Genomic DNA, 72,089 nt, shown 5'->3' with positions numbered 1-72,089 from the left:
CATTGACATTTTGGAATTTTTACAGACAAATTCAAATACAAGAGCGGTGTTGATCTTTATTGATGCGGAGAAAGCCTTTGACAACATTTCTTGGATGTTTATGAAGAAAAATTTGGAAAGGATGGGAGTAGGGCGGGGGTTTGAAAATGGAATAGAAGCAATTTATTCAGAACAAAAAGCTAAATTGATAGTGAACAACGTGGTGACAGAGGAGTTCAAAATTGAAAAAGGGACACGACAGGGGTGCCCTCTGTCTCCTCTGTTGTTTATCTCAGTCCTGGAGGTGCTATTGAACAAGATTAGAAATGACCGGTTGGCACAGGGAATTGTGGTCGGAGAGAAACAATATAAACTGAAAGCATTTGCAGATGACTTGGTATTAACACTACAGGAGCCAGCCTCTAGCACTAAAAGAGCGTTAGAATTAATTTCTGACTTTGGTCGGGTGGCGGGATTTAAGCTGAATAAACAAAAAACTAAAGTTCTAGCAAAAAATTTGACAACTATTGAAATAGAGGAGTTCAGAAAAGAAACGGAATTAAATGTGGTTAAAAAAGTAAAGTATTTAGGGGTGCACTTGACCTCCAAAAATTTGAATTTGTTTAAGGACAATTATGAGAAATGTTGGTCAGAGATCAAAAGAGACTTGGAAATATGGTCAAGACTGAAACTTTCCTTGTTGGGTAGAATAGCTGCTATAAAGATGAATGTATTGCCGAAAATGCTATTTCTGTTTCAGGCCCTCCAGATCGTGGACAAGGTGGAATGTTTTGGAAAATGGCAGAGGGATATTTCTAAATTTGTCTGGCAGGGCAAAAAGCCCCGAATTAGGTTTAAAATACTAACGGATGCGAAAGAAAGAGGGGGGTTTGCCCTGCCGGACTTGAGGTTATATTATGAATCTGCAGCCCTCTGCTGGTTGAAAGATTGGATTTTATTGGAGAACACCGATGTCCTCGACCTGGAAGGATTTGATAATGCTTTTGGGTGGCATGCATATTTGTGGTATGACAAGGTTAAAGTTCATAGATCATTCAAAAACCATATTGTCAGAAGGGCAATTTTTATGGTCTGGTCAAAATATAAAGACTTATTGGAGAGTAAAACTCCGAGGTGGCTCTCACCGATGGAGGCCAAAGCACGGAAAAGACTCAATATGGAGGCCCACTGGCCTAAATATTGGGAAATAATTGAAAAAATTGGAGATAATTGGAGGTTGCAGAGTATGGAAAAGTTAAAAAACAAGGTGCGAGATTGGTTACATTATGCTCAAATTCAGGAAGTTTTTAAAGCGGACAAAAAAGTGGGTTTCCAGGAGGAAAAGTCGAAATTAGAGACAGAGCTGCTTGAGCCAAAATCTAAGTTAATTTCGAGAATGTACAACTTGTTGCTTAAATGGAATACACAGGATGAGATTGTTAAATCCTCCATGATAAAGTGGGCGCAGGATTTGGGGCACAACATTATGTTTGAAGACTGGGAAAGGTTATGGAACACCGGAATGAAATTTACGGCATGTAGTGCCCTGAAGGAAAATATTATGAAAATGACATACCGGTGGTACATGACCCCAGTCAAGCTTGCAAAGATATATCACCTGTCTGACAACAAATGTTGGAAATGTAAAGAGGAGGAAGGGACATTCTTACACATCTGGTGGACCTGCCCGAAGGTGAAGGCCTTCTGGGAGATGATACATAATGAACTAAAAAAGGTACTTAGATTTACCTTACCCAAGAAACCGGAGGCCTTCCTCCTGGGCATGGTAGACCAGAGGGTGGCCAAGAAAGATAGAATTTTCTTTATGTACGCTACTACAGCAGCAAGGATCCTGATGGCAAAGCATTGGAAGACACAAAATTTACCCACATTGGAAGAATGGCAGACGCAGCTGATGGACTATATGGAACTGGCTGAAATGACTGGCAGAATCCGAGACTCGGGAGAAGAAGAAACGGAGGAAGTTTGGGAAAAATTTAAGGACTATTTGAAAAGGCATTATAAGTTGTATGAATGTTAAAAAATGCTCCTTTTTAGGAAATTACAGCTTCAGCATCGGTTAATTTTTTGAATTGGAAAATAAGGAACAACAAGACAGAAGTGGTGTAATGAAATAATTTTATTGTGTTGAAACTAAAACAATGGATTTGGACTGAAATGTTTAGAGACCAGATATCACGATAAAATGGAAGATATATTATTAGGTTTGAAATAAGTTAACAATTTGCTGAGGTTTTAAATTTACAGAGAATGCAGTGTTCGGAAGATGGGGGGAGTCCACTAGATTTATGGAAATAAGTGTTTGGAAGTTGGATTTTGTATACTATAAATTTAATAAAAATTATATTAAAAAAAAATAAAGCAATCCTATTTAGTTAGACGTTCAGGTTACCAAAAAATTCTAAACACTTCCCCATATGCTGAAAATTATTTTTAGTTTCTCTTAACGTTTTCATGTTAAACAAAGAGGTACATAGATTTTCAGAAGACAAGATACACACATTCACATTGGGATGTTTTTAAGAATTATGCAGTCAATTATTTCAAGCTACGTACCTCTTGCTTTAATGATGGGAAATGCCGTTTTAATAAATGGACAGCACAACCCAATACAGGCCAATTCTAAAGTAAGTCCCATCGAGTTTAGGGAGGCTTACCTTCAGGTAAGCAAGAATCCTGGGGACTTAGTTTGTTAAAGATACTTGGAATCTTCTTATTCTTCTTCGGTGATCACTCGTGGCCGAGTAAGATTGACTTGCGTGTCGAGGTTCCCAAGCCACCCCCCAAATAACTCACAACGCACACTTAATTTTTGTTTCAGGTTTTTGGCATAATTTTGGCCACAACTTTATTTAAATACAAAACCGTGAGTGGTTGTTTAGGCATTGGTTAAGACTATCTGTCCCCCTGTCTGGGGACAGAACTGACTTCCGGGCACCACCGAAAGACAGTGCGGGGGAAAGCAAGTCGGGGAGAAATGGAGCTGAGTCACAGACCCTCAATTCTCATCCGCATGCTCCCCGAAGGCTTGCCGGCCCTAGTCCCATTCCAGGGATTGGACGAAAAGATAGCAAGCCCCAGGATTCCTTTAACAGAATTCCCTTTCCGCAGCAACCATGGAGGGGCAGGCCCAGCCTCCTCCACCAATTTATAACCAATGCCTAACCGCAACCTTACAAGTTGTGACGATTTGCTACGCAGTAGGCAAAAACCAAATGGCCCAGCCAATCAGCCAGATGGACAAAATTCCTACCAGGCCCCCGCTCCAAAGCAGATGACCCCATGACAGGCATAGCAAGGTCAAAGCAACAACCCCTTACTTTAGGGCGGGTGGGCGGGTGATCCGTTGCACACAGCAAAGAGAAAGCTCCAGGCTGCATGCAGAGTATTTAAACATTTTACCCCTCCCACCAAAATTGCAACATAACTTTTACCCCAGCAACTCAGTGAACCAATCACTGCCCCAGGCCATCTTTAGAGACCCTGCCTGGTAACAGAGGGGTGGCTCAGCAGACCCCACCACAACACGTGCTCTCCATGAAGGAGAACACGCTTTCCATAAACACTGTTGTAACAGTGAGTCCGTAAGTGACTGTGGAGGCCAATTCTGGATCCACACGTCCTTCCACAGTGGGGACAGAGCTCAGGTGATGCTGGATTTTGGCATCAATGTCAGCTTTTGTGGAAAGATAACTGCCCAGATAGGAGAAGTGATCGACATTTTCCAAAGTTACACCATTGAGTTGGATTTGTGGTGCTGCAGAGGGGTTGTTTTGTGCTTGCTGGTGCAGCACTTTGGTTTTTTGGATGTTGAGTGTGATGGGACGATGAGCTGCTTGTGCGTAAAATGCAAGTCCCTCAGAGTTTGATCAGGCTTTCAAACCTCTGCCTGTGACGGAGCCCCTCCAGCATGGCTGCGTCAATCACTAGTAGAATCCGAAAGTGGCTGCTTTCGGAAACGTTTCCAACATAAAAGCTCCTTAACGGAAACACGTCGTCTGGCCTCTCGGCGTGACAGTTTCCGTCGAGGTGTGGGTGTCCCTATAGGAGGTCCTGAGACCTCCCCACTGGTTTCGCTTGAAGCGTCTCTGAGCCATCCCTCCGACTCACTTTCCCTTGGAGTTCTTGCTCGCCCTCTACTGGTTCCCTCTTCCGCTGCTACTGCTCTCTCACCCTCAGTGAGCCTTTGCGCCTCCGGCGCTTTAGATGTCAGTTCCCTGACATCCACCTCCCCTCCAGGGCCCCCTTCACCCCCTCCCGTCTCCTCTCCTACTGGCGGTGAGGAGGTAAAACCCTTGAAAGAACCTCCCTCATCTTCCGACGTCGCGAACACTTCCTTCCACTTGTTGCTGTTCCTACTCTCTAGGTACTCTTCGTCATCAGAGTCCACTCCCTCTTCCAACTCCGACTCCGCGAACCCTTCCATTTCCTCTTCCTCATCGGTGGTGCCGAAATACTCCCTCCTAAACCTTGCTATCGGCTGAGGTTTCCTCGGGAACCTTTGATGAAACGTTTCTGTTAAAACCTCGTCATTGACTTCCTGCGCACTTACCCAGGTGTTTTCTGACTCCGGTTCCCCTTCCCACGCCACTAAATACTCCACCTGATTTCCCTTCCACCTGGAATCGAGGATTTCCGCTACATGGTTGCGGCGTTCCCTCTCTTCCAAGGCTGGTCCCCTGACGTGCTCCCCTTCACCTCCTCCCCTGTATGGTGACAGTAACGACCTGTGGAACACTGGGTGCAATTTCATGTGATTGGGTAATCGGAGTTTGAAAGCTACCGGGTTGACCTGCTGAATCACCTCAAAGGGTCCCAATCTTCTGGGCCTCAGTTTCTTACAACCCCCTTTGAACGGCAACCCTTGGGTTGACAACCACACTTGATCCCCCACCCTTATGGTTTCACCTTCCCTTCTGTTCTTGTCTGCCTGCTTCTTATATTGTGCCTTAGCCCTTTCTAAGTTGAGCTGGAGCTGCTGATGGATGGCTTCCATCTCTTCTACAAAATGTTCAGCCGCTGGGACGCTCCATCTCTCCCCTCCTTCCCCTGGAAATGCCCTGGGGTGACACCCGTAATTAGCCAAAAAGGGACTCATCCCTGTGGACACATTCTCCGCATTATTGTAGGCAAATTCTGCCAACGCCAACTTTTCGACCCAATCGTTCTCTCTGTCATTGACATAACACCTAAGATATTGTTGAAGAATGCCATTTGCCCTTTCCGCCTGCCCGTTGGTTTCAGGGTGCCGGGCAGTTGAAAAATTGACTTCCACGTGTAACAAGCTCATGAGCTTCCTCCAGAACCTGGAAGTAAATTGTTTGCCTCGATCTGAGATCACCCTCGAGGGAGCCCCGTGCAACCTAAAGATATGTTCCACAAACAACTTCGCCGTTTCTTCCGCTGTGACTGCATGTGAGCATGCTACAAAGTGGCACATCTTAGTTAACAGGTCTACTACTACCATGATGGCTGTTTTCCCCTTGGACCTTGGCAGATCCGTCATAAAATCTATTGATATCGCTTCCCAAGGCCGTTCTGGTGTGGGTAAAGGTTCTAATAACCCTGCCGGCGCCCTTCTTTCCCCTTTGGCTCGCTGACATTGGTCACACCCTCTTACATACTCCCTTACATCTTCCCTCACCTTAGGCCACCAAAATTCCCTGGTAACCAACCACATGGTCTTGTGTTGCCCAAAATGTCCCGCCGTGGGGCTATCATGCAACTGCTTGAGTACTCTCCCCCTCAATTCACCTTCGGGTATATACAGTGCCCCTTTGTAATACAATGCCCCATTTCTTTCCTCAAAACCTCCGGGGCTCTCGCCCTCCCCCCTGAGACCTCTGAGCTTATCCTGGGCATATTCATCATTTTCCGTTTCCTCCACCAGTTCTCGTTGCCCCACCATCGCCGCCCCACACACCCAGCGGTCCTCCGGGATGACATGTCTCTCTTCGATCACCCCCTCCCCTTCCCAATATTCTGGTTTGCGTGAGAGCGCGTCCGCCCTGACGTTTTCTGGGCCTGGCACATAACAAATCTCAAAGTTAAATTTGGAGAATTCCTGTGCCCATCTCACTTGTCGTTGGTTGAGCACTCGAGCTGTTCTCCAATACTCTAAATTTTTGTGGTCGGTGCACACTTGCACCTTGTGTTGTGCCCCAATTAATAAATGTCTCCACCTCCGGAATGCTTCGTGAATGGCAAGTAGTTCCCTGTCATACACCGTGTAATTCCTCTCGGACTTATTCAGCTTCCGCGAGAAGAAGGCACACGGTCTCCACTCCGACGCACTCCTCCCCGGTTGAAGAAGGACCGCCCCTACCGCCCGGTCGGATGCATCTGTTTCCACTCTCATGGGTTTTCGTAAATCCACATGCAGAAGTTGTTCTTCCGAGGCGAAAGCCCTTTTCAGTTCTTCAAAGGCTCGATCCGCCTCTGCCGTCCAAACAAATTTCTTCTTGCTGCTGAGACAGTCGGTGATGGGCGCCGTCAAGTGGGCAAAGTTCTTGATGAACTTCCGATAAAAGTTCCCAAATCCCAAGAATCTTTGCACGTCCTTCTTGGTCTTCGGTGTCTTCCATTCCAGTACTGCTTGGACCTTGCCTGGATCCATGGCCAATCCCTTGTCTGACAAGCGGTACCCCAGGAATTCCACCTCCTTGGTATGAAACTGGCACTTCTCCAGTTTCACCCACAGCTGGTTGGCTTGCAGCCTGCCCAACACTTCTCGAACGTCCCTCACATGCTGTTCCTCATTTTCCGAATACACCAACACGTCGTCTAAAAAGGCCACACAATTCTTGTAGAGCAAAGGTCCCAGAACGTGGTTTATAAAAGCTTGAAAACACGCGGAGCCCCCTTGTAGACCGAAGGGCATAACGAGGTATTCAAAGGCTCCCAACGGGGTAAACATGGTGGTCTTCCATTCATCTCCCTTCCTTATGCGTATCAGATTGTACGCCCCCCGCAGGTCCAGTTTTGTAAAAATCTTTCCCTTCCTTACTCTGGTCAAAATGTCATCAATTCGGGGCATAGGGAAAGCCAGGGGCTCCGACACTGCATTGAGGGCCCTGAAGTCACACACCAGTCTCGGTTTGTCTGTGTTCTTTTTGTCCACAAAGAACACTGGGCTGCCCCCCACCGCTCGGGACTCTCTGATGAAACCTCGCTTCAAGTTTTTGTCAATGAACTCCCTCAGCTCCTGCATCTCCCTGTCTGACATGGCGTACAGCTTGCCTACTGGGAGTTGGGCCCCTGGGAGTAGGTTGATTTGACAGTCAAAGGGTCTATGCGGTGGCAGTTTGTCTGCTTCCCTTTCGCTGAATACGTTGCTCAGATCTGCGTATTGCGGGGGCACCTTCCCTTTGTCCATCACTTCCATCCCCGCTAGGGTGACTCTGTCTCCTCCCGAGACCTTCCCCTCCTTGCAGTGTTCTAGGCAATGCGCTGACCCAAAGGAGACCACCCTCTGATGCCAGCCCACTAGCGGATCGTGTAGCGCCAGCCAGCTCATCCCCAAAATGATGGGCGCTCCTCCCAGGATGGCCACATTAAACGCTATCTGTTCGGTGTGCCTTGCCACTCTCATTATCATCGGGACAGTCTGTTGGCTAACTTCTCCCCCCAACAGCTCTCTGCCGTCAATCGTAGTCACCTGCAAGGGGTTACTTAAAGGGATAGTCTGTATCTGGTGCTCAGCTGCAAACTCCTTACTCATGAAATTACAGGAGCTGCCTGAATCCAAAAGCGCCTTGACCTTTAGTGGGTGTCCGTTTGGCAGTTCTAGTAACACCTCTATCACTAAAGCGGGTCTGGGGGGTTCTGGCATGGGCACTTTCATTGCTCTTTGGCCTGGCTGCTGTGCCCCAACGGTGGCAGCCAGGCGTTGGCTTTTACTTGCTCCTTGCCTTCCTCTTCCTTTCCCCCAACAGCTCCTGCCATCCCTTGCCATTCCTTTCTTTGTGGGCAAACTCTGGCAAAGTGCCCTGGCTGTTGGCAGAGATAACATCTCTTGGCGCTCTTTCCCTCCTTTTTCCGCCCTTCACTGGGATTTGAAACTGCGCACGCCCGCGCTGTTCCAACTTCCATCGGCTCTGCCGGCGGGAAAGGTGGCTCTGGAATGTCTGGAATGCGGAACTCCCTCCAACGGTCTCCTTTCCCTTCCCGCTTTTCCATAGCCCTCGCCTCCTGGCGCGCTCCTATGGCCAGCGCAGATTTGGTTAACTGGTCCATAGACTCCGCCCTGGGGCCCCGGGAAAGCTCATCTTTGACGGTTGAAGAAAGCCCCTCTTCGAAAAGCATTTGGATGGGCTCCGCCGATAGGTCCCACCCCAATTTGTGAATCAACATGGTAAATTCAGTCCAGTACTCACGGACAGATCTGCTTCCTTGCTGGCAAGCCATTAACTGCCTTCGCACCACCCCCTGCTCAATATCGCTGGAAAACATCAGGTCCATGGCACGAAAAAACTTCCTCGTGTCCTTTAAGATCTCATTATTAGCTGCCATCAGGGGTCTAACCCAATCTTTCGCCCCGGATTCGAGATGGCCAATCACATACGCCACTCGCGATTCCTCATCGGGGAAGTCATCAAACTGCAAGTTTAGAGCGTATTGCATCTCTGTTCTAAAGGCATGATAGTTCCTGGGATCCCCCCCGAATTTCTGCACCAATCCTGGCACCTTTCTGGCGAGCGGGGTGGTTTTCTCCTTTCCCTTTTCTGCATCCTGAGCCCTCCTCTCCTCAAGCCTCGCCGTTTGCAGCGCCAACTGGATCTCCAACGCCCTGTACCTTTCTTCCAGGCTTGGACCTCCTCCAGCTGCTCCTGCTTCCCCGGTTCCGGCTGGATTGCTCATGATGCTTCTCCCTGCACAAGCTGGCTTTCGGAGACTTTCGGATTGCTGTGATGGGACGATGAGCTGCTTGTGCGTAAAATGCAAGTCCCTCAGAGTTTGATCAGGCTTTCAAACCTCTGCCTGTGACGGAGCCCCTCCAGCATGGCTGCGTCAATCACTAGTAGAATCCGAAAGTGGCTGCTTTCGGAAACGTTTCCAACATAAAAGCTCCTTAACGGAAACACGTCGTCTGGCCTCTCGGCGTGACAGTTTCCGTCGAGGTGTGGGTGTCCCTATAGGAGGTCCTGAGACCTCCCCACTGGTTTCGCTTGAAGCGTCTCTGAGCCATCCCTCCGACTCACTTTCCCTTGGAGTTCTTGCTCGCCCTCTACTGGTTCCCTCTTCCGCTGCTACTGCTCTCTCACCCTCAGTGAGCCTTTGCGCCTCCGGCGCTTTAGATGTCAGTTCCCTGACATTGAGCGATAGGCAAAGCTTTTCGTGTAAGCTTCTGCAAAGATATTTAGCAAGTGAGTGGGAATTAGAGTTCTGGGGGAACTACAGTTACCAGGATTTAGGGGAGGGGTGAACCACGTGTTTTAAATGCATGCTGGGTGTGCTTTAAATTTGTGGTGTGGATTTGCCCGACATCTGGGGGAGGGCAAAATTTATCAACTCCCACCCTAGGGAAACTTACAGATTTACCATTATGGTACTATACAGTGTTATCCTACAATTACCTAAACTAAACCCTATGGTTTCACTGGGGCCAAGTCCCTAGTAACAATGTATAGGATTGTGTAACCTCCACAAGTACTGAGCATCTCCACAAGTACTGAGCAATGTGTTGCATTGCTGACAAGGGTATCAGCTTGAATAAAATATGGGGGGGCAGGTACGCCCTGCCCCACAAAATCAATCACAAGACGCGGCACACACAAACACACACACACACACACAATCATTTGAATGACAATGTCCATCAAATTTGAAGGGGCCTGCCAAATATTTTATTAGGGGAGCTGAAGGGACCACAGCCCCTAAGAAATATGATTGTTCATATTTCTCATTATTGCAATTAAAGCTTACTGATTGAATCATCCATGAATTTATTTCATTCAGACCTGTATAAAATGTGATGGAACAAGCCAAGTCACATATGGTTGAGACAAAGTGTTGAGCTTTTTTTTTTTTAGCAAAGGTTGTTGAGGGTTTTCCCCCCGCCCAGACTCTGTTTACAACGGCTAAATTCCAGCAATGTCCAGGAAATCTGGACATATGGCAGCCCTAATCCAGAGATTCCCTCCCCCATAAATAGATAGAGACATAGATATCATAAAATATATAGTTGGAGGAAAAATATATAATAAAATACAGCGTTGGAGAACAAACGTTTCCCTCTAAGCAGCCATCTCTTCGTTGCAGTTTTCTTTTCAAAATTCATCCAAACCCACTAGAAAGAAAGGAGCTTTATTTTTTTTCCTCCCTGACTGAAACACAACGGGGAAGTTGATGCTTTACAAGACCAAGTGACACGGTGGAACACCATCTTTCTGCTCCCCTGCTGATGAAAACAAGAATCTCTGAAGTCTAATAAAGCACCTGGTAATGTCAGGCAAACAAGAGCTAATAGAGCTAAAACCCGGATCGCCCTCGTGAAATAAAACATGTTCTGTCGGGAGGAAAAAGAAAATCCTGTTGAGTAGCTTGCCACTGTGCTCTAAGCTCCCCGTTTGTTTTCTAAAATAAAAAGTCCCCGTTATTTCTGTCTCGGCCAACCAAGAGCCCATTAAATTGCTAGTGTTGGTATTTTTAAAAAATATGGCAGGCAGCGAGTGGCCTGTGGTCTCCTGGAATATAGAAAAGTCCATGGAAAAGTGGCCACTGCTTTGAAGAATCTGCCAGAAACGTATCTCTAGGGATTGCTTCTCATGTGAGATGCAAAAGGAAATGGCGCTTTTCTGTATTGCAAATGATTTTGCGTGTCGAGGTCCCCAAGCCACCCCCCAAATAACTCACAACGCACACTTAATTTTTGTTTAAGGTTTTTGGCATAATTTTGGCCACAACTTTATTTAAATACAAAACCATGAGTGGTTGTTTAGGCATTGGTTAAGACTATCTGTCCCCCCGCCTGGGGACAGAACTGACTTCCGGGCACCACCGAAAGACAGTGCGGGGGAAAGCAAGTCGGGGAGAAATGGAGCTGAGTCACAGACCCTCAATTCTCATCCGCATGCTCCCCGAAGGCTTGCCGGCCCTAGTCCCATTCCAGGGATTGGACGAAAAGATGGCAAGCCCCAGGATTCCTTTAACGGAATTCCCTTTCCGCAGCAACCATGGAGGGGCAGGCCCAGCCTAGCCTAACCCCTTACAAGTTGTGACGATTTGCTACGCAGTAGGCAAAAACCAAATGGCCCAGCCAATCAGCCAGATGGACAAAATTCCTACCAAGCCCCTGCCCCAACGGCAGACGACCCCATGACAGGCAAAGCAAGGTCAATGCAACAACCCCTTACTCTAGGGCGGGTGGGTGGGTGATCCGTTGTACACAGCAAAGAGAAAGCTCCAGGCTGCGTGCAGAGTATTTAAACATCTTACCCCTCTCACCAAAATTGCAACATAACTTTTACCCCAGCAACCCAGTGAACCAATCACTGCCCCAGGCAATCTTTAGAGACCCTGCCTGGTAACAGAGGGGTGGCTCAGCAGACGTCACCGCAACACATGCTCTCCATGAAGGAGAACACGCTTTCCAGGAATTGATAACAGTACACCGGGAATAGGAAGAGGAAAGGGGGAACGGGGTGTGGGGAGTGTTGATTCTGTTGCAGAGACCTATATGGATGACTTTTGCCTAATTCAATGGATCTAAACTACCAACTTGATTCTACGCATGTTTACTCAGAAGACATGTTGACAGTGTTAATGGCACTTATACATGAGTACATAGGAATTCTTTGCTGGATCAGCCTAAAGATCCATATAGTCCAAATTAAATGGAAAGTGAAATATACTTGGAGTCCTGCTGTGATTTCATGCTCTTTATTGCAGCTTGTAATACAGTGATTGAATTTCTCCCCCCAAACCTCAGGCTTTTATATACAGTGGTACCTCGGGTTAAGTACTTAATTCGTTCTGGAGGTCCGTTCTTAAACTGAAACTGTTTTTAACCTGAAGCACCACTTTAGGTAATGGGGCCTCCCACTGCTGCCACCCCGCCAGAGCACGATTTCTGTTCTCATCCTGAAGCAAAGTTCTTAACCCAAGGCACTATTTCTGGGTTAGCGGAGTCTGTAACCTGAAGCCTGTGTAACCTGAAGTGTATGTAACCCAGGGTACCACTGTACATTATTTACACAATAAGTCTTGTCTGATTGGCTGAGTCTGCTTCCCTCCTGGAGCCTGATTGGTCTTTTCCTGCAGGCCAATCAGTTGTTGCATTCTACGATCCTACCATCCTAATAGGCTGATTAACTTCCTCCTGGAGCCTGATTGGTCTTCTCCTGCAAGCGAATCAGTTGTTGCATTCCAGGATCCTACCTGTGTATTGTTCTAGGATCCAAGCTTAGTACATAAGAGAAAGGGAGAGGAAGCTCTGTTGTGCACACACAAACCTGTATTTGAGCAGTGCTGGCTACAGCCCTAGATGTACAGATGCAAACATACTAGAACTAAAAGAAGAATCTCTGGGTAAATCGTGATGGCCTCTAAGCAAAGTACAGACGTACCTTGGTTGATGAACACCTTGCGACTTGAACGTTTTGGCTCCTGAATGCCACAAACCTGGAAGTGAGTGTTCCGGTTTGCGAACGTTCTTTGGAACCCGAATGTCTGACATGGCTTCTGTGGCTTCTGATTGGCTGCAGGAGCTTTCTGCAGCCAATCAGAAGCCGCACCTTAGTTTCCAAACATTTTGGAAGTCGGACGCACTTCCGGAATGGATTCCATTCGACTTCTGAGGTACCACTGTATATTAACACACACCCACACCCAAAAAAATTTTTAGGTTTTTTCATGGACTATTAAAAAAATTATAGTCAAATGAAATTGCGGGCCGGGGTCAAGATAAAAGCAGTGGAAGAAAAATCATTACATAATTGTAATAGCGAAACTTCTTTAAATAGAAAAAGACATAATGCAGTAGAAAAAGTTTGATTAAAAATGCTGTGAGGGTGGGAAGTCAACTTAAAAGAATTATTTTAGGGGGGTTTTTTAAGGGGGAAAGGAATTGGAGGTACAGAGTAAGGCCCAGAATGGCTACCCCATTATTATTATTATTATTATTATTATTATTATTATTATTAGGACATAAGCTATAATAAATATTTTTTGTAAACTGTCAAGAGATGGTGTAGCATTGTAGTGAATTCAAGTGGAAAGCTTTGTGAGCTCTTATGTTTGAAAATAAAAAGGGTGGGCTTCTTTCCGAACCCGACAGCTAAATATGAAAAGCTGTTTACCAGTTTGCTCGCTGCTGCATCAAATATATTCAAAGTGCATCCTATAAGTACTAATTGGGTTTGAATCACTCAAGAGTGCATTTGCTGTGACAATAGCATTTCCTTTACATATCATCTCGGTGTTTGTAAGAGAGGTGAAAATTAACATTTCCGGCTTTTGTCAGAGTGAAGCACGTTTCAACGAGTCTCTGAAAACATTTGAAGCATCCCTTGCATCCTAAGATCATCCAGCTATTATATTTTCAAGGGTTGTCTCTCAATGAACTATGGCAGACATAAGATAAGTGATTGCTGCTCCTTTATAATAAAAAAAAGCAAAAATTCACAGGGGCTTGATCATCGCACTTCAACATTTATGGCTTGCCTTTTTTTTAAAAAAAAAAAGAAAATAAATCACCCGTTTCAGTTGCCTCTGGAGCTTTGTGTAGCACATGCTTTAACTTCAAAAAGACATGCAGGTATTAAAAAGAAGAAAATGGAAGTAATGTGGCATGATCAGTACAAATTCTATGCAATATGATTTATTTATTGTTAAAGGCGAATGTTGTTGTTTTATTCTTCTTTCCTTTGCTTGATGGAAGGAAGGAGGAACTGGAAGGTAGAAATACACGGACCAGGAAGTGAGCCCCATTTTGAGTCTCGTCAAAGCCTGAAGGAGTCTCGATTGCACTCAAAGTGGACCACAAGGGACCCAAATGGGTGTTTAGCATAGCATTTTCAAAAGCCCAACTTTTCAGGTGCTCACACCAACTCTAAGCAAGGACCCCTCCAGATATAAAACTGATTATTTGTGATCATGATGCTATCAGGGAAATCACCCGTGATCTCACTTTCAATACCAATTGTGCCTGCAAACATTTGGGGGTGATCACAGTGCTTCATTTCCAATCGGTGCATATGCTCATAGTTATTAATATTGCACATTTGGAAGCAAAAGGATGAATAAAAACTGATCTTCTTGGGATAAAAATTGCCCAGTCCAAAAATATGGGTTCAAAGCTTTACTAACAGAACTTGTTCCAAACCAGTCTTACAACAATTATGATTCATCCAAACAGTCGCAAGCACAGGTCCAGCATCTTAGAAATATGGAATTACTTCAAAGAGAACGGAAGTCAAAGCTCTTTCTCTCTACACACACACACACCATTCGAGCCTGAGGCAGTTCTTTCCTAGAAAGATATTAGCATACCCTTTGTCTTGAGAACAAAGACTAGCTCACACAAAATGGAGATTTGCAACTGAATACTACTCACATGATCTAAAGTTAAACACCTCGTGACAGAACTGCAGGCATACATTCTTAGTTAATCAACCTGTTAGGCACTCTGAAAGCCTTACTTAGCTCCAATGGAATTTTCCATGCTCCCTTTAGTGATACGCATACAGGCAGATACAGAATTATTTTTCATTTCAATGAAACAATTATCCTTAACACATATCCCATAACTTCCTGCTGAAATCCCATGACTTTTTACGACACTAATATTCGGGTTCATTGTTGCCCCATTTTTAGTTGTGCCATATCCTCTCTGGATAGCAAGTGATTTGTAGTTTGTACTGCCAAACAAATTAAAGCAAAATAAATCCACCACTATTGCAGCTTCAGTATAGACCTGCAGTGAGACACCATCTGAAGGGGCCCCAAGACTGCTATTAAATTGTGTGTGTGTGTCCTAAGAATGTAAGTTAAAGTGGGATAAAATGACCTCGAGCCTCAGAAAAAGCAAGATCCTTATTATTTCAGTGTTTCACCAGAATGAAAGCCCTCACATTCAGCAACTGCTAGAAGTATAACTCCTTTAGACTAGTTCTCAGCTACCATCTTCTTTCTGTTCCTTAACTCCTACAATCGGCTTCTCTGATTTCTATACCCACTTGCTGTCCTACCCTCCTGCTAGTATATCCTTCATACTCAGTCCTTGGATTTGCTTCAGTCATAGGAATTCACTGATTTATTGGGGCAAAGCACCTTGTGATACCTACAGGCTCTGCATTCAATAGGTACTGTCCAGTCACTATGTTCTGTTAGAGACCAGCTGGCCTGTTTCCTTATAAATAAATTAACTCCAGTCCATAATGGGACATGTCAGTCTACCCAATCTATTCTATCCCATTTAGAAATATGCTTTGTTCAGTCGCCCATGGCTCAAGCCACTACCCCCATTTTGAATATTATTAAGGAAGACACAATAGATATAAAAATGAAATGAGGATCTTGTAACCAAATGGCTGAAAGGTGGTCCACACACTTCTGAACAGATGGATATGATAGGTGGATACAATACTTCTTTCCAGATGCCTATAAATATGATCCAAACTCCTGTGTACTGAACTCCTGGCCTACCTGGCGACAAGTCAGTCTGTCCAGTCCTGAGTCCAGGGTCAATCCATGTGACCAAAGGACAGTCCCACAGAGATCCTGGAACATCCAAGCTGAGGTCCATCAACATGGGCAACTGAGTAGACCCAGCATCTCAGCTCTGGTGCCCTTTTATACTTTGCATGCTGATTGGCCAGTGGCGTAGGAAGGGGTGTGTGGTGAGTGCAGGCTGCCCCAGGTGTCATCACTGAGAGGAGTGGCAAAATGGCAAAATATGAGTTTTTAATTTTTTTTTAAATGGGCTCACGAAACTTTTTAGTTCATTCAACAAACACAACAAAACACAGCTGGCACTGGGCACCATACCGCAGGGGCCGGCACTTACCACAGGGCCTTCAGTTACTCCGTTGGAGTCGCATTGCCTCCAAAGAGTATTTGAGAAGTTCAAAGATTTGGTTAAAAATCTATCCTACACTTTCCTAAGCGTAGGCGAAAAATAGAAAAGTCCTTCCACCCAACTGCATCTTGATTTATATGAGTCTACAGTGCATGAATATTCACCAGCTGGTCTATTTCCAATATAAACTTTCTAACTCACTAAATCTAACAGAGAAAAATTTAAATTAGTCATTATAGCACACATTTTCAACACAGTGGGGGATGAATAAGAAGTGCTATTACTGCTAATAGGAGCTACAGACTAGGTTTTATTCCCAAAAGTGCAGAGGAGACTTATAGACACTTTAACAATTGATGAATGTCTCATCGGCACAGCTTTCGAGTTTGACTCTTTGTAGCATATGAAAAACATTCCCTTTTCTTTGTTTCAGGGTGAAAAACAAAGGCTTTTGAACATCCGTCTGACACAATATGCAACCTGATTAAATTTTGTTCCTTAAAAACAAGACCAACAGCCCACATTAAGATATACACATCAAAAAAATCTGGATAAAATTGTGTCCTTTCGAAAGCAACCACAGACTAAACAAGTTTCCCTTCTGGTGAAAATCTTATTTTCGTTAAGTTTGGTAGCTAGTCTGTTAGATTTATCTTGCTTCATGTTTATATCTAATTTAGAGCTTAAATTGTGGTTACTGTGCAATCATCAGTTGCTATGCACAGAGAAGGATAATTGTGGGTTAATATCCTATGAAGCAACACAGCTATATTATTTGTATTGCCTTCCTGTCTAGTTTAAGACTTTTTCTATTACCTTAGCATGTAATTAGAGCTAGATGAAGCCTGAAAAGTTATCTGATTCTGAAGCTTTGGTCACATTCTCTGTAAGTTCCATGGGAGAGGAAACCTATAAACCAGTATCTCTTTTCACACAGGGTGTGTGTGCCGCTACTTGACAACCACACAAGAAAATTAGCAGCCCCAACCCTATCCCCACTTCAGTCACAGGAGCAGAATCGGCAGAATTAATTGCTGTTAACGCAGCATTTGTTTCTTTGTTAATTTGTTAATTTTATTTGCAGAATTTCTAGCTGTTCTCTCCCCCCCCCCCCGCCCGCCCATTTCACTCAGAGTGTTCAAGGCAGCTTTCAGTATGATTTTTATATAAAAAATAAATTCACAAGAGGCATCTAGAAGCACAGCAATACAATTAAAATGCTTTACTTGATATGAAAGGTGAGGTGCCATTTAATGTAATAACAGTTGTCAACTAATGATAACTCTTAGGGGGAGGGAATGCTGTTATTTAGCTAGTACCTAATAAAGGATAAATGGTACAATTAGTTCTCATAGAACATTGTTCAGTTTGGTTGTATGCTTTTTCATGTTTTGTTTATTGTTTATGTAATGTAGCGGGTGGCGCTGTGGTCTAAACCACAGAGGTTTAGACTTGCCGATCAGAAGGTCAGCGGTTCGAATCCCAGCTCCTGGGATGCTCGGTCCCAGCTCCTGCCCACCTAGCAGTTCGAAAGCACATCACAGTGCAAGTAGATAAATAGGTACCACTCTGGCGGGAAGGTGAACGGCATTTCCATGTGCTGCTCTGGTTCGCCAGAAGCGGCCTAGTCATTCTGGCCACATGACCCAGAAGCTGTCTGCAGACAAAGGGCGGCTCCCTCGGCCTATAGAGCGAGATGAGTGCGCAACCCCAGAGTCGTCTGTGACTGGACCTAATAGTCAGGGGTCCCTTTACTTTTACCTTTACCTTTATGCCGCCTTGAGCATGATTTTCACTCTAGAGAGGCGGCATACAAATAAAATGATTGATGATTGATTGATTAAAATTCAATCAAAACAGAGTAAGACGACTCCCTGCAACCTTGTGTTGTTCAAAGGGGAAGGGGAGAAATGGAGTGTATGTTTCTTTTGATCCACCTTATTTTTATGGTTTTATGTTGTTTTTAATTGTTTTTAGTATTGCATTTGAATGCTGTAACCCACCCAGGGTCCTTAGGGTGAAGGGTGGCTTGGTAGTAGTTGAAATTAGAGGATGAAGGCTGCGGAGACACCTCTGTGAAGAGGGAATGACACAATTAGACCAATTAGACCTTGGCCAGATTTAGGTTTGATGAGGCCCAGCTGTCCTTTGTCAACAACAAATTGTCGCTGTTTTTTGTGTTGAATATATGCTATATGGTAATTTATAGACCTAATAGGTATCTAAAGCCATTTGCACAAAACCAAATATGTATTTTATCAAAGTAATTGTTGAACTGAAATACAATTAAGAAGAAGTATATTAATAGTGGGGAAAAATGGGGGGAGGGCCAAGTGGGGCCCGAAGCTATAGCTTGTTTAGCTTATGCGTAAATTCGGCACTGAATTAGACACTGCCACAGAGAATGTCCTCTCCCAGACTTACACACAACACACACCAACATGCAAACCTCTGGAGGGGTTGAAGATGGCACCCACTGATGAACTTAACACCCGAGAGGGTCTATAAGGCTGGAGAAAGCCTTTCAAGTACAGTGGTACCTTGGGTTACATACGCTTCAGGTTACAGACTCCGCTAACAGACTCCGCTAACCCATAAATAGTACCTCAGGTTAAGAACTTTGCACTTCAGGATGAGAACAGAAATCGTGCTCTGGCCGTGCGGCAGCAGCGGTAGGCCCCATTAGCTAAAGTACTACCTCAGGTTAAGAACAGTTTCAGGTTAAGAACGGACCTCTGGAACGAATTAAGTACTTAACCCGAGGTACCACTGTATTTGGTGCTCTGAAGTTGAGACAGAAAAATGGAAGGGATTTTTTCATGGGGAAGAAAATAAGAAATTGAAGACGAGGCTTCTACACAGCATTCCTTTATTCTTTTTGTACCTTTAGCGCTAAGGATTCTACTGGTAAAGAAGCGATGGATCATTGTTTGGTAACTCTCTTGATTAATGTGAAGTTGGAAGGGGAAGTCTAGGTGTCAGTGGAAAGAATAAACTGCATATGATTTGATTGGGGAGGGGGAGAGAGAGATGGTAACAAGTGATATTATAAGACGTGATGTGGTTTCAAACAGCGCCAACCATCGTGTGTGACAACCTCATTGGAGGAAGCCGAACCTGTTACTATGACAGCATGCTTTGACTATAACATTCAGAGAAGATAAATCATTTCAATTTAGTCCGTCCAGTTGCTTTATTATTAAAGCTGACAAGGAAGCAAGAGCCAGCGCCACAAGAGAAATCACAGCAATATACATCTGTCACATCATAATACGGCAGGATCAGAGATCATCCAGGGGTGTCCTAATTGTAATTTCAGAAAACCGAGTAGGGTTTACACGATAGCATCCACCTATATCTCTTGAGCATGTATTTCCAATTTGCTGCCTGTTTGCATCCATTCAGGAATGAAGTGCTGCCTGTTGCTAAATGTGGCACAAATAAGTTAGGCCCGCCTGCGAAAGATCAGCACGAAATGTAAAGCGGCAAGGTAAACGAAGAGGCAGGGGTGGCGAATCCACCCATTTTTTTACAAGCCTGTGTGTGGTCTGTGAAGCACAGCCAAAGAACAGAACGTCAACTAAAGCTTCATACAGTCTCTATAAACAGCACCCATGTGGTCCAGAAGAATGCCGTGGACTCACAATGCGGCCAAATTTCTCGTCCATAAATGGGAACGAAAACAAACCACCTCACAGAACTGGTGTGGGAAGTGCCGCTGTTAAAAAGAGCTCTGTAAATTAGGTCCACGACTGGACCTAACGGTCAGGGGTCCCTTTAAGGTAAAGGGACCCCTGGCCATTAGGTCCAGTCATGACCAACTCTGGGGTTGCGACGCTCATCTCGCTTTATTCTCTGAGGGAGCAGGCATACAGCTTCTGGGTCATGTGGCCAGCATGACTAAGCCGCTTCTGGCAAACCAGAGCAGTGCACGGAAACGCCATTTACCTTCCCGACGGAGCAGTACCTATATATCTACTTGCACTTTGACGTGCTTTCGAACTGCTAGGTTGGCAGGAGCCGGGACCGAGCAACGGGAGCTCACCCCGTCGCGGGGATTCAAACCGCCAACCTTCTGATCGGCAAATCCTAGGCTCTGTGGTTTAACCCACAGCGCCACCCGTGTCCCAGGGGTCCCTTTACCTTTACCTAAATTATTAGAAAAGACCTACCACGTCGAAAAGTTGGGCACTTCCAATGGAGCCTTTAAAGCATTATTCACTCTCCACGCGAGGTCTGGAGAAGATCGCAAATGGGATAAAGCACACATAGGGAATATTGTATTTTAAAATACTCCAGACTGCAATCCAATTTATACCATTTCACTTCATTATTTCATTTCAAGGCCGTTTACAAGCTGAAGAACTAACACAAGACAGTCGTACCTTGGTTCTCGAACTTAATCTGTTCCGGCAGACCGTTCAACTCCCGAAACTGTTTGAAAAGCAAGCTATGGCTTCCGATTGGCTGCAGGAGCTTCCTGCACCAAGTAGAAGCCGCGTTGGAAGTTTGGCTTCCGAAAAACTTTCACAAACCAGAACACTTACTTCCGGGTTTGCAGCGTTCGGGAGCCGATTTGTTCGGGAGCCAAGCCGTTCAAGTACCAAGGAACCACTGTACACAGCAAAGATCACACAACTAATAACAATCTGATCCAATACAAAAAAACATCCTAATAAAAACATAACTTTAAAATAAGCACCTTATATCCGATAAAGCAATATTCAACAACCCATTGGAATGTAATAGTAACCAGCAAATAATATTTAAACAGTTTACACTTAGCAATGACAATAAAGAATTGCCAAACTATAAAAATAATGGAAAGTCACAATGCATAAAATACCACAAAGCCGCATTAAAGGCTCAGATTGAGAAACAAGGACATACGGATCATAAAATTATTTTTTTTAAAAATTCTCCAAGTGATGTATACACTAATTTGTATAATAGTGTGCATGGAAACACATGTATTAGTAAAATTTACATTAAAAATGCACTATATCATGGGAAATAGGTTGCACAATTGATACAGTAGGTGATATGTGTGTTTAAATGCTGATACTGTATGTTTTCCAGAGGACTTTTTAAAACAAGAACTGAAAACTGAAGCAGAAATGTGGAGAACGTGACTTAAGATTGGAAAAATGAGAAACTGAGAGAAACCAGCTTTGACAGATTTGTCCAGCCCCATCACCAGGGAAAGAGACAGCAAGGTTAATCGAGTCAAAATGTCTGTAAGATAGTTTCACTATGACAACCACCCTGTCTCTGCGATGTTACTCTTATGCTGGCCTAAAATGATGGCCATAAACCAGTAGTTCTCAAACTTTTTCCCCCATGGACCACTTGCTGGTCTTGTTGGACCTCTTCATGATTTTTTCTGCCTGCTGTAGTAATTGTTATGTGCTGTGCTAGATACTGTATGATTTTAATTGCATTTTTATTGCTGTTTTATTTTGTATATCGAATTTTACTGTACAGTCGTGTCTTGGTTTTCGAACAGACTTCCGAAACGTTCAGAAACCAAGGAACGGCTTCCGATTGGCTTCCAATTGTGCAGTCGTGCCGGAAACAATAGCAGAAGCCGCATTGGACGTTCAACTTCCCAAAAAACGTTCGAAAACCGGAACACTCACTTCCAGGTTTTGATCGTTCAGGAGCCAAAATGTACAAGTACCAAGGCATTTGACAACCAAGGTATGACTGTATTACAATATTTGTGCCATGAATTCAACTTGCATTACAATAAAATGCATTATTGTTCAATTATTGTACAATTAAAAATCAATATGACTATTTAATGCGGGCATACCACAGACCACACTTTGGGAATCCTTACCATAGGTAACTACTGTATGGTTTGCATTTTGCAGCTGGTCCTTTGGTGAGCAAACTTTGGCAAACAAGCCCTGCATCTTTCACAATGGTAAAGCAAATATACAAGGCATTTAAAAGTTTGTTTATTTATTTTAAACGAAGTAGCTCTTATTGCTATAGGCTAAAACAGGTTTTCAAATGTATCATTCTGACATCGATACATTTTGTTCAAGCAGCTTTATAAGGGGGTAAACTTAAGAAGACCAGGGCCACAATCATTTGATCTTTTATTTTGCCTGTCTGAAAATCTTAATTTTTATGAGTTTCCCTTTTTTCCATTAAACAAAATAATGTGAGCACAAGAGGAAGCTTAAACATATGGTTTATTAGTTTTCTCTCCTTTCTCTTTTTTTCTTTTTGTGTGTGTTTTTATTACTTTTTTCTTCTTTTATTGAGTTTTTAGGTGCAAGATGAGAGTTTATGCTGAGTTAACTTTGCTAATGGAATTTATGTATAAATACTATGCGTCAACTTGACATTTAATATTTTTAAAATAATGAAAGAAAGATATGTATTGTTCAACCAAGCCCAATTTTGTTTCCCCTCATGCCTTGGGAGATGTTTCCCTCCCTTTAAAAGTGGCACAAAAGTGCCTTAAATGAGTAAACAAAATATTTATATCCTTCCATCCAAAATGGAACCTGACATAGCTTACCGCAGAAATCAATACCCCACCCTGTGCAAAAGGAGTGAAAACACTTAAAACATGGTGTGTATACAGCTTCTGTGTTTGCTATCATGAGATGGCTGTGTAGGAATGTTCAGGGTGGCAGGAGAGGATATATTGTTTATTAATATCCTTCCTAACTTGCACTAGCAAGTTCCTTTACTTAGCAAAGCACATTCTCCTTTACACTGCAGAAAGCTTGTTGCAAACTCGTGTGGGTTTCTTAAGACAATACACAATTCAGTCTGGCTTCTCCAGATTGAAATGTGTTCTAATATTTTCCTGGTAAGACCCCTCCTAAAAGAATAAAGACACCACAGTCTTATTCATAAGTAATAAAAAGAAAGTTTACTCACGATCAGGCAGAGCACAGTGTGAACCCGGAAGGCAGGCTTAAGGCTTAAAGTTAAAAACATATAAAAACAGGTTTACCCCATAAGGGAGATGACCAGAGGGGCTGCTTGGCTGGCAGCCAGCAGTTCATTGCATGTTCAGACCCTTAAACCTCCCCCTTAAATAAATTCAGACAAGATTCAAATTTTGGTTTGGTTTTTGGCAGAATTTAGGCCACAACTTTACTGACTACAGCAAGTGACTGGTTGCATAGGCTCTGGTTCGACTAGCTCGCTGCCATGCAGGTAGCGCTGTCTCAGGGTTCCAGCATAGGTCAGCCTAGGTGAACACCTGGATAGGCGGAAAGCTGGGAACAGGCTATGTCTACCACCTCAATGTCCCCCTAGACTCAGGCACAGGCACAACCCCCTCTCAGGGGTTGACCAAACCACTGAGTCCCTGGATTCCTTTAACGGAATACCCTTCACATAGGGATGGCGAGAGCGTTCTCCCATCCCTATCACCTGAACCAGAGCCTATCCGCAACCTTACGAGCTGTGATGATTTGCTACGCGGCACGTGAAACCCAAATGGCTACAGCCAATCAGCCAAGTGGGGGAAATTCCTGCTGTGCCCCTGTCCCAACGAAAGACGACACACGACGGCATAGCAAGGTCAAGCACAACAAGCCCTAAAAGTAGGGAGAGGTGGGAGGGTGTTCTGAATGCATGCACCAAAAGAGGAAGTTCTGGGTCACGTGCATAGGTATATATTGGTCCCTTGATCCATTTAGCCTGCGTCCCATTGGCCTGATTAAACCCTGCATCAAGGGACCTACCAATTGGGTGTTGTGGCTATCCAATCATACCCACCCACAGCACAGGGTTTGGTTGCCCAGTCTCACCGCAACACGTGCCCTCTTTAAGGGAGGACCCAATTTCCCAGAAATTTCCAGGATGAAAAGAAGATGGAAAAAAGAGAGAGAGTAGCAGAATGCCTTGGTCTTTTACCAGGTCTGGAAAGGTCACGCCCACCCACTAGTCACATGCAAGGAAAGATGCTCCAGGCCAGGAGGAACAGGAAGTTTCAACTGGCTGGACCAAACATTCCCTTGCATGTCCACTCTAGCAAAACAAGGAATGTTGTATTTGACTGCTCCCAGTGGATTGCATCCTACAGGCTGTTCGCTTCCACCTCTGGGCAGCTGCTTGCAACTGTCTGGAAACACTACCACCGTCCTGTTATATCTTCCCATACATTTAAAGCACATCTTCTGACATTGGGCAAAGATTCTTCGGGCATACAGCCTCCCTCTTCAACATAGTAGAAGACAATGCTGTGTCTGCCCTATAATTTGTGGAAGCCGGTGCCATGATAAAATACATTTTTAGTTACCATATTTTTTGCTCTATAAGACTCACTTTTTCCTTCCTAAAAAGTAAGGGGAAATGTGTGTGCGTCTTATGGAGCGAACGCAGGCTGCACAGCTAACACAGAAGCCAGAACAGCAAGAAGGATTGCTGCTTTCGCTGCGCAGCGATCCCCCTTGCTGTTCTGGCTTCTGGGATTCAGAATATTTTTTTTCTTGTTTTCCTCCTCCAAAAACTAGGTGCGTCTTATGGTCTGGTGCATCTTATAGGACAAAAAATACGGTACATAGATCAGAGGATGTGATATGAACGTACCAAAGCTCTGAACTTCCTCCAGTACACGCCCCATGAACAGCAAAGAAACAACACTCAGGCACCATATTTGGTTTCTGAGAATCTCAGCTTTCTTTCCTTTCTTTCCTAACCCCCTAATGGTGTTTTGGTTCCCTTTCAGGGAAGAAGGTGGCCAAGCGTCATACACTCAGTGCAAAAGAGGTACCGCTATGGTTGGTCGTAGTTTCTAGTACTACATAACTTGCCTGACTTTGGGTTGTTTGGGCTCTTTCGTGCCCTTTCAAAATTTAATCCAGGAAAAAGAACTGCAAGCAATGAGGTATAATTAATGAAATATGTGCTGTCCGAAGTCTGGTTCTAACTGATTCACAATTTGTTATTGTAGTCTTTTTTCTCATGTTGCTTAATAGAAACATCTCATACAAGTTTTATTTGACTTCATAGGAAAAATTATGAAAACCATTCATTCCGTTTCTCCCCTCTTTTTTAAAAAAACAAAAAACTTGAGCATGTTTGTTTTCAACATGTGTCTTTGATAAAGCTTTATTGTTTGATATAACATCCAGCCTGACAAATGGTTGAATTACAATTCTGAGTAGTCTCGAGTGATGAAGTTAAAAAATGCAGAACTAATCCAGACTAACCTTTCAACATTTGTACACGAAGGGAAGAAATCATGTTTTCTTATATGTAATTTCAGCTCATAAAACAGCAGTGATATTTTATGTTACCCTTCTGGCTGAACGGTATTTTTAAACCACATTTTCAAATCAGATTTGCCTGTGCTAGACTGGTAGTAAGATTACAAATTCTGAAATCGGCCAATTAAATGAAAGAGAATGCTTGATCTAAAAAGTTGAATAAATCTATGTGCACACTACAACTTTGAAACATATTTAAATGACATTTCCCCTCAAAACGTGATGGGCACTGTAGTTAATTAAGGCTCTCTGGGAACAGCAATGCTATGAGCTGTAAACAACAGTGCCTAGAATTCTTTCAGGAGGAAATATGCTTCAAATATGCTTTAAAGTTATCATGTGCAAACCAGCAAAGTTTAAGTCCAGTCAAAAGTTGACTATGGGGTTGCAATGCTCATCTCGCTTTTCAGGCCAAGGGAGCCGGCATTTGTCCACAGATAGGTTTCCAGGTCATGTGGCCAGCATGACTAAACTGCTTCTGGCACAACGGAACACCGTGACGGAAACTAGAGTGTACAGAAATGCTGTTTACCTTCCCGCCACGGCAGTACCTATTTATCTACTTGCAGTGGCATGCTTTCGAACTACTAGGTTGGCAGGAGCTGGGACTGATGGAAGACCAGCCGTCACGAAATGGTGCTTAGCATAGAAAAAAGACACAGAAAGCCAGCAATATTCTCAGGATGGGATGAGCAGCTCCTTCGACTACTCTCCTCCCATTTTATTCTCCTTTGTTCCCTCTCTCACATGGCCGTCTGCCAATGTCTCACGTTACCTCACCCGGTCATGGCTTTTACTACACCCATCACCATATAAGGTAATCACTGCCCAGAGGAAACACAACTCCATATAAGGTCAATACATTCTATACACTGCCAGGCACAGATGTGCTGGTCAACAGGTCAGGAGGCACCCTGCAGTATTACAAGCCTCTGCCATGGCTTTATGACTCCCACATGGGACAGAGCAACGGGATCTCACCTTGTTGTGGGATTTGAACTGCCAATCTCCCAATCGGCAAGTCCAAGAGGTTCGATGGTTTATACCACAGTGCCACCCGCGTCCATGTCCCTCTTTCGCAAGAGGTTGGAGGGTGACAACACGAGAAGAGGCATTTTCTGTAGTGGCTCCTCATCTGTGGAACGCTCTCCTAAGAGAGGTTCGCCTGGCACCATCATTCTTCAGGTGCCAGGCAAAAACATTCCTCTTTACCCCAGCTTTCGGCCATTAAATTATCTATAACCTGTTAAATATGGGGGCTGTCATTATGATTATTTTTGTATTTTGCTGTGTATTATGTTTTTATTATTTTTATTTTTTATTTTTGTATTATTATTTTATCATTGTGATGCATAAATCATGTTCTTAATGTTTCACAGCATGCTGGGATCTTTGGCTAACAGGCGGTATATAAATGTAAAGGTAAAGGGACCCCTGACCATTAGGTCCAGTTGTGGTCAACTCTGGGGTTGCGGAGCTCATCTTGCTTTATTGGTCAAGGGAGCCAGTGTACAGCTCCCGGGTCATGTGGCCAACAGGACTAAACTGCTTCTGACGAAGCCAGAGCAGCGCACAGAAATGCCGTTTACCTTCCCACCAGAGCAGTACCTACCGTATTTTTCCCTCTATAACACGCAGATTTTTTCTCCTAAAATGGAAGGGGAAATATCTGTGCGTGTTATTGAGCGAATGTGTGGTCCCTGGAGCCAAATGGCAAAAAAAATCAGGCAAAAATCAAATCGCGCTTCTCGGAGAAGGGAAACCTGAAAAGAGGAAGCGGCTGCTTTCCTGCATTCTGCCTCAGGGTCTTACTGCCCACCTACCTCTGTTTCCTTGCTGTGTTTGCTCAAACGGAACAAAGAGCAGGGAAAGCCCCTCCCCTCCAGGCAAGCAGAGGGGAAAGCAGAGTGCTGCTGAAAACATGCAGGAGGGCTTGGGTGGGTAGGTGCCTTCCTTTTGCCTTCCTTTCCTCCCTCCCGTTATACCCCTCTCCTGCATTCCTAGCCAGCTGCTTCTCTGCACACCCCTCTCGTGCTCCTTGTCCGTTCTGTGTTTTTCCTTCCCTCCCCACTTAAAATGTGGTTAAAGAGCATGGATCCACATGGATCCTCAGGATCTTTGCATTGGGTCACCCCAAATTCACCATCAGATCACATAGCATGTCCATGGCTACAGCCTGCCCCCCAAAAATCACACACCCACTGTTGCCTGGGGCTGCAATGGTGCAAAAATGTGGTTAAAAAGCATGGATCCACATGGATCCTCAAGATCTTTGCATTGGGTCACCCCAAATTCACCATCAGATCACATAGCATGTCCATGGCTACAGCCTGCCCCCCCCAAAAAAAATCACGCACCCACTGTTGCCTGGGGCTGCAATGGTACAAAAACGTGGTTACAAAGCATGGATCCACAGGGATTCTCAGGATTTTTGCATTGGGTCACCCCAAATTCACCATCAGATCACATGTCTGTGGCCACAGCATGAAGCACAAAAATGATACATCCACTGTTTCATTCAGAATGTTTTTTCCCTTGTTATCCTCCTCTAAAAACGATGTGCGTGTTATGGTCAGGTGCGTGTTATAGAGCGAAAAATACGGTATTTATCTACTTGCACTTTGACGTGCTTTCAAACTGCTAGGTTGGCAGGAGCTGGGACCGAGCAACGGGAGCTCACCCCGTCACAGGGATTCAAACTGCCAACCTTCTGATCGGCAAGCCCTAGGCTCTGTGGTTTAACCCACAGCGCAATAAACAATAATAAGTAAAGAAAGAATAAAAGTCCTGTGCTGCAAATCCATAAATTGATCTTCACTCTTTCCAGTTTCCATAAGCTGGGAATTATGCATATATCTTGGGAAGCACATTGCAGATAGAAGCGGTGAACTGTTGACAGCAGCTCTGTGGTAGCAGAAGGCAGAAGATCTACTTCTCGGTATCTGAGGTAGGGCTGGGGACCTTCTATTTTCTGAAACCCTGGAGAACGACGGCCCGTTAGTGAAATCAATACAGAGTTAGACAGACTAATGGTTAACTCATCCTAAGGCTTCCGAAAGTGCAGCAGCTGCCAACTACTTTAATAGGGACCAGGTGATGTTCCTCTGTGCGAGAACAGCTACTCAGCTCATTTGGTGGGGGGAAACTGGATGTGCAGTGAAGGTGAGAGTTCAAGAAGAGCAATGGAGTAGAATGGGGCCAAACTTTGGTCAAGGAATTCTGGCTCGTGGTTGAGGTAGACCCAAATGCCTGTATTAAGAGTAGCAATTGCTCTGCTTTCACCGGACCCTGCTGGAATTTGGGAAACAGAATACCTGGCCAGGCTTTAGTCAAACTGAGATCATATATCGATGTGAAAAAGACACAAGATTTATTGCTAGTAGCTCTGAGCGACCTTCATGAGTTTCCCTGCGCCTTGTTGAAGTTCAAGAATCTGTCAGTCTCCAAAGTAATGCCGATTGCTTCTTTTAGCCCATTACTCCTGTTGTTGCTACTTTTATATTTCTCTGACTGACCTTAACAGAATGGTCTCTTATATTTCATTCATTCATTTTATTTTTAGCAATAACTGAAAGACACATCTTTGACACTTCTGTGTTTTGCTCTTACAGTGGTACCTCGGGTTAAGTACTTAATTCGTTCCGGAGGTCCGTTCTTAACCTGAAACCGTGCTTAACCTGAAGCACCACTTTAGCTAATGGGGCCTCCTGCTGCTGCCGCACCGCCAGAGCCCGATTTCTGTTCTTATCCTGAAACAAAGTTCTTAACCTGAAGCACTATTTCTGGGTTAGCGGAGTGTGTAACCTGAAGCGTATGTAACCTGAAGTGTATGTAACCTAAGGTACCACTGTATTACATTTACAGTTTGATATTCTTTTGGTCTGGCACTAGTCCCTTCCTGGTTTCCACTACTAGCTCACTGGAGAAACACTGTTTTCAAAGAGCGTCCATTTTCGAGGTTTCAGCAGATAGACTGATTACCTAGAAAACTGTCATGATCCCACCCCTGTGTCACATCCGAGTACGTTGCACTCCACGTAGACCACTGAAATCGATTGATTTAAGTTAGTCCACTTGTCTATTGATTTCAGTTGATCTATTCTGAGTATAGCTTAATTGGACACACACAACCCATTGTATTTACTGTATGACTGCTGTGGTAGACCGGGGAAAGTATTGACCGAGCCCTTAAATCTTTCCAAGAGTTGGTTAGCTGCTCCAACATTTCATAACTGTTCTTGTATTGCAGGATTGTATCCAAGGATGTGTCCTGGCAACAAAGTTCCCCCTGAGAAACTGCTGTGTTTTTAATCTAAATTTATTTTGCTTTCCTTGCAATTCCTCTGAAATTTCACCCTTGTGATACAGTGGAACCTCGGTTTTCAAACTTAATCCGTTCTGGAAGACCGTTCAACTTCTGAAACGTTCGAAAACCAAAGCCTGCATTTCCAGAAGCATTTACATCTGGAAAACTCAATACCGAAGCCATGTGGCACGTTTGGCTTCCAAAAGGTGTTTGAAAACCGAAGCAGTTATTTCTGGGTTTTCAGCATTCGAAAGCCAACACGCTCGACTTCTGAGACGCTCGAAAACCGAGATTCCGCTGCACCTCACTGAGATATTTCAAACAGTGAAAATCCAAACAGAAAGACTGGTGAGGGTTTGTGGGGGGGGGGGCCAAAGTTGTTGAGCTTTTATTGGAAATAACCCCCAAAATGCCATTTTTGAGCTACTTTTATGGGAAATTGGCAAAAACAGCATGCCATACATCCATATTTTCCCAGACATTTAACTGATTTCTGCCCAAACACTGACAGAAACAGCAGTATTCCGTATGTGTCCTGGAAATTCCAGATGTATGGCAACTCTACCTATTGCCCCAAAAACATTATTTACAGGGAAGGAATCCCAATGTTGGTTCTGGATAATGGCTAGTGTTCCTTTAAGAATTTTTTTTTGGGGGGGGATTTCTTTCTTTTAAAGAAACATCTGCTAAGGCCATAAGAAAACATTTTTCTCACTTCTTAATCATGATTCATTTCCCAAGCCCTATTCCATTTCAACAGATTCTTGATGGTGTTTCGTCCAGGGATGAAGTAGTTTTTCAGCTAGCTTTCCAACTCAGTTATCCAAGACACAAAAAAGAACCTTTTCCACCAGGGGGTTTACAACAGCTGATTTCCATAAGTGTGGCAAGGAGCTTTTACAGCAACAATGCAGCGGACAGTGATTTAAGCAGACAAAAAGCATACCACTAATCTGCAAAAGGAAACAGAATACAGATTCCTCCCGCCTCCGTTTTCACTTGTCCATTTCTGAAGACTCATTCACCTTCTGGCAGTCATGCACGGACACATCAAATCAGAGACAAAATATAAGCATTCCTCAAAGAGGTTTACAATGGCGAGCACAAAGCCAGACCAGCTGTGCTGGCTTAGAATATCTTTTCAGCCCTCGAAAAAGACAGAATGTTACAATGGGCCATTAGCATCTTTAACAGTTTAAAAAGAACACCTCACTCCAATCAAATGCACACTCTCCCCCCCCCCTTCCATTGCTGACATTTTTATTGATTTTTTTTAAAAAGCAGCGAAAAGAATAAGTTGAATCAACCACATCCATATTTCATTTTAGATTGTGGCATTTACTTACGGCAGAACTCTGCTGGACTTCAGCAAACAGCTGGGTGTAAAAGGCACGACTCACTGAGTTTGAGTGACACTTATTTTTCCCTCAGGAGTAAAGGGCGAGACAGTTTGAAGAGGAGAATTTATGCACCTGAATAGGTGTTGGAGGTTAAGGCAAGGACAGGTTCATTTGTTTTTCTCTAAGACAGAAACCCCCAGTAAACTGTGAATATCTTACCGAGTCAGAGGAACTTGTGCCAGAGGCGTATTTGAGGCATTCAAAAACCTAGATTCAGCTAATATGAACCTCTTTTTAAATGTTGCATGAACCCCCAGCCTTGACGGATGAAGATGGAGGCAGCATGCATACAAACCACCATTGAAAACTGTGAGACTGCATAAAGATGGACAGGCTGGTAGTGATAAAGCTGGTTTTGTTATCACTCCAGGCTTACCACACTAAGTTTTCGGTCCACTCTTTTCAGGCACAGGTCCACACTTAAAAACTCCATGTCCCAGTGGCGTAGTTTGGGTAGCCAGTGCCCGGGGCCATGTGGAGGGGAGGGTGGAATGGGGAAAAATGTACGGAGTATGCATGCGCATTCAACTGCCTAATGGCATCTGTATTACCCAGGAGATTGCAGCCACAGAGACAATAAAAGAAGACTCCTTCCATTGTTTGGAAAGGCCACTTCCTGGTTCGCATGGAGAAGTCGCTTTCAACAGAAGGACACAGCTTTATTGAGGCAGTGCCGGGTGTTTAAATTTTGCATCCCTAACAATTTTGTGCCTGGGGCAACCTCTCCTTTTGCCCCCACGCTATGCCACTATCACGTCCAAGCCTATGTCTCTCTTTTTTTTGCCCTTGAGCTTTCTCCACAAAAAACCACTCTTGAGCGCTAAATTGGTGAAAACGTCCACTTGTCAATTTGTCCAAAGTCCTGCCCGCCACCCCTTATAACACATAATTTGATAACACTGCTAACGTGGGATCAATTATATGGAGTTCTATATGTATGTGCCACAAACAAGCCTATGGCACATAAAAATAAAACCCACTAACACGTTTATTTTGACATGAGCCAAAGAGGTTTAGTGCATAGCTGTCAAGCTTCCCTTTTTTTGCGGGAAATTCCCTTATTCCAGTGCTGTCTCCTGCTGCTTCCCACTGCTATCCCAGATTGTTAGATATCCCCAGGACAGGTGAGGCTGCTGATCCCTTATTTTCAAATCTGAAAGTTGACAGCTATGGTTTAGTGGTAATATCAGGCTAGGGCCAAAGAGTCCATGATTCAAATCTCAATTTAACCATGAAGCTTACTGGGGAAACTCAGCTCAGACATCCTCTCTCAGCTTAATCCAAGGAATCATTTTCATCCCCAGATAAAATTGTAATAGATAAGAACCTGCTTTATCAGATGTCTTTGCTTTTTTTTAGGTCAGGTACCTTTTTCATTATCCATGCCTGTAATGGTTATAGGGGTTGCTCGTGCATAAGTTGCCGCCACTCCTGGCTAGGTAGCCTGGTTACACCTTTCCTGGCTGGACAGCCCTTCACTTCGTGACTGTTCAGTCGCTAACAGAATCCGTCAGTGGGCGTTTCTTGAACTTCTTCCAGCAAAGAAGTTCTTTGACGCCAAGTCTACGCCTACTTTCCCTGTGCGGAAGTCTTCGGCGCAGGGTGGGTGTGGGTAGTGGAGGACCTGTGCTCTCCCCGCTGGTCTCCGGCAAAGAGTCCTGGAGCCCCCTCGCCGATTCCCCCATCCGCCCCCCTTTATCCCTGGTGTTACGCTGATTTCCTTCCCCAGCCGATGAGTTCCCTCTCTCCCTGCTTGGCCCTTCTCCGGCATCGCTTGGGAGCCTTGCCTCCACTTCTGGCTCCGATGTCAGTTCCCTGACAATACCTTTTTCATTATCCAAAATATAGTCCGAAAAGGCCTGGGCAGTAGACTTGCTAAATACCCTGTATTATAAACTCCTACTGGTTGTTGCAGAATGCCACTGAACAACTCCAACCTGTATGAATGATGTTCTTTATAATAAGGAGGTGCGGGAGGCAGTGGAAGACAGGAGTGCCTGGTCCATGGGGTCACGAAGAGTCGGACACGACTAAACGACTAAACAACAACAACAACAACAACAACAACATAGTAAGGAGAATGGTGGCAAGTCCACCACCCAGATATTTTCTGTGAGTATGTGCTTCTGAGAATATTTCTTTCTTCGTTTGTTTAAAGCATTCCACCTCCCAGATGTTCTTTAGTCAAAAAAAGCAACAACAACAAATACCCACCACCACCCCCCAAAAAAAGGGATAAGGGATGGGGAAAATCTGAGGATATCATTGGCAGTGTTTGTCTGCCTCTACACAATGGCGATTATAAACACCTCCGCTTTCCTGGTGACAACAAGATGGAATGCCGTGTTCATCTTTTAAATAGCACACAGCTCAGCCAACTGGAAGATGGAGTTGCTTTTAGTAGATAAGAACAAAGAACAAATGGGAAGACAGATTAGATTACTGTCTGTCACCAAGCCTTATGAGACTATCGAAGGCCAGCTTTAGTGACTAACTACAAGCAGCCTAAAATATCCAACCGTTTTATAATGCATCCCTTTCCGAGACTGCCTGACTATTCTGTGATTGAGCATCCCCAGCCAAAGCAGCAGAGCAGATATTCCCTCATTGTCAGCAGTTCATGCTCATTCATAGTGCCTGCCGAAACTGGGCTCTGAAAATAACTGCTTGGGAAATATGTTGAGTCTTATCTCGAAAGAGTGGCTCTTGCAGTGTCATGTGCAAAGCATTTTTCTTTTTCTTTTCTTTTCTTTTCAAACCCCCCCCAACCCCAACATTTGATGAAAGCAAGTAGCAAGCAGCAGTTTTCTGTATCGCTGGGGTGAGGGGAGATGTATTTTCCATATAATTGAAAAATGGAGAAGACAACATTAGGGACATTTGACATGTTACGCGGAGGCAAACAGAGAGCTACCTAAAATGGAAATGCTGAAAGGGAAACTGAATGGCGGAAGATTCGAGACAGACAAAATGAAGTCTTGAAAGACCAGGGATTTTGATCACACAGGGAAGCTCTCTAGAGAGAGGTGGCTCTCCATTTCAGCCTCAGACTGATGCAGGGTTCCTTAACTGGGTCGATGCAATGCACCAGAGCGGGCAGGGCCTGGATTAGGCCAGTGCATAGTTTTGCAGATGGAATTTGCTACCACAAGATGAAGTGATGGCCACCAATTTAGATGGCTTCAAAACAGGATTAAACAAATGCATGGGATATAAGTCTGTCAGTAGCTACTAGCCATGCTGGTGATACACTGCATCCAGAATTGGCTGCAAATAGCAGTAGCCAGAAAAGTAGCCAGAAAAGGCTACTGTACACAATATTCAGAGGAGATAGATACAGATACAGATACAGTCATACCTCATGTTACATTTGCTTCACGTTGCGGCTTTTCAGGTTACTAACACGGCAAACAGTTCCGGGTTCACTGCGCACGCACGTGCAGAAGCAATCTGTGTACTTCACGCATGCGCAGTAGTGGCGCTCTACTTATGGACTTTTTGGGGTGCGAATGGCTCCCCGAAACGGATCACGTTTGTAAGTAGAGGTACCACTGTACAGATACAGATACAGATACATAGATATATGTATCTCCAAAATAATTTACACATCACTTGGGAAGACAGTTGAACTAATGTCAGTATACTGGAAGAAGCAAGATCACCAGTGTCGAAGCAATGATTCTTCAACATCAACTTTGTTGGACTGGTCATACTGTGCAGATGCCTGATGATCGTCTTCCAAAGCAACTACTCTATTCTGAACTTAAAAATGGAAAGTGTAATGCTGGTGGTCAACAAAAGAGGATGAAAGACTCTCTCACGGCATATCTTTAAAAATGTAGCCTAAACACCAACAACTGGGAAACACTCGCCTGCGAGCACTCCAGCTGGAGAACAGCCTTTACCAAAGGTGTCGTGGACTTTGAAGATGCTCAAACTCAGGACGAAAAGGAGAAACGTAGTAAGAGGAAGGCACGCTTGGCAAACCCTCACCGTGATCAAGTCCTACCCAGAAACCTATGCCCCTACTGTAGAAGGACATGTCGATCTAGAATTGGCCTCCACAGTCACTGTTAAGACCGTGTTCATGGAAGGCAATCTTACTTGGCAAGAAGAAGAAGAAGAAGAAGAAGAAGAAGAAGAAGAAGAAGAAGAAGAAGAAGAAGAAGAAGAAGAAGAAGAAGAAAACATAGATATAGATCCCTCTGTGTCCTTTACTCTGGTATACATAGTCAGGGAATATCTGGGTGGTAGGCTTCCAGACAATATATTATAAAGCACTCTTGCAGGTTCCCTTTTGTTGTGGAATGTCATATAATAAGACCTTGGAAATATCATAGAAGTTCTGAAATAGCAGGAAAACATGCCTGCCATTCGTTAAATGCTATTTAAATCAGCCCAGTACTATGCCTGAAGCAAAATATTTTTGGACCTATCGTGTTCCTACATTTGCGCATTCCAGTTTATGACTCAGAACATGTAATGTTCTTGGCAGACATTGACATGGCAGGAAGATGTGCCTTCTGAATCCAGATGTCCACACGACTCATGGAAATCAGTGCACATTTGCAAATGCAATTGATTCACCTCATTTCTCAAAAAGCTCTTTCAGTTGGTTTGTCCTCAGCTCTTCTCTTACATATGGGCTATGACACTGCCCTTAATTCAGTAAAACAAAGATTGTGGGATATTGCCTTCTGTGATTTGCAGGCCTATTCATGCTCACCAACAGTATACAGCATGTCGGGTCATTTTTCACAGCTGAATATTTAAGGAATTTGACAGTTCCCAATTACTGTAGCCTTTCTTTCTTTTTTTAGCAAGGCCAGATTTAATGTATTTTCCTCAGAAATGCTCCCAAGTAGCTTTTCTGGTGTCCCTTACTTTGCAAGATTATGTCTCTGTACAAACCAGGAAGTAGACTGCATGAAGCACATTATCCTGCCCTGTTGTCAAGCAGGCCTGACAACATATGATTAACCCACTATAGTGGTACCTCGGGTTAAGAACTTAATTCGTTCTGGAGGTCCATTCTTAACCCGAAACTGTTCTTAACCTAAGGTACCACTTTAGCTAATGGGGCCTCCCGCTGCTGCTGCGCCGCTAGAGCATGATTTCTGTTCTCATCCTGAAGCAAAGTTCTTAACCTGAGGTACTATTTCTGGGTTAGCGGAGTCTGTAACCTGAAGCGTCTGTAACCCGAGGTACCACTGTACTGGCAAATCTACCAGGCAAATTTGTCCAGTTCTATACTAAATCCTTTCCCACATTCTTGTTATATCATGATTTAGAAGCCCAGCATGATATGTCACGGAGTATTGCCAATTCTCCCTTTGCTCTTGGAAACCTTCTTACAGACCCTCCAAGTGTTGTTATTTTCTAGGGACAGTCCTAGTTTCTGATTTGATCCTAGAATGTCCCACTTTTCCTTATGTTCTACTTTCCCTATTTTCATTGGAGAAATGTTGGAGGGTATGGAATAGGACATCCCTATTTTCATCAGAGAAATGTAGGAGGAGACACCTCTATTTTCATCAGAGAAGTGTTGGAGGATATGGAATAGGACATCCATATTTTCATCAGAGAAATGTTGGAGGGTATGTCATAAGAAGCTGCTGTAGGAGAGGGACTGTGAGCAACCTCAATGAAGAATTCTTTCTAGGATTAAGATGGAACTGTGAAGCTCCCCTGTTATTTTTGCTGTGGGATGTTGATTGTGGTTTAAGTAATATTCTGAGTTACATGGCCCTCAGAGTTTCCCATCTGAGTTATATTCACCATTGTTGTTATTCCAAGTGCTATTCTGTTCCTGAAATTTGTTGGCCCATAGAAGCTTGCAGCAAGTGATTGTCTCAGCACATTGATCCCTGATATAAATTACCACCTATTGCTAGATATGGATTGTCGGCACTTTGCATAATCACTTGGTGGAAGCTTGTCGTTCCCTAGATGGTTTACGGAGACGTTAAAATATACAAATGCAATCCAAGCAAAGCACCATAAAACACTAAAACTAATTATTTTTTAAAAATCACAATGGCCAAAGAACAACAACATTTAAAGCCACCATAAGCTAAAATAAGTTAAAACCTGTATAAAACCAGTGAGAGCGGAACTTACGTGCAAAAATCGAATGCCTTCAGATGTCTTCTAAAGGTTGTATCTCTTATACACTTATTTCCTTGGCTCCTTGACTCCATACCATCCAACATTTCTCCAATGAAAATAGGGAGATCCTAAGGAAAAGTGGGACATTCCAAGATCAAGTCAGAAACCGGGATGGCTTCTGAAAATCTGGGACTGTCCTTGGAAAATAGGGACACTTGGAGGGTCTGTACTAGTAGGTCACAGTGCATTTTCAGGTGGAAAGTATTTGAGAAAGTTGCTTCTCTGTCTATGCACTCAGACACCTCTGAATATATCGTCATGGAATTGGGCATGATGGTTTGGCCCCCAAACTGATTTGGGGCTGGGTCTTAGTTGGGTTGGGCCTTGGTCATGGCTGAGCAAGAGCACTCAATCAGGCCTCAGATCTGAATGGCGGGGGTACACATCCCTCAAAAATACTTTTTTCCCCTTTAAGAAACTAACTACAGTGGTACCTCAGGTTAAGTACTTAATTCGTTCCGGAGGTCTGTACTTAACCTGAAACTGTTCTTAACCTGAAGCACCACTTTAGCTAATGGGGCCTCCTGCTGCTGCCGCACCACCGCAGCACGATTTCTGTTGTCATCCTGAAGCACTATTTCTGGGTTAGCGGAGTCTGTAACCTGAAGCGTATGTAACCTGAGGTACCACTGTAAATCAATTTAAAAACTCAATATATTTTAGTGCCTTATAATTCTTGGTAACACTGGGTACTTTCTGCTAATGTTTTATAAAATGCCATTTTCAAGCACCAGTTTAAGGCTTGCCTTCCCTTTTCTGTTCTGTTTTGCTGTTTCTGTTCACTCCTGCCTCTCTTTAACCTTTCAGGACAGCTTCCACAGCTTAACCAGCCTCTTGCAATATGGAGACGATAATGATGATTTGCCTTACAAGGCTGTTCTCATTCATTCGTTTATTTACTCACTCAGTGAATGTATACACGGCCTTTCGGTCTGACCCAGAACCATTTCCTCACCCTCACATTTGCCCTGTCCATTCCCACAGAATCATTTCTACAAGCAACTACAATAACGACAGCTATTTGCTTTGCCCTTAACATGCCAGATGTGTTGTCAATTCCTGTTCTAGCTTTGGATGTAGTATGCAAATCACTAGCATTGAAGCCTGAGCCTCTGCTTGTTTACTAAGAGGAAAGCCCCACAGATCCCAATGGGGCTTTTTCTCAAGTAAATAGACTTTGAATTGCAGCACAAGAATTATTCCTTTGACCTCTGTAGAGCAGATGTGGCTCAGAACGGCAGCGTTCTTCTTGCAACTCGCATCCCCTCTGAGATGCTTCACGTCTCCAGTCCCTCTTACAAACTCGCCCTCAAGCAACCATGACTTTCATGAAGTTGACATACACTGAAAGATAAAATAAACCGAGTGACTAAAGTACTAGAGGTGCCTGTGTTGCGTGTACAAAATTAGAAAATGCTACTGCGCTGTTGTTTTTGACTCACATTTTCACATCTGCTTGTCAAGAAATTCCTGATGGGGAAAAAAGCACAGATGCTCAGAAGAACATTTCCCATCTGGAGGTTTCACCAGGATGAAAAATCATAGAAGAATATTTGATCACATCTGTCCACTATTCTCCCTGGACAATTGTTTCTCCCAGTAAGTAATATCCTAAATTTTCCAGACAAGTGTTGCCTATATTTTCCCTGTATCAAACATCTCACACATTAACACTAAATGATTCATTTATCCAATTTTTACAACTTTTATGCACTTTCCTCTTTAAAGGAAGAGCCCTTGTGGTAGACAAGGCCTGAGAAAATGGATCTGGGTAGAGGACTCTATAAGTATGACAGAACCTGATGGAGCAGGTAATTGACCCTTATAGTCTAGCATCCTATTCTCACAGAAGCCAACCAGATGCCTGCAAACAGGACCCCAGCACAACAGCCCTTTGCTCACCTGTGGTTTCCAGCAACAGATATTCAGAAGCATTCACTACTGCCTCCAACCGTGAAGGTAGAACATATCTATCATGGTTAGAAACTATCTTTCATTGATACATTGGGCAAGGGATCTGGGACATAATATTCAAATTTCAGATTGTGAAGGTTATGGAAAATTGATTTGAAAGTCTCGGCATGTTGTACGCTGAAAGAAAATTATACGAAAATGATGTACCGGTGGTATTTGACTCCTAGTAAGTTGCCAAAAATGTATAAGACAAGTACAAATATCTGTTGGAAATGTAAAGAAAAAGGTACCTTTTACCATATGTGGTGAACCTGTAAGGTAATAAAAGTATTCTGGGAAATGATATATAATCAACTGAAAAAAATGTTTAAAATAACTTTGATAAAGAAACCAGAAGACTTTGTAACAACAGCTGCATGGATGTTACTAGCCCAGAGATGGAAAGAAGACATACCAGAAAAGAATGGCAAACTAAGATGTTGGATTATGCCTAAATGGCAAAACTGACCAGAAAGCTCAGGAAACAAGGAGACCAAAACTTCAGTAAAGAATGCAGAAATTTTACAATTTACCTGAGAGACCACTGTAAGTAGATGAAAACATTAGCAGGATTACAATAACACTTATAATGTAGAAAATGTTATGGACAAAATGGAGAGATATAAAATTTGAATGATGAAATAATATGGAGTTGAAAAGGTTGATAATAGGACCCATGGAAGGGAAGGTGAGAAGTTTAGAGATTCAGAGAAATCTCTAAATATGGATATGTATTTTGTATTGTTACAATTTTACACTTGTAAAATCAAATAAAAATTATTTCCAAAAAAAGGAGAAACTTCATCTTTCATGGATTTGTCCAAACCACTTTTAAAACCATCCAAGTTGGCAGCTTTCACTGCCTCTTGTCGCACCAAATCTCATAGTTGAACTGTGTACTTTGTGAAGAAGTACTTTCTTCTGTCCTGAATCTTACAACATCCATACTAAATAACGAAAGGGTGATTGTGAAGAGCTTCAGAAGGGTATCTCCAAATGGAGTGAATGGGCAGTAAAATGGCAAATGCAATTCGTTGTAAGCAAGTGCAATGCAATGCACACTGGGGCAAAAAATCATAACTTCACATACACGCTCATGGAAGTGTCTGACCAGGAACAAGATCTTGGGGTCATAGTGGACAACTCAACCTCCTCAGTCTGTGTCATCTCCAGAACAGATCCCTTTAACTGTTGGATATTCTCTCGGTGTGAGGAAGAAGAAGAAGAAGAGTTTGGATTTGATATCCCGCCTTTCACTCCCCTTCAGGAGTCTCAAAGCGGCTAACAATCTCCTTTCCCTTCCTCCCCCACAACAAACACTCTGTGAGGTGAGTGGGGCTGAGAGACTTCAGAGAAGTGTGACTGGTCCAAGGTCACCCAGCAGCTGCAGGTGGAGGAGCGGAGACGCGAACCTGGTTCCCCAGATTACATGACTACCGCTCTTAACCACTACACCACACTGGCTCTCGAGAGAGAATCATTTGTTCCAGAAACAGAGGGGAACAGAGAAGAAGTTTCAAGAAGCAGCAGAAGGCTGAGATTGTTTTCTCTATGCAAGGACGTTTTCTGTGGGAACCGTTCTTTGGACACGCACAGTGTGACAGGAAGTACTGGTAACAACAGTTCTGTGTAACTTGTGAGTCTCTTGCTTGCCTCTTGAGAGAAGCAGAGAGAGAGAGTCTTGGACTCTTGTTGGACTCGAAGCCTGCCTTGACCACGGCAGTGGCGAACATCTGTATATATTTGCTACCAATATGCTTTTATGCCTGCCGAGTAAACCTCTGCGTTTGACTGAATCTTTATGGCGTCCATGAGTGTTTACTGCCTCCTGTGTGTACCTTCAATCCTGAAGACGCTTCCAAGGAAGGAGCTGCGCTGAGATGTAACTCTGCTGGTAAACTTAACATCTAAGAATGTGAACTTATTTAAGGACAATTATGATAAATGTTGGACAGAGGTAAAGAAAGATCTAGAAATATGGTCAAGGTTGAGACTCTCCTTGTTAGGCCGAATTGCTGTTATTAAGATGAATGTGTTGCCTAGAATGTTGTTTTTATTCCAAACGTTGCAGATTTTGGACAAAATGGACTGTTTCAAGAAGTGGCAGAAAGACATATCTAAATTTGTCTGGCAGGGCAAAAAGCCCAGAATAAAATTTAAGATTTTGACTGATGCAAAAGATAGAGGGGGGTTTGCCCTGCCGGACTTAAGACTCTACTATGAATCGGCAGCTTTTTGCTGGTTGAAACATTGGCTGCTTCTTGAGAATGCAGACATTTTGGATTTGGAAGGGTTCGATAACAGATTTGGTTGGCACGCATATATATGGTATGACAAGGTAAAAGCGCATAAGGGTTTTAAAAACCATATTGTCAGGAAAGCATTATATAATGTCTGGATGCGGTATAAAGACTTATTGGAAAGTAAAACTCCCAGGTGGCTGTCACCAATGGAAGCCAAAGAGGTGAAAAAACTTAATATGGAGTCTAAATGGCCAAAATACTGTGAAATTTTAGAACAAGACGGTGAAAAAGTTAAATTACAGAGTTATGAAAAATTAAAGTCCAAAGTACGAGACTGGTTGCATTACCATCAGATAAATGAGACATTTAAACAGGACAGGAAAATAGGCTTCCAGAAGGAGAGGTCAAAATTAGAAACAGAATTGCTAGAACCCAATACTAAGAATTTGTCAAGAATGTATAATTTGCTGTTGAAATGGAATACACAGGATGAAACGGTGAAATCAGCTATGATTAAATGGGCACAAGACATCGGTCATGACATTATGTTTGCTGACTGGGAACAGTTATGGACCACCGGCGTTAAATTTACGGCATGTAATGCCTTAAGAGAAAACATAATGAAAATGATTTATAGGTGGTACATGACCCCAGCCAAGCTAGCAAAAATCTACCATTTGCCCAATAACAAATGTTGGAAATGCAATGAGACTGAAGGTACTTTCTACCACCTTTGGTGGACCTGCCCAAAGATTAAAGCCTTTTGGGAAATGATCTATAATGAAATTAAGGAAGTCCTTAAGTGGACTTTTCCTAAGAAACCAGAGGCTTTTCTCCTGGGTATGGTTGGCCAATTGGTGCCAAGGAAGGACAGGACGTTTTTTATGTATGCCACCACAGCAGCAAGAATCCTTCTGGCAAAGTATTGGAAGACACAAGAACTACCTACTCTGGAAGAATGGCAGACAAAGGTGATTGACTACATGGGATTGGCAGAGATGACCGGCAGAATCCGTGACCAGGGGAAAGAGACAGTGGAAGAAGATTGGAAGAAATTTAAGATATATCTTAAAAATTGTTGTAAAATTGAGGAGTGTTAAGATGTCAAGGAATAAGAAATAGAGAATTGCAGCTGCAATTAATAAGTTAAAGAAAAAAGAATCTAATGAAAGTGAATTAAATAATTAGTTAGCTAGAGGAGTTGCTAAAGAAATGTAAAACAAGGATGCAGCAAAAGGGAGGTATGGGGAAGTCGAGGAAGTAAGGTGTATGAAATAAGATTATGAAATTATACATGTGTATATGTTTGTATGTTTTTGTTTTGTTTATTGTTTGTTTTAATTATGTGTTTGGAAAACAAATAAAAATTTATTTAAAAAAAAAAGAGATGTAACTCTGCTGAGTATGGATACTGGCACCACACGCAACGGAAGTGATGCAGGAACCCATTCCTTCTAAATCATCCATCAAAGGCTGATGGATTGATCCAACATTACCAACTTAGAATAAAGATACCCAGGGTTGTGCCATCTCTAAGTCCTAGGGTACCTGTTGCTAAGGATGGGTGGATCAGTCTATTTCCAGTACAGGCCAGTTTCATTGGTGTTCAATCATATGTCCATTCTATCGAGAGGTAGTGTGGTGTAGTGGTTAAGAGCGGTAGATTCATAATCTGGGGAACTGGGTTCATGTCTCCACTCCTTCACATGCAGCTGCTGGGTGACCTTGGGCTAGTCACACTTCTCTGTAGTCTCTCAGCCCCACTCACCTCACAGAGTGTTTGTTGTGGGGGAGGAAGGGAAAGGAGAATGTTAGCTGCTTTGAGACTCCTTCGGGTAGTGATAAAGCAGGATATCAAATCCAAACTCTTCTTCTTCTTCTATCTCATTTCCGTATCATTCTGTGCTTTTTAAAAACCACATGTCCTTAACCTAAAATGACCATTTCTGTGCATTTTGAGCTGATAACTGTATTGTCCTATTGGGAGAGGCATAAGAACTGAGGGGTTAGCAATCAACTTGATAGTCTAAATACAAATCAGGCTGGCTCCTTTAAAAATGAAGCCCATACAAAGTCTTCAGGCATGCCAACTTTCTGTTGTGGGAGAACTGAGCCACTTTCAGAGTGCTTCCATACCCCCCCAGACCCTCAGACCTTGGTTACCTATTTTTCGCTCACAACCCAGCTCACACTTTCCTGAGAGTAAGCTTCATTCTAATAGGAGTTAGAATTAAAAACATCCTTTAGAAATAGTTTCAATTAAAAGCCTTATTTCATCCAGTGATTCCTCGGTTGCAGATCTGAACTTATTTCTGAGTAAACATTCATAGGGAACTGCACATTTACTTGGGAGTGCAGTGAGTCTTTCGCCACACCCTCAAATAACCATGCTTAACACCTGTATGTGGCCTTCCCATTAGTATCTGGCTGGCTACCGTGAGACCAGGATGAGACCAGCATGGGCCTTTGACCTGATCCAGCAGAGCTCATCTTGTGACTGCAACTTATATTATATCTACGTACCACTTACTGGGACGCAGGTGGCACTGTGGGTAAAAGCCTCAGCGCCTAGGACTTGCCGATCGTCAGGTCTGCGGTTCGAATCCCAGCGGTGGGGTGCGCTCCCGTTGCTCGGTCCCAGCGCCTGCCAACCTAGCAGTTCAAAAGTAACCCCGGGTGCAAGTAGATAAATAGGGACCGCTTACTAGCGGGAAGGTAAACGGCGTTTCCGTGTGCTGCGCTGGCTCGCCAGATGCAGCTTGTCACGCTGGCCACGTGACCCGGAAGTGTCTTCGGACAGCGCTGGCCCCTGGCCTCTTAAGCGAGATGGGCGTGCAACCCCAGAGTCGGACACGACTGGCCCGTACGGGCAGGGGTACCTTTACCTTTACCTTTACCACTTACTAGCAAAGAATTGCATTTGCTAAAAGTATGAATTAGTCACAGGGAAAAGATTACATCTAGATCTATGTTCTTTAGGTATTTTAAAATAATAGCTGCTTCCATTATCGCTGCTTTTATATGTAATAAGTATCCTCTTATTTAGCAATGGCATATTCTCCCAAACCTTTCAGAGATATTCCCTGGTTGTGATCTTTGTGAAAGCAGCACAATGAATCATCTTGAACTGACACTCTGTCCTAAGCTACATATATAATGTAAACCCTCGCCATTTTTTTCTTCCAATACGATACTTTAAATGAAAACATCATGGCAATCTTAAACAATTACCATATTTACTTGAATCTAACGCTCACCCTTTTTGGCCAAATTGTGTTGAGAAAATTCAGGTGCGCATTACATTTGATGGCACATTTACATTCAACGGCAAATACTTCTTTGTGTGTTTCAAGGTTCTGAAAACTGAGGTGCACATTAGATTTGATGGTGCGTTAGACTCGAATAAATTCAGTATCTTTCCTCTGCTTCCCAAACCAAAAATATACAATAGGTATGCTAAATATTATTTTTGTTCAATATAGTATAACCAAAGTAGTGTACAGATGTCAAATTTGTCATGTCAAAAAATTTCCCTTGGAGATGGCCTGGCTACATGAAACAAAGCACCTGTTTTGTTTTCCCGGAAGATAGGTTTGTCACACTCCCTTCATGCAGGCAAGCTATTTTTAGACGCTGGAACTGATCTGTTCCGTTGTGTTATCTATACATCACCAGCCCTAATATATAATGAAGAAACCAGGAAATGTGGTACCCAAAAGGTATGGAACTGGAAGATAAGGAACTGAGAGAATAGAGAGCAGCTCCACACATGCAGAACCCACTTCAGATACCGGTGGGTGCATTTGGAGCAACACACTTAACAGAAAAGCCTCCTGTCAAAGCACTGCAAAATCAGAAATAAGTGACTCATGTATAAACCAAAGAGCTGAGCATTCTTCTGAGGCCAGCCACTTCCTGTATCCTAAAAACTTCCATACCCTTCAACATTCCTGAGATGAAAATAGGAAGTTTTCTCACTCCCCATCAACTGATGCTACTTGAACCGCCCCCCCATTCGCCTCCCTCCACTGTTAAAGTTTTATTTGTGACATACAGTCATCCTTAATTTTTATCTAGTTTACTGAATGTTGGGGGTTTTTTCTTGCTTTTTTGCCGTATTAAGTGGTACAAGAATGTATTAGATAAATAAATAAAATATAAAATGCCTGTACATGTTGTTATTCTGCACCGTTAAAGAAGAAAACTGAGGATCACTCTGAGATATGTTTTCATCTCTCTTTCAAGGCTCATTTGGCCTCACTGAGTTGGAACAAATTGTTAGGGGTTGCGTTGCTTTGTTGGCGAACTCTTCCTTCACCTTTCGTTATAATTAAAAACTAGCTAAAGCACTTTTCTTGGGCACCATTACACTTTAGAGGGTTTCGTACCGAAAGCTGTTGCTTAGAAGCACTATTTTTTAAAAAAAAATAAAAATTGAAAGCCTGCTCTAAAGTGTTTCTTTCAACTTGCAATTACCTCGAAAAAGCATTTCACCAGACAGAAGGTACAGACCCACCATGAAACAGCGTCTGCAGAATTATGAAACTGAGTGTATAACTGCCCAGTACGATGAGCGGTTCTGTGAAAACCAAGTTCATAGGCTCAGGAGTGAATGTTCTCATGCCTAGGCAAGGCCTTGAATGTCTAGGCTGGTTTACCTTTTCTCCCGCTCCAGCAGCCAAAGTTATTTCCATGGCTGATTAAAGCTTGGGATGATAATGGGTGGCAAAAGGGGAATGCTTAGAGCAATATGGGAAACCAAGGGCACTCCAAACATTGTTGGACTACAACCCCCATCGTTGCTTACAATTGACCATACATCTGGAGGTTCACAGGTTCCTCATCCTTTGTTGACAGCCACAGACGTTGCCTCTACCCTGTGACTGGAATTCTGAAACTTCTCACGTCAAACCAGGGAGAGGAGGAGAGCCAGTGTTGTGTAGTGGTTAAGACTGGTAGACTCATAATCTGGTGAACTGGGTTCGTGTCTCCGCTCCTCCACATGCAGCTGCTGGGTGATCTTGGGCTAGTCACACTTCTCTGAAGTTTCTCAGCCTCAATCACCTCACAGAGTGTTTGTTGTGGGGGAGGAAGGGAAAGGAGCCGCTTTGAGACTCCTTCAGGCAGGATATCAAATCCAAATCCAAACTCTTCGCAGGGACTTTAAAGCAGATCTGAAAAGGTTTGGGAAGACAGAAGAGTCTTAGTCTCACTCCTAAAAGACAGCAATGTGAATGACAAATGGTCTTCCTTAGGGAGAGCATTCCATAGCTGGGGAAGGGGACATATCGGAAAAGCACCTCTCTTCATAGCACAGGAAGAATCTGTGTCATTGTGCCAGCCCCACAAGGCAACTGAAGATAGCACTTGGGACCAAACCATCTCCTTGTGTCCTCACTGTCTTATATCCTTCAAGTGTCCCAATTTTCCTGGGACATCCTGGAATTACAGAAGCCACCCCAGCTTCTGATTTGATCCCGGATTGTCCTGTTTCCCCTCTCTGGTGCTGCCCCTGCAGCCGAGCTCGGAGAGGAGGGTGATCCAGTGCTTCCAATGGTGCCATGCCCTCGCCCAAGTCAGCTGACAAGAGCGCAATGCCAAAAGACACACACCCTGATTTTCATTAGCAGAATCTTGGCGGGTAGAAGAAGAAGAGGAAGAGTTTGGATTTGATATCCCGCTTTATCACTACCCGAAGGAGTCTCAAAGCGGCTAACAATCTCCTTTCCCTTCCTGTGGAGCAGTTGGTAGTTTTGATGCAGGCATTTGATAACTGTTTTGGTTTTTTCCTGCAGTATGTTGTATTATGTTAGTTTTGAATTCAGGTTCTTATCCTGATCATCTCCTTAGCATATGCACCTCTGAGGTGCAAAGATCCACCCAGCACACCCAAGTTTAGTTTAGCCCCCAGATTAGACATCATTGCCCAGCAGTTTTCTGGCTCAATCTTCACCCGGGGGATGTCACAAGACAAGAGAAAGAGACAGGTGGACACCGAAGGGCGCATGCGCACAGGGAGGCGATCGGGTATGGGTCCTCTCTCACCTACCGCACCCTGCAGGTTCTCCCCACAGAATGGCCTTGGCTGCTGCTCCTGCAGGGGCGGCTGGCAGTGCCCCTCCCTGCCACAGGCAGCCACCCCCTCAGCCCCAAAAATGACTCACCCACTGGAGTGCTGCTTGCAATCAAGCGTGTCGCCATTGCCACCTATCACCTGCCCAATCAGTGGAAGCAGCCACCTGTCGCTCACGATTGATGCAGCGGCAGCCAATACACAGCGTACATTGCCACAGTCACCAATCGCCCACCAAATCGCCGCTGACACTAGCCTACTCATGGTAACACCCGTCTCAACAAGGCATATCCCATGTATAAAACAACCTCCCCATTTTAGACTTAATTTGGGGGCAAAAAAAGGTCGTCTAAATAATACACGGAAAAATACGGTATTTATTATTTCATAACAGGTAGATAGTCAAGAGCGTGTGCCTGGCGCCCCCCAGAATTTGGCACCCGGGTGCTCTGCACCCCTTGCACCCCTGGGTAAAGACGGCCCTCGTCTCTTAAGCTCATTGTGGCTTTATTGCATCACAGCCTTACTGATACGTTTTTATTCTCTTCTTCTTTGTACTCTGCCTACAGAATTTATTTTATGGGGGAGCTCCTAAATACGTTAAGCACATATTTGGAGCAAGGATATGGAGCTGCTGTATGTATTAGGTCTGCAGCCCACAGTGTTCGTAGAGATGTGATAATGCAGTCCATTTTTGCTACACAGCAAAAGATCTCCATATAGAAACCCATCATGTGTGAATTGGCTTAATTGAAGACTCAAGTCTTTCCATTTTTCTCTGAGGACCCTGATCCTCCCTGTACGAGTTACAGATAGGTAGCCGTGTTGGTCTGCCATAGTCAAAACAAAAAAAATTCCTTCCAGTAGCACCTTAAAGACCAACTAAGTTAGTTCTTGGTATGAGCTTTCGTGTGCATGCACACTTCTTCAGATACACTGAAACAGAAGTTTCCCTATATAGAAGGATCTGGAAACTTCTGTTTCAGTGTATCTAAAGAAGTGTGCATGCACACGAAACCTCCCTGTACGATTTGTATGCACTCAGTAGCTTGGGTTGTGAATTGTGTGTGATACTCTGAGCAAATTGAAGAAACATTATCTTTGAGGACTAAAGTGCATATCCTGCAAAAGCACCAAAAAACTCAAAAAACTTCACATCGGTTTGGCACGACAAAAGTGTCATTTGGACCCAACGTGGGTCCTGCTTACACAAAATCTACCACGGCTTTATTTTTATTATTATTATTATTTTGTCATCTTCTGTTTACTCCGAGAATTCCAACCCAGCTGTTCCGTGATATGAAAGGCAAACATTTCTTTTATCAACAAAATATCCTGCCTAATTAATCTCTTGCTAGCTTCCTTTGTCTTTGTGTTGTGTGACGGTGCTTGTGTGTGTGTGTGTGTGTGTGCACGCCCATGTTTTAACCACAGGATTTTTGCAGCTAGTGTTACACAGAGCTGACAAGGACAATTATCGTTAAAAACTAAGCAGAAGAAAGCTATGGTAATGAGGAGAGAGTGGCAATCCCATTCACTGAGGCTCTGTCAGTGATGAAAGGAGTAAACTGAACCTACCTTTTTTAAATAAATAGATAACAAAGCAATTACAACACGTAAAGCAATGCAGAGAAAACAATCATTTACTGGAAAACGGAGAGAACAGCAGATTCTGGCAAACACAAAGGGAAACAACTTGCAGAAAAGATAATTTGCTATATCAAAACCTATTATGAATAGATGACATGTTTTTAAAAAGTGCAAAACAAAACACTATAAGCAGAAACCTGTTAATTACAATGCAACCAAAGCAGGAGAAATTGCTAGTCTCTGGGTGGCTGGGGCAGAATCTAGGCTAGGGCATCTCTTCAGCTAGAGTCCCACATTCGTGTGATAATTAATTTGACATGGCCAAGTTGACTTTCCATTGACAGTTACAGCTTGTTTAGGTTGAAGAGGCTCTCAGGGAGAGTACCAATGTGTGATAGAAGTTTCGGGCCAACTGGCTAGCACATGATAACAGTGCATGAACGTGAAAACAATGGTGGTACTACTTTAGCGACACGAGCGGCTGGTGACATTTGTGGCATGTGGCCTGTTTATTTACTTTTGCATCTTGTCACATCCAAAATATGGCATGCGGGAAACGTAAACAAAAAAAATTACAAAAATATATGTGCACAAAAGAACATGAGCACAAATATACTAACAAGTATACGCGGGTGGTGCTGTGGTCTAAACCACAGACCCTAGGGCTTGCCGATCAGAAGGTTGGCGGTTTGAATCCCCGCAACGGGGTGAGCTCCCATTACTCGGTCCCTGCTCCTGCCAACCTAGCAGTTCGAAAGCACGTCAAAGTGCAAGTAGATAAATAGGTACCGCTGGAGGGAAGGTAAACGGTGTTTCCATGCGCTGCTCTGGTTCGCCAGAAGTGGCTTAGTCATGCTGGCCACATGACCCGGAAGCTGTACGCCAGCTCCCTCGGCCAATAAAGTGAGATGAGCGCCGCAACCCCAGAGTCAGCCACAACTGGACCTAATGGTCAGGGGTACCTTTACCTATATACAGTCATACCTTGGTTGCAGAACGCCTTGGTACTCGGACATTCTGGCTCCTGAACACCACAAATACGGAAGTGAGTGCTCCGGTTTGCGATCGTTTTTTGGAAGCCGAATATCCGATGTGGCTTTCGACTGAGTGCAGGAAGCTCCTGCAGCCAATCAGAATCCGCGTCTTGGTTTTCAAACCGTTCCGGGAGTCGAACAGACTCCCAGAATGAATTAAGTTTGACAACCAAGGTACCACTGTACAGATAATGTATTCTTCTCCTTCCAACACTCTCCTCAACCTCTCTTTTGCCTAGGACTCTACCCAAGGACCTTGGCTCTCACCAAGGGTCCAAACAAATGCAAGGATCAACCCCCCCAAAAAAAAAATCATAACGAAGAGGCTTCTTGGAATTTGCTGGCATCATTCTAGTCCATATGCTACGCTTGCTTAGAATACGGGCCACACCAAGGTTGATGGAGCTTCCTCATTCAGCTGCTACCCCTGTGCCTGGTTCCAGGCTAGAGAAGTTTCCGAGGGGGTCCACAAAGGATGGCAAATGGTACACCCCCTCCAAAAACGGCTCTTTATCTGACCTCTGCAGCCCTCTTCTCTTCTAGCTGCTATGACCTAGATGCCTACAGTAGAAAGGGCACAACCTAGAGCACTGAACTCTGGTTTTCTTTTGTCTTCACGGCACAGGTGAAAATGAAATCAAGTGGACTTAATTCTGCGTAGACAAATGGGCTACTTCTGACTCTAGTGGAAATTTTTAGACCTCAAGAAAGAGGCACAGAGCCAAATGACACTGACCAAATGAACAACCTACCTGAACCAGCAGATAACCAGCAGATAACCACTCAGTAACCAGCAAGAAGTCACAAAGATATAAACCAGAAGCAAAGAAAAAGAAAAGCAAAAATATCAAAACACTAAGGAAATTGAAGATAACCCATCGCGCTCGCAAAAAAACAATGGCAACTGTCAGGGAACTGCCATCAGATCCAGAGGTGGAGGGAAGGCTCCAGAGGGATGCCAGAGAGGGTCCCAGTAGGGAGAGAGGCAGCCCATCTGCTGGGGAAGGAAATCAGCATAGCACCAGTGGAGAAGGGGGGCAGATGGGGGAATCAGCGAGGGGGCTCCAGGACTCCTCGGCAGAGACCAGCGGGGAGAGCACGGGTCCTCCGCTGCCCACACTCTCCCTGCGCAGAAGACTTCCGCGCAGGGAGAGTAGGAGGAGACTTGGCGTCAAAGAACTTCTTTGCTGGAAGAAGTTCAAGAAACGCCCACTGACGGATTATGCCAGCGATTGAGACAGCCACAGGTGAGTGGCTGTCCAGACAGAAAGGGTTCACCCAGGTAGCCCAGCCAGGTGTGGCGACGATTTACGCACGAGCAACCCTAGAACCATTACAGCAACCTACTTCCACCATCCTCTACACCAGGCTTAAATAAATCTGCCCCACGGGGCAGTAAAGAGAAAGGCAAAGTGGAATTAAACAAGGCAAAACCCCAGTTAACACCTGAGGAGGAAATCCTGAAGCAGAGCCCTGAAACAAACACAATAACGGAAGTAACATCTCAGAGCCCTGGAAGGAAACCAATTAGAAATATAGGTATTAAAGAGGATGTGGCCCACTACTTACTACAGCACATACTACAGGACTGGCAAGTCCCAATCCAGAAAAAACGTTGGAACCTGATACTAATCCCTCAAAAACATGTATTTGTTAACTACCCAAAACCGAAGGACTTCCTCTCACAGATAAATCGCATAATGTATTTCCTGAACATCCATAATGATATGTTGCCAGGAGTAGTAAAGCCAAATGATATTGTTTCTATAGAGTACTTACATTATGGATTCTGCGTAGGGTTGTGGCATTTAGAGTGGTTTTTAAAAATTGCTTTCATTAAACGCAGATGAATATTTTGGACAGGTCACTCTACTGTCTCTCAAGACAGACAGATGCCAACAACAGCTTGACAGTTTGGCTCCTATAGGTATAGGCTGCAGAATAATTTTACTTTTATGTTGCTTTCTCTCCCCCGCCCTTTCTTTTTCTTCATAAGGAAAAATACCCCTCTGGCTTCTAAATATGTGTTTTCTTTTTATTGCATGATTGTAAAAATAATGCTCGTCTAAAAAGCAGCCATTTGGAATATAGCACTATTTCATGCTCTCTTTTAAGAAGTCCAATAAATACAACATCTACTGCTGTTCATCCTTTTTTTCTTCCTTTGCTTTTTCCCCCCCTCCACAGGGAGAAACTACATGCTATGCTATATTTACGTTAGCTGAAGCTCTGATTATGAGGAAAACAACCCATTAACAACCCTTAACTGTAAAATGGAGGATGATAAATAAGGCTTAAGCAGGGCAGTAATATAAATAAATATATCCTTAATAAACTCTTGACCGGTTAATGGAAGGGCTCTTGGGGGAAAGAAGGGAGAATGAGAGCAATTTGTCACATTAAAATAGCTCATAGCTAAGAGAAGGTATTTTGCCCACAGTTACAAGATGACATGATGGGAAATAGATTCTGTTTCCATATGCTTCATATTCCAGCTCATTGCAATGAAGAATAATTGATTTCTACTCTATAATTTAAGAACCAGCAAGATACTGCTGAACACAGCTTTCAGTCATCAGTAAAAGCTGTCCAGAATATACCTAGTTGCTTTTTTTTCTTCCTTTTGGAACAGAAGGTTCTTGGACTTCAGTTTCTTGCAAAGGAGACTTGAATTTAAAATATAGTTGTCATACGAAGGCAAACAACAACTTCCAAAATCTGCACCACCTTTTCTATAAGACAATGGCAAACGTTGCCAAATGTCTCTCTCCATTCAAGATCTGTTCTCTAAAAATCCGAAATCAGGATTCTGGGTGGGTTCAAACAAGCACTTGCATTGTAGCCAAATAATTTTTATTTCCCCTGTACACATACCCTCCAACATTTCTCTGATGAAAAGAGGGATGCCCTATTCCAAAATAATAATAATAGTAATAACAATTTAATTATTTAAACCCTGCCCATCTGACTGGGTTGCCCCAGCCACTCTGGGCAGCTTCCAACATATATGAAAACAGAATCAAACATTAAACATTTTTAAAAAAAACAAAACTTCCCTATCCAGGGTTGCCTTCAGATGTCTTCTAGAAGCTGTGTCATTACTTATCGCCTTGCCTCAGGGGTCACATAACTCCATACCCTCTGTAATAATAAAATTTAAGGTCTCTCATATATAATAAATGTTCATAAATGTACCAACCAAGCATGTACATAGGTCAGCACAGGAAGACTGACCTGAAACCATTTTGACTCCCAAACTGACCAAATGTTTTGTCTGCAAGGAGGGAGGGGGTCAGGGAGCCTTCCCATTGTCTCAGGAATTGAGAAATCACCATCTCAAAGGAATGGGCAGACTACCAGGAAAGGCAATCAGATAACCTGACAGACAGGAAAAACAACATTCAAATTTCTGTTGTAGACCACCTTTTCTGTGATGTAGGTATGATGTATGGCTACAGGGCTGGGAATTTAAAATGTCTATATAAGGGTAGGCATACCTTGGTTCTGGGTCCTCCTCCTTTCCTGAGTGTATTGCGACAGATCAATAAAGATCAGGCTTACTAGCTGCTTTGCTTCTCAATATTCTCTGGTTGGCCTCTGTTATTTTCTCCTACCTGTAGGGAACCGACATAAGGACTCTATACGGGCTCTTGGATACCCCATAAGGGGAAAAGTGCAGATTTTGTTTACAATACCTCCGACATTTATCCAGTGAATATAGTGACGTCCTAAGGAAAAGCAGGACATTCCAGGATCAGATCTGTAAATCCTGGGAAATAGGGACACTTGTTGGGTCTGCTGTACACATATTAGCATATCCCACAAAGTGTTGTGTGCCAATTTGCCAATATTTATGGTTAGGTGGCGATAAGATGCCATTGGAAAACCCAAAGAAATCTGCCTTTGGGTGATCCCTTTATTGGAACCTGAGCAGGCATATTAACAAATGTGAATGGGTGTATTTACTATTTGAAAAGGGGAATAATGTTGTTGTTTAGTCGTTTAGTCATTTCCGACTCTTCGTGACCCCATGGACCAGAGCACACCAGGCACTCCTGTCTTCCACTGCCTCCCACAGTTTGGTCAAACTCATGCTGGTGGCTTCGAGAACACTGTCCAACCACCTCATCCTTTGTCTTCCCCTTCTCCTTGTGCCCTCCATCTTTCCCAACATCAGGGTCTTTTCCCGGGAGTCTTCTCTTCTCATGAGCTGGCCAAAGTATTGGAGCATCAGCTTCAGAATCTGTCCTTCCAGTGAGCACTCAGGGCTAATTTCCTTCAGAATGGATCGGTTTGATTTTCTTGCAGTCCATGGGACTCTCAAGAGTCTCCTCCAGCACCATAATTCAAAAGCATCAATTCTTCGGCTATCAGCCTTCTTTATGGTCCAGCTTTCACATCCATACATCACTACTGGGAAAACCATAGCTTTTACTATACAGACCTTTGTTGGCAAGGTGATGTCTCTGCTTTTTAAAAAAAGAAAAAAGAAAAGGGGATTAATATGCATATGCAAATCGTGCAAAACTGAGCATCACTCACTATCGGGCAATAGTAATAATGGATAATAAAGAAACGAAGTGGAAATTCAAAGAGAATATGAAGAAACATTCTTGATCTGAACCAGCTGAGCCTGCCTTTCTTCTCCCTCTTGAAAAAAGGAGAGCAAGCTTTTTGCTGCTCTTGCCAAGCTTGCAGCCAGAATTTCCTCGCTGATGGAATACAAAGTAGTATATTTATTTATGGAGCTGCAAGGAATGGCTTTAATTAAAATAAAACATTTCATCCATCTTGGATCCAAATAGACTTTCAGATGAAAACATCACTTTGAATTTGATTTGGCTTGCTGGAGCAAAACCATTAGAATGAATCGCTGCTGCGTCCCTGGCTAGCATACTAAAACAATGGCTCGCATTTCTTCTTCCTTTGAGAAAGTTTGGGACAATTAAAGAAAATGAAAAATAGTGAAAAGTAGAGGAATACTTTCTGCGCCTAGTTTATGATCATCTGAAATATGGCTGGGGGAGGAATCAGTTAACCCCTACTTTCCCAACCCGTGATCCCAATGAATTTCCCTCCCCACAAAAAAATAAAAACGTCTTGAGTGCTGCCTTTGGCATAAATAGACACTTCTCTCCTAGCAAAATAGCAACTTTGGGAGAGAACTAATTTAATCAGGACTGTGGCAGGGAGGAAAAGATTAAGCCCAGTCTTGCTTTGTGTGGCTTCGCACAGAAACATATTGTGGTTGTTATTTGTTAAATCCAATTGTGCAGTTAGCCTCACATCTAATTTGGCCCTGGTGTGTTCCTGATTTGCATTAACCTCAAGTTGTGCAACTCATTCCTTTATCGAGTGTTTATGCAGATGGTTCAAAGGCAGGAATGATCTTTCACTCATATGCACACACTTCTTCAGCCAACTCTCTGAGAGTTTATCTTATCCCTGACCATTATGTACTAGGCTGATAAACAGCAGAGCAGATACAGGCCTAATATGACTTGAACTGCCTGTGACTTTAATTAAGGAATGTGGGTTTTGGTGAACTGAAGGAATTCTCCTTTAGTTCATAGCTACATTCCATGTGTCAGCGATGTAACTATTCCTTTAGATCGTCTAAGAGAAAGAGGTGGAGAGGTGGAGGGAAGCTGAATATTTCATGTAAGATTACATTTATCCTTTTCCCACGTCAGAAGCGATAAGCAAAGCCAAATACCCTGAACAGAGAAATGATCCTTCAAAATGTGAGGTGGGGGAAGATTCTTGACATTTTAACAATAGCAAGCTATTAATATAATTCACTTTGCGTGAACGCGGTCACAATGAGCTTTCAATGCAAGTTTCGTGTGTGTGTTTTGCTTTGCCTTAAATATATTTCCGTCACATCAAATCCAAGGCTAGTGGTAGCAAACTCTTTGAATGCCTGCTTCTAGCAAGGAGGAATTAATTCAAAACATCCCTTTCGCAAATGACAAAATCCAAATAAAACGGATGAATGTTGTATGCAAGAGCATGACAAAGGCTAACAGAGCAATTTCAGGATTTGTTACCCACATGCTGGCAATGACAAAATACTTTAAACATTATTGCTGATGCCTCAGATAGCGTAATGCTGCACAAATGCTAATAAATATAGACCCAGTACAATCTTTCAGTGGGGTAAAAGCACTCTCAAAAAGCCTGAAGCAAGTGAGATGATGGCTTTTTTAAGGCTAGCTAATTTTAATACAGCCATACCATACGGTTTAGCTCCCAAACACCGTAAACCCAGAAGTGAGTGTTCCGGTTTGAGAACTATTTTTGGAAGCTGAACGTCTGGCATGGCTTCCATGGCTTCTGATTCGCCACGGGAGCTTCCTGCAGCCAATCAGAATCCGTGCTTTGATTTCTGAACATTTTGGAAGTCAAACAGACTTCCAGAACGGATTCCGTTTGACTTCCGAGGTACGACTGTACTATGAAAAGCAAGGGTTTGAGTGACATAGAGCTCTTTTACAGGCCAAGGAAAACAAGTGAAATATTCTCAAGGGGCCCAATCCACTGGAATAGTGTCCTTCTCAAGTCTCATTGCAACGAATGGGTACTATCATCTTCTCCGTGAGTCATCACAACGATGCTTACTCAGGAGAATTCCCCGGTGGATCGTGCCCAGTGCCAGCCACGTATGCTTTTAGAAAGAAAAAGAACAAGTAGTCAGTGATTTGCAGATACTATAGTTGTCAGGAACAGGAAATACTGCCCAAGTGTACCAAAGGATATGATATATAATGAGATGAAAAAAATGTTTAAAATAACTTCCCCCTCCAAAAAAAAAAACAACCCAAAACCAGAGGCATTTTCATTAGGAATTGTTCAAATCGCGGTTTCCAGGAGTCATAAAAATTATTTTTGTATGCAAAAACAGAGGCTCCAATTTTGATAGCCCAAAAGTGGAAAGTGAGAGAGGTCCCTAGTAAGAAGGACTGGCAACTTCAGATGATAGAATCTGCAGAGTTAGCAGGTCTAACAAGCAGTATAAGAGAACAAGAAGAACAGGTATTTAAAGAGGCGTGGAAAATCTTTGTTGAGTATATTGAAAATAATTGTGCACAGTTAAAAACGCTGGCAATATTAAAGTAATTCAACAGTATAGCATATTGTGAAGTGTTGCAAGAAAGGTAAATTGAATGATTAAACTTTGCAGAAATGCTGGATAAGTTAAAAGAACCTTGGAAGGGGAGGGAGGTAAGTCAATGAACGTTTGGTATAAGAAAAGATGTTTAATTTGTAAAATGTGAAAATTTAATAAAAAATATAATACCAAAATAATTATGAAAGCTGTCCTGGCTTCTGATTTGATCCCAGAATGTCCCTGTTTCCCTCTCCCTGTTTCCTGCCACTGCAGAGTTTGGGAAGGAGGATGAGACGGCAATGGTCCTCAGCAGTGGCATCCTGTTGCCTCTCCATGGTTGCTGCTGCCGTCCTCATCCTAAGGAGGTTTAACAAGCCAAAGGACATCATCCTCTTTCTATGCTCCTCCCAATGGAAACATGCAGATGGGGACGGATATACCCCTTCTTTAAATCGTTTACATTCTGTCTTCTCTTGTATATTATTTACTACAAAGCTTGATGACTAAGCGCCTTAACAACGAAACATCAAATTACCGGAACGACGTCCAAGCCCTGAACCACTGGTATATCACAAGTGAATTCTTTATTTACTGCATTTGCTATTGTTTAAGATAAAACTTATTTGGGAAAGAAACTACTTATTTTGGAAAGAAACTACTGCCATTTTCATGGACGTTTATTGTTTGTTTACAGATAGTTGCCTTGGTGATATTATCTTGTGTCGATTGCAGTAGTCATTGTCTTCTTCTTCTTCTTTGGCGATCACTCGTAGCCAAGTAAGATTGTCTTCCATAAACACGGTTTTAACAGTGAGTCCGTATGACTGTGGAGGCCAATTCTAGATCCACACGTCCTTCCACAGTGAGAGTTCATCACAGTGAGGGTTTGCCAAGCGTGCCTTCCTCTGAGCACGTTTCTCCCTTTTGTCCTGAGTTCGAGCGTCTTCAAAGCCCACAACACCTTTGGTCATTGTATCACCACCCTGTTTATTGTTTTATTGTCCTCCTCCCTTGGGGAGTTAGTAGTGGATGCTGGAGAATGGGTGTGAAGAGGGAGAGGCTGGTGCCACATGATGCCCCAGCTCTGAGGGGCAAGCAGAGGACAGGGCTGCCCTGTGTATGAAGAAAGCAGGAGTGCAGCACAGCACGGCGCAAGGAATATTGTCACCTAGAACCAGGCACCACCTTCACCTGCCCCGACAGAGCACACTCTTGCAAGCTCAGCATTGAGTCTCACAAGTCAGCGCACCATCCCACATCTTTAAAACCTTGCAAGGAGGGGAAATTTGTTGGGACATCTTTGTCGTTCTGCCCACTTCCAAACATCAGGCCCTGCTACCAAACTCCAGAACGATCACTCCTGAGCACCCACCTGGTGTAGAGCCGGTAGCCTTGTCTGAAGAATGATCTCTTACTTGCAGAGAATATCCTCTGTTTGTGTTTGGGGAGGGAGCCTGGAAAAAAGGGGTTAAAATCACTAAATTATTTTCATAAGGCTTGCTGAAGTAACCATGTCTAAAGATGGTGCCTATAAGTCATTAGAGACAGTCCCAGCTTGATTCTATTAGGTAGAAATTTCCGTAACTAAATCCACTTTTTAAAAAATCAGTGATGGTCAGACAATGCCAGGCTCTGTCAGACATGTCTCAGTAGCAGATCACAAAGATCTGGCAGGGGTATAGTGAATAAGATGACAACACTGGTCTCAGGTTGTTTAAAGATTTATATTTAATAGTAAGAACCTTGCAGATTGCTCAGTAGGCTATTTGCAACTAATGCAGCTCCCTCAACACAGATGTAATATGCTGTCAGCAGCTCATGTATAATAGCATCTGGGCTGCCAAATTCTGCACCAGCTGCAGTTTCTGAACCAGCCTCAAGGGTAGTCTGACATAAAAGACATTATAATAGTCTGTCCTCAAGGTTACTAATGATTAAACCACTATAGCCAAACGATCCTGATCGTGGAATGGCCACAGATGACTAGGGATGTAAAAAAATATAATTTCCCATTCTGCTCTGTATGTGTCACAAGCAGCGCCGTTTCTTTGCTGCTGCAGTTCAGGTTCTTCAAAAGAAAAAAGAAAACACCTTATTTGGCCCACCGTTTGCTATGGCCAAATTTAACAGTGTAAGTTATTATGTTATTGTTACATGACTCCACCTTGTTTAGTGAAGTTTTTTTAATGTTTGATTCTATTTTTAATATTCTGTTGGGAGCCACCCAGAGTGGCTGGGGAAACCCAGGCAGATGGGCAGGGTTTAAATAATATATTATTATTATTATTATTATTATTATTATTATTATTATTATTATTATTATTCATTTTGAGGGAGGAGTGAGGGGGATGGCAACGGATTGTGGACTGGATGGGAAGGGGTAACAGTGAATACCGACACCATTTGCCTGTCTGATTTCCTTTCCTGATTGCAGAAGAGCACACCAACTGACAAACTTTCCAGAATTGTTTCCTGTTTTGACAGAATTCTGCAACATCCCTACAGCTGATGCACTTTCTTGTCACACACACACACACACACACACCCTGGAAAGTATTAAAGGGAAAAATACGATACAATCGCAAGTGTTATTTTCTGGTTTACAGTGGTACCTTGGGTTACATACACTTCAGGTTACAGACTCCACTAACCCAGAAATAGTACCTCAGGTTAAGAACTTTGCTTCAGGATGAGAACAGAAATCATGCTCCAGCGGCACAGCGGCAGCAGGAGGCCCCATTAGCTAAAGTGGTGCTTCAGGTTAAGAACAGTTTCAGGTTAAGTACAGACCTCCAGAACGAATTAAGTTCTTAACCCGAGGTACCACTCTATTTACTGAACATTGTGAGCATACGCACCTTTGGCTTAGCATCCATGGTGCCCCAGAGCCCAAGCACTGTTGGCAGAGGTTGTGGGGGCTAAGGCTGCAAGAAGCCTCGCAAGGAGCCCGGCAGCCCAGGAGGTCGCTCACAGCACCTGCGTGCCCCAGAGCCCAAGCGCTGTTGGCGGCCACCTCGGCCTCCACGGGCAGCAGGTCGCAGTCGGCCTCAGCAGCATCAGCCCGTTCCTTTCCCTGCCCACAGCCCTCAGCCAATTGCCCAGCTGGGTTGGGAGGGTGGAACGAAGGTCCCAAGGCAAGGAGGGTGACACCCTGCCCACCTCTCAGAGAGGAGCTTCAATAAGTTTATTATTAAAATATTTTTTCCTGTTTGTCACCCCCCTCTGTGGTGACACCTGGGGCGGACCGCCCCCACCGCAGCCCCCCTTGCTACGCCCCTGAGGCCCAGCAGGGCCCGGTGCAGCCACAGAAAGGCCCGACGGGGCCCATTGTAGCTGTGAGAAGGCCCAACAGGACCCACCACAGGCCAAAGAATATTGAGGGCACTGTCCTTGAAAATGGGGGGCCCTCGTCCCCCACTCAATAGTGCCCCTGCACGATAGCATGGCAAAACAATAGCAAATATTGCCGGACTCCCAAGCATAGCTGTCAACTTTTCCCTTTTCTTGCGAGGAATCCTATTCAGAATAAGGGAATTTCCCTTAAAAAAGGGAAACGTTGACAGCTATGCTCCCAACTCCTGCCAGCTCCATTCAGCATGGTCAACAGTCAGGAATGATAGGAGGTGTAATTCAACAACACCCAGAGGGCCAAGAGTTGGAAAAGGCTTACCTAAGAAGCCAAATTCTTCCACACAGCAATATAGTCCATGATATGCAACTCTGACATTTAAGTTCTGTAAACCGAGTGCAAGTGTGGCATATACATATGGCTACATATATTAATAGGACATCTGTGTTATGTTTAGTGTCGGGAAAGCACTGTGTTCTGCACTCTCCCTCTCTGAATTGTGTCCAGCGAGCCAAGGAATGAGCTAGACGTCTAGGAGGACAGAAGCATCTCGTGTGTTGCAGCCTTCCAAAGCAGCAGGAACATACAAGGTTGTAATTCTGCCGACATTTGCAAGGTCTTAAAAAGTCACTGACTGCCTTTGCTCAGAAAACATCTGCAAAGCCAGCTGCACATGGACAACGCCAACGACTAAAAGGAAAACAAGGCAATAAATTCTGTTTTTAAAGTCGAGATGACAGGCACAAAGGCTGCTGAATGGCCGTTTTTGTGGAGAGATAAACATGAAACCTCTGCTGCAATGGGAGGGATGGAAGGACGGGCAGATGGACAATGCCCAGTTAGATCTTTAAGGAAAATTTTGGAAACAGTGGTGCGTGTGTATTTTTGTATACAACTCTCCACAAGCAAAGTGAGAACACTCTCTCCCAAGTAGAATCACAGAACTGTAGAATTGGAAGGGATCATGGGGGGTCATCACAAAGCTTAAACTAAAGCTCCCATGGGTGCCTCCGTGCTGTGGTTCTGGTTCAAATCGCCTTCCTCCCAACTTCTTTTAAAAGGTAAAGGGGCCCCTGACCGTTAGGTCTAACGGGAGCTCATCCCGTTGCGGGGATTCGAACCACCAACCTTCCAGTCAGCGAGCCCTAGGCTCAGTGGTTTAGACCACAGCACCTCCCGCGTCCCATTCCCAACTGCTTTTAGCTATGCATTAATAGCAGGTGAGGGGCAGTCTCCCTCATTCCTTGCACAGCGGCCCCAATCTAAATCACATAGAGAAAGAGAAACAGAAAGGGGTGATCAAGGTGTCTCCCCTGCTAGGTAAGTATTTTTACTTGGTATTATAGGTGAGGGCATTAATAGACAAGATGTTAAATTGTTTCTATATGCAACAACAGCAGCAAGAGTATTGTTAGCCCAGAAATGGAAGCGAGAAGAAATTCCGACGAAGGAAGAATGGCAGGCAAAATTAATGGACTATGCAGAATTAGATAAAATGACAAGAAGGATTTGAAACCTGCGGGACCAGAGATTCACAGAAGATTGAAAGAAATATACAAACTATTTGAAGAGCAACTGTGATCAACAAACTACGTTAGTAGGACTACAGTAAGTTTTGTAAGGGGAATTATATGAAACATTGCAAAATAGGAAAAGAATAGAGATATTAGTTATGAGACTTAAATGTAATAGTGAAAGTAAGAAATGTATATTAAGTGATTAGATTGGAAAATTTTCAGATGTGATTGATGGAAGTCAAAAAATTGTATAAGATGTAAAAGTATGCTTAATTACTGTTGAAAATGATGTGTTAAAAAAACTAATAAAAAATTATTAGTTTTTACAATATCAACGACAAACAAAAACATAAAACAAACAAAACATAACAAACATAAATCCTAACCTTATTGAAAATAACAGTTATTTACTTTGTAAAACGATTTCCTCATTTCCCCTTATTTGAATTTCATTGCATATCCTTATAACGGTTTTCCAAATCCCAATTGTAATACCCTTTAAATTAAACATTAACATCTTTAAAACTTCTCCTTCTTGTATTAAACATATTATTTTGTCAGTTAACATAAGTACAATCCTAAGCCCATTAAGTATCTGGACGCTATTTCCAGTTATTTTAGCTTAACAAATTTAGCTAAATAATCATTAAATTTCTTCCATTCTTCATGGTGTTCATCCTCCTTCTGGTCGCGGACTCTTCCGGTTAGATCGGCTAGCTCCATAAAATCCATCATCTTCATCTGCCATTCTTCTACTGTGGGTAATTCTTGAGTTTTCCACTTTTTAGCTAACAGAATACGAGCCACAGTTATGGCATACAAAAATAGATTAACATCTTTCTTGGGCAATTCCGAACCTATTATTCCAAGAAGAAAGGCCTCTGGTTTCTTTGTAAATATATATTTCAACATTTTTTTCAGTTCATTATAAATCTTTTCCCAGAAGCCTTTCACCTTGGGGCAGGTCCACCACATATGAAAGAATGTTCCTTCCTTTTCTTTGCATTTCCAACATGTATTATCACAGTTATGATACATCTTTGCTAATTTTACAGGAGTCAAATACCATCTATACATCATCTTCATAATATTTTCCTTTAACAAAGTACATGTGGTGAACTTCACCCCTTTCTTCCACAATCTTTCCCAGTCCTCAAACATTCTATTATGTCCTAAATCTCTTGCCCAATCTATCATCACCGATTTAACTTGTTCATCTTTCGTATGCCACTTCAGCAAAAGCTTGTATATTTTAGATAAGTTTTTACCTTCAGTATCTAACAACTCCATCTCCAACTTGGATTTTTCCAAGGCAAAACTATTTTTCCTATCCAGTTTATACAATTCGTTAATCTGGTGGTAATGTAGCCAATTTAACTTATCTTTAATTTGCTCAAATGGTCTTAATTTATAACCTTCCTCTTCCTCTATTAAGAAGTCATAATATCTCAACCATTTGGTATCCATATTTAATTTTTTCTGGGCCTTTGCCTCCATTGGTGAAAGCCATCTGGGCGTCTTTCTTTCTAAAAGGTCTTTGGATTTTATCCAAACATTATACAACGATTTCCTAATTATATGATTTTTAAATGCTTTATGGGCTTTTACTTTATCATACCACAAATATGCATGCCAACCAAACACATTATTAAATCCTTCCAAATCTAGTAAATCTGTATCTTCTTATTTCATCCATTCTTTAATCCAACAAAGTGCAGCAGCTTCAAAATAGATTTTTAAATCTGGCAGAGAGAATCCCCCTCTTTCTTTAGAATCCGTAAGTAATTTGTATTTAATTCTGGGTTTCCTCCCCTGCCAGATAAATCTAGAAAGAGCTTTTTGCCATTCTTTAAAACATTTCACATTGTCTATAATTGGGAGGGCTTGAAACAAAAAAACATCTTTGGCAGCACATTCATCTTAATCACAGAAATCCAGCCCATTAATGACAATTTTAAGTTAGACCACACCTCTAAATCTCTTTTAATTTCATTCCATATTTTCTCAGAGTTATCCTTATACAAATTCAAATTTTTCCCAGACAGGTTCACCCCCAAGTATTTAACTTTTTTCACAAAATCTAGGCCCGTTTTTTCTTGTAATGTTTTCCTTTCTTCATTATCCAGATTTTTCTCTATTACTTTGGTCTTGCTCTTGTTTAATTTAAATCCTGCTACCTGACCAGACTCATGTATTAGTTCCAGTGCTTTAACTGCACTGGAGTCTGGATCTTGTAATGTCAGAACTAAATCATCAGCAAAGACTTTTAATTTATATTGTTTTGAACCTACTGTAATACCTTTAACTTGTTCGTCTTTTCTAATCCTACTTAGCAAGACCTCCAGAACCGAGATAAACAGCAGAGGGGACAGTGGACACCCTTGCCTGGTTCCCTTCTCAATTCTAATTTCCTCTGAAACCACATTATTTACAATAATTTTAGCTTTTTGTTCTTGATAGATCGCTTTAATACCATTTATAAAATCATGACCTATCCCCATACTCTCTAAGTTATGTAACATAAAACTCCAAGAAACATTGTCAAAGGCTTTCCCACCATCAATAAACATTAACATTGCTTTACAACTCTTTCTTGCTTCTAACTTTTCCAAAATATCCACAACATTTCTAATATTGTCTTTCATATGTCTTCCAGGCAGAAATCCTGCCTGGTCTTTATGAATGTACTCCGATAAAATCTTTTTTAGCCTATTAGCCAGTATATTTGCAAAAAAATTATAATCCACATTAAGTAGGGAGATTGGTCTGTAGTCTTTAACGTTGGATCTATCCTTACCCTGTTTAGGAATCAGAGTAATGTAAGCTTGTTTCCAGGTTTCAGGTGCTTTCCCCCTCCCCCCTGTAAAATTGAATTAGATATTTCTACCAGAGGTTGTATCAGCCAATCTTTCAATGTCTTATAATATTTCGCTGATAGACCATCAGGTCCTGGTGTCTTGCCAAGTTGCATTGAATTTATTGCATGTTCCACTTCCTGACTTGTAATTACGCCATTTAGTAGATTCTCTTTATCTTTCAGAATCCGTTGCAATCCGTTGTTCTTTATAAATTGCTCGATTTTCCCTAGATCTTCTTTTTCTTTTTTATACAGTTGCTTATAATATTTATAAAAACATTTTCTAATGTCTGCAGGTTTCTCTACCGATTTTCCTTCTGTAACAATGTTTGTAATACTACTTTGTTTTTGTCTCTTTTTTAATTGCCAAGCTAGTAATTTCCCACATTTATTTGCAGATTCAAAGTTTCTTTGCGTCATCCTTCTTATCTTCCATTCAATTTCTTGATTTACTAACAGCGAATATTAAACCTGTAGGGCTTTAATTTCTTTTTGGATCTGCAAATTCTTTGGGTTTCCTCTAAGCTTCTTCTCTTTGTCTTTCAGTTGTTCCATAATAAAAAAAAAATATTTTAAAAAAGAGAGAGAGAGAGAAACAGAAAGGTGTGGAAAGCTTAAGCAACAGACCTTTCCATGTCACATCTACTTTAGACATCAGATGCCTTTCCAAAAACCTTGACACAGGAACACAAACTGTCCATATTAGGAAGTGCAGGGAGCTGCAAATGGGGTGTGCTCCCAGGAGAGTCCCGTGACCCCTCCACGATCCCACCCTGAAAAATTGCTTTCTTTGGTGCGAGATTGCAGCACCCAAAATGGCTGCCACAATCTCACACAAGAAAACAGGATACCCCTTTTCCCCGGGACACTTGGCAGGTATGCAACTGGCCCCTGGGCCTTCTGCTGTGCAGGCCTGTTTTGACGCACATTTTTCCCCCCTGCTGCTCATATGCACTTCACGTCACAGGCAAACGCTCGAAGCAGAAAGCCACAAAGCTGATCTGAACTGCTTAGCCATTCCCTGAGTGTTCTCACCTCCATTCATTTTTTATTCTTTTGTACGTTTGGGAAGGATAGATTTTTGGAAGGATGGATCAAAAGGTAGCTGTGCCATTTTGAGCCTCCTGTCGAGAATCTAACAATTGCAAACTGAAACATCCAATTACAGAGTGGCAAATGTAACTTTCATTCTTCCGCTTGTAAAGGTAGAAAGGTATGAAGGAAATTATGCTGAACTTCTGCTTGTTTTCAGATTTATCTGTGGTCAAATCCTGGCTGTGTCTATCCCACTGGATTCCTCACCCCTAAGAATCCATGAGTGGTTTAGGACTATTGGAAGGACTTCTGAACTCTCTGGCTTAATCCATGGAACCAGGAGCTCATCAGAAGGTTGTGCGTCCGCAGCCTAACATCTGAGTCCTTTCGTTTCCCTCACAACTTTAGAAGTTATTGGAGTTAACAGCAGGCACACAAGCAAAAACAATGGTGGTAGAATAAGCCACAATGTAGATATATCTAACTAATATTAATAAATGTAAATTTAATATGTTAAAACTTAAAAATACACATCTAATGCTTGACGGTTACCCCACCACCATTGCAAGCATTGGCCAGAACCCCGGAAGGTGGGAGCAAGTGTGTGAAAATTAAAATTATCATTAAAAGACAGTCAAATACTTATTTAACTAAAGGAGCATCTCCACCATCTTACAGCACAGACACTGAGGTCCAGCTTCAAGGACCTTCTGGCGGTTCCCTCATTGTGAGAACAGATGTCGAGGAGATAGACAACTACATGACTTTTAGAAGAAATCTGAAGGCAATTTTTTTCATGTTTTGTGTACGTCTTACTGTGTTTTTATATTTTGTTGGAAGCTGCCCAGAGTGGCTAGGGCAACCCATTCATATGGGCAGGGTACTATTATTATTATTATTATTATTATTATTATTATTATTATTATTAGGAAATATTCAAACAATAATTAAAATCAACAGAGATTAACATACATGCCAGCATGCTACTTGTATAGATAAGCTTGCCTAAGCAAAAATGTTTTAAGCAGGTGCCAAAAAGAATACAGCCCAGTGTCAATAGTGTTGAAGTAAGAGTAGTGAAATTGCAGCTGAGAAGCTCAAATCATATAAATGACTGACTCCCTTCTTGGGAAATTAAACCAGTGACCAGACTTTATCATTCAAAAACTTTACGTGCAGAATCATATAGTTAGAGATGAATTAAAACATATTTACAGTCACATGCTCATCCAAGCATGGGCTTAGAGTCTCTTCTTCTAACTTCCAAACTACTATATTTTCCTGTCTTTCCAGAGATCAGCACTTTCAGCCTTCTGTATCTCAATTTCGGCCATGCCTGGCAACTCCTATGAGAGATTTCCACTTTTTCCTTCTCCTGCAGCTTTTCTCTCTCTCTTTCAAGCAGAGAAGAGGCACTGTGGCACTCTAATCAACTTAGTGGTGTTCACAGTGGATTCTAAAACACAGTCACCTTGCTTCACATAAAATCACTGGTTACCTTCCATGTGTCCAACGTTAGCCATGAAAACTACTAGAGTACTCTCTAGAATTCAGTTAACAAACAGACAGATCTAAACACATCATAATGCATGCAAGCCTTTACAATTTCAGTGAATTAAATTACTATACTTAACAAATAGGTAGGGAGTTGAGGTGATGCCACACTTAAAAGCGGATTTCTTACAAGTACAGATGTGACGCCTGTAATAGTGTCAGGTCGAACTATTACACCATGCAGTTGAGTGTCTGGGAAGTGGGAAAGCTGGGCTCTTTTTCCCCCCGAACCTACCTGTAAAGACAACCAGCACTCACAAAAGCTGGTCGTGGTGGTCATCTGTTAGGCTGTACACACACAGGATGAAAAATTTATTTGTGCTTACACACCACATGGCAGAGAACATGAGGCCCACAGAGGGTCCCAGATTCAGTCCCCACATCTTCAGGTGAGACTGGGGAAACTTGCTGCTTGAGGAGTCAGTGCCAAACAGTTTAGACAATGCTCTCTTATTCCAAGGTCATAGAAGAAAACATAAACTAAGCTTCTACCCCCATATCTCCCAGTGAAAAGTGCGACTCGAAAAATGTCCATTATTTCAGGCAACTGATGTTGTTGGTTTTCCATTAGAAGGCTGTAGCCAGCATTCACCCTAGTTAGACAGTAAATTTATGGATTTATTCTATGTGCAGCAAACATTATTATTCCACATCTTTGCCTGTTAATGCATTACCAGATCCTCAAAAGTAATATATAATAATATTGTGTTACGGTGTGATTGCATCTCTTAGAGTGATTTCCAGCTAAAGGATCTCAGGGACGCTGCCAAGATTTCATTCCCTAATAATATTAGACAGATGACATGTTTATTCGTTGTTAGCTTGGCCCTGCGTGTTTCCCGGCCTGTTTACTTGACAATAAATCCCACTGAGTTCAGCGGTCTCTGAAATAAGTGTGCGTACAATTGGTGCATTAGTTACTGTGTGTGTTAGCATAACGACTAAAATAAAAAATGTTTCCTATACTGTGACCTCACAGCATGCTCACTAGAACTTAACTTGGCAAGGCAAAGGTACAGCCCATAATGCATAGCACTTTTAAGATGCTATCTCTTCTTATCTGCTTCTTTAAATATATGAGGAAGGGATATCATCAGCTGGTGATTGCAATGGACATCAGTAATTAGGGCTTTCAATAATAGAAAAACACATACATTGCTCTAATAAAAACAAGCTCATGTGCATATTCAGATCTCTAAATGCTCTAGTGTCAGCTGAAAAAGAGAATTGAGGGTGTACAAATGACAAGATGCTGTGCCACAGATCCTGCAACCAATAACACGTTTTTGTCAATTGTGCAGTCTTCCCCCCCCTCCCCATTTTGCCCGTGCATTCTGTCAGTAAGTGCAATTCAGCAAGCGGCTGTTTTCTCTGGACTATTCACGCATTCCCATACAAGGGAGGCAAAGCTTCAACAATTTGACAGTATGTAAAGATGCCAAGATGCAGTAAGAAAAGCAAACATCTGAAGCAGAACAAGGAGGTATGAGCCAAGGCTGTTTGTGTATTTAATCCTTGGTCATTTCGGTACCTAAACATAAATTAGAATCTGACCTATACATAAACCAAGAAAAGCATTTACAATCTGAACCATCTTTACATAATAATCTGGTACTTAATCGCAAGACGTTTAGAACAGCATTAACTTTTACAAAATGTTCCCTGGGTTCTTTCTTTCTTTCTTTCTTTCTTTCTTTCTTTCTTTCTTTCTTTTCTAGATATTCAGGCAGTAGATGCCATTAGCTACACATTTACTTGGTAGCAAATATTTTAATTTTGAAAAAGTGGCTAAACAAAAAGGACCATTCTTCAAAAATGGCACAATGTGTGTCATAAATAATGTAGGCAACTCGCTACTGTTCTTATCCACAGTCTGAGGATAGATGGCAGCGAGGTTGAAAAAGACACTTGCTAGACTTCCGGGTTGGTGCCATCGTTTAATGGCGGATTCCCTCCGAGCTCCAGAGGGAATCGGCTCTGCAGAGACTGAGTCTTACCGCTGCGGCGACGTGGAGACCCTTAAAATCACAGGCGTAGAAGCCTGTGAGCGTAGTGACTCGGCGGGCACCATTTGCGCCCCTCCCCCAATCCATGAAGGAGCCTTTTTAAAGGCTTCGGAACGGGGACGGGGTGCGGCGCGGTGCTGAGAGTACTCCTTCATCTGCGGAGTGAAGCCGCGAGCCATTATCGGAGAGCGCTGACTTTTTCCTTGGAACATTCATACTTTAAAACATCAACCCATCAGTAATACGGAAATTGGAATCTTAAAGAAAAATTTTGCGGATCAGGAACGAGCAGGGAAGGGTTAAAAAGGAAGTCCACCCCCCCCCTTTGTAAACAATTTAAAGCAAAGGACCTGCTAGCTAAGGTCGAGAGAATCTTTTCTCTTTTTTTAGTAAAAGACTTTAATTTCACGGTTTTGACATTATAAGAATTTTTGCTGGAGGATAAAAAGATTAATTTTGGGAGCTGAAGTTGCACCCCCCCCCCGGACCCGGGAATGTCCCACGAGAGAGCCTGTTGATGAAAGACTGGAAGGTTTGAGAGCTGTCAAGTTGGCTGTCGAGACGGAAAAGGAGAACCTAGTCTCTGTTGCTTCTGTTGGTTAATTTGTAATAATTTGTTGAAAATAAGGAAGGGCTGATACAAAATAACCTGACTTTTGGACTTGAGCTGAAAGGAATACTAAGGAACTAAAATCCCCCTAGAGGGGTTTAGTGACATTACAGGAATGGCTGGAGGAAGGAAAATCCAGGCTGAATTGGACAGAGCTTTTGTTCTCTTGGGAAAGTTACAAGGCCAATCTGATGTTTTGGCTATGAATGTTACAGCTCTGGATTCAGCAGTAAAGAACATTGTTGAACCTGATAAGGACTTGAAACAAGGAGCCTATACAATTGAACAAATAGAGAAAACGGAGAGCTTTGACAATATGGAGCAGGTGACAGATGTTGTCCCTGAAGAAAAGGAAGGAGGAGCTGAAACTTTGCAGAAGTTAAAGGAGAGCAACATTTTGAAGCCTGACATGATGACAAAAAAGGAAAATAAAAATCTGATGTGGAGAGCCTGGCCTGAATTGGATGTGGAAGCTGGAGCCTGGGGGACATTTGGACTTGAAAGGAGTATAAAACAAGATTTGAAGTACCCCATAAGCTTTATCACTAAAAATGGAGGTCTGGCTGGTGGAGATATGGGTCCTGTTGGGCCGGAGTTTCTTCGAGATTTGGATCCTGTTGGGCTGGAGCTTCTTCGAGATTTGGAGTTTAACATTAAAGACTACCAAAAAGACCGGCAGAGAGGAACTGAGAGAGAATTGAGAGCCTCGGACGTGAGATCTCCAGGCTAAACAGTATATTGAGACTGATGGATTTTTGTTGAAGACTGAAACCGGGAAAAGGGTGGGTAGAGTTTGGGAATCCAAAGGGTATATAAATATAGTTTGTTTTATTTTTACTTTGCTTTGCTATTGGTATGGAAATTGGGAAAGACGTGGAAGGGAAATTTTGGTCGACTTTAGGAAAAATGTTTAAAATGTTTAAGAAAAAATAATGAGGTATAAATATTGATGTGTAAATTTAGTTAAGTTAAAATTGATCCTTTTTTTAAACTGGCTAAATTAAATGAAAATAAGGTTCGTAAATATAAATTGAGGACATGGAAGAAAGAAGAAAAATAAAAATAAAATAACAATATGTTAGAATAAATTAAATTAAGTTAAAATGGAGAAGTAAATTATGGATTTGCTGAGCCAAAAATTTAAATTGGAATACAAGAAGGGGAGGTGTGAGGAGGTCTGAGAAACAAGTTAAAAGAAAATAAGTATTTGAACTTTCAGGTCTTTTTAATTGTTTTTAATTGTGTTTATTTTTAAGTTTTGGATTTTTGTATTTTTTCTTTTTTTGTTTGTTTTTTATTTTTGTCTTTGTTGTTATATGTGTTGTTCTTTTTTTGAAAATGCTAATTAATATTCGTTTTTTTAAAAAGACACTTGCTGAGGTCAGTGAAAAAGTTTCTAAATTATGAGTAAGCAGTAACACATCTTTAGGGAAGGAACGGGGTTGCCACATCCCATCTTAATATTTCTGAAAAATTTACTCATCAGGCAAACTAATCCCAGTGTACTGGAAGAAGCGGAGATCACCAGTGTCAAAGCAATGATTCTTCAACATCAACTTTGTTGGACTGATCATGTTGTTTGGATGCCTGATTATCATCTTCCAAAGCAACTTCTCTATTCTGAATTTAAAAATGGAAAGCAAAATGCTGCTGGTCAACAAAAGAGGTACAGAGAGCGGGGGTGGGGAGGGTGGACTGCTTACATCAAACATCCCCCCCCCCCCGACATCTTTTTTGAAAGTTTAAAAGTACATAATTACATGTGCACTAAACAAGATGAGACGCAAATAAAAGAGAAAAAGAGAAACAACATCCGTGTAGAAGGGAAAGTAAAGGGGGGATGGGGGGAAACCCAAAACGGTATACTTTACAAAATTGTTATTGTACTTCACCAAATCTTAACCTATTGCAGTATTTGTAAGAATGGATTCCAAATATCATTGAATTTGTCCATAGCAAGTCTGTGTTTATAAAAGAGGTTTAAAGACTCTCTGAAGGCAAATCTTTTAAAATGTAGTAT

Source organism: Podarcis melisellensis (assembly GCF_964234715.1).
Source record: "Podarcis melisellensis genome assembly, chromosome: 11".
NCBI classification, from domain to species: Eukaryota; Metazoa; Chordata; class Lepidosauria; order Squamata; family Lacertidae; genus Podarcis; species Podarcis melisellensis.
This window is presented reverse-complemented; position numbering follows the sequence as displayed.